Source organism: Pogona vitticeps, chromosome 4 (genome assembly GCF_051106095.1).
Source record: "Pogona vitticeps strain Pit_001003342236 chromosome 4, PviZW2.1, whole genome shotgun sequence".
NCBI lineage: Eukaryota > Metazoa > Chordata > Lepidosauria > Squamata > Agamidae > Pogona > Pogona vitticeps.
In genome coordinates, this window is record NC_135786.1 from 212,526,421 (window position 1) to 212,577,307 (window position 50,887).

General features: G+C 41.4%; 1 protein-coding gene across 3 annotated transcripts; it reads left to right on the forward strand.

Moving 5' to 3' along the window:
- The first annotated feature begins 1,026 nt into the window (after nt 1–1,026).
- ESRP1 (epithelial splicing regulatory protein 1) lies at nt 1,027–37,086 on the forward strand. 3 transcript variants are annotated; one of them, XM_020785405.3, is made up of 15 exons: nt 1,027–1,602; nt 2,361–2,489; nt 5,312–5,425; nt 8,260–8,374; nt 13,674–13,772; nt 14,865–14,919; nt 18,331–18,441; nt 21,714–21,846; nt 21,939–21,981; nt 24,847–25,148; nt 26,988–27,206; nt 29,223–29,409; nt 32,190–32,358; nt 33,984–34,088; nt 35,940–37,086. In XM_020785405.3, the coding sequence occupies exons 1-14, from the start codon at nt 1,471–1,473 to the stop codon at nt 34,072–34,074; spliced, it is 1,899 nt and encodes a 632-aa protein (XP_020641064.2). In that variant the 5' UTR covers nt 1,027–1,470; the 3' UTR covers nt 34,075–34,088; nt 35,940–37,086. The 3 variants fall into 3 exon arrangements, with proteins under 3 accessions (XP_020641064.2, XP_020641065.2, XP_020641063.2); XM_020785406.3 differs by having other exon boundaries at nt 1,029–1,602; nt 29,223–29,421; nt 33,984–34,027; XM_020785404.3 differs by having other exon boundaries at nt 1,031–1,602; nt 29,223–29,421.
- Nucleotides 37,087–50,887: the final 13,801 nt, after the last annotated feature.

Genomic DNA, 50,887 nt, shown 5'->3' on the forward strand with positions numbered 1-50,887 from the left:
AACCCCCCGAAATTATTTCTGCGGACACCCCAGATCCTAGGCAGCATCTTACTTCAGCTGGCGAATCCTGAAGTTCTAATAAAAACTTAAAAGTCGATCCAGGAAAGCAGTTGATGATTCCAGATAGTATAAAAATCAGTGAATCAATGGGATTTATGTGAATCCGGATCCCTCATTCAGAAGTTTGTTTTAAGGGCTCTACTCTAGTAAAGATTAGTTCTTTACTTGAATTCACACCTAAATGTCCTTCCGAACCTGTCTGTGTAACAAAAAGAAATTACCTCTTCCAATCTTACCTGCGCTCCAAACTCATCACAGCCACTCCCCCTCTTCTTTCGTGCTTAATTTTCCCATCACCAGCATAAATACTATTGCAACATGGTCTATTATTATTATTATTATTATTATTATTATTATTATTATTATTATTATTATTATTATTATTATTGTAAGAGAAAGTAGGAAATAAGGGGCAAACTTATTGGTCGGTCGATCTGCCCCCAACAAACGCCAAGATCTACAGGCGAGTGCCATCATCAGAGAAGAACGTGCAGGTGACGCTACCTTTGTAAGACAAGAAAACTTAAACGCACCGCCGTGGACTTGTCTTGGATCTCAGTGGAGAGGGTGCTCCACCTGTGGATTGCGTTTCCCGGCATCAGAGAGTTGTTGTTAACCGCCGGATCCGGCGCGCCGACGAGGTGCTTTGAAAGCCTTTGTTAAACCAATGCATTTTTAAAATCGTTATCCGTGTGATTCACAAAAGCAGCAGCAACAGCAACGTTTTGCAAAGTCTAGGCGAGCCCTAAAGCAGCGCGTTTGCTCCGGAAAGGAGAAGCAGGGGGTGGCCAGGGGACATTCCAGAGAGATTGAGTCCTCCGGCCGGTCGGCTCCCTCCCTTCCCCCCAGCGGGGTCTCCACTGGGTGGCTACGGCCCCCTCGCCTGTCCTTCCGCCCCCCACAGCCTCGTGCGCAGCCTCCTCCTCCCCTTCCCCCTCCCTTCTTGTTGCCACGTCCCTGCGGGAAGGAGCCAATGGGCGGGCTCCCCCAGGTGTGTCTCTTACCTGCACCACGTGGTGGAGGGAGGAGTGGGCAGGTAGAACCACATCCCCAAACAGCCCAGCGCGCAGCCATTGCGTGCTTCCTAGGGGTGGAACCCGACGTAAGCTTCGGAATTGGCTCCCGTGTAATTAACCGTCCTCCCCAGGGGAGGGAAAAAAGGGGGGCCATTGCGGGGCCTGCGTCTCTTCCCCCTGAAACGAGGGCCAGGGCGAGTTGGGGTGGCTGTCGGTGTGGGGCTTGGGAAGAGGGGTCTGGGTTTTGTGGGGACTTCTCCTCCTCGCGCCCTCCACCTGAAGAGGGCTTAGGTGTGGCTGGCGGGGTGGCGCTCGGCTCTCCCTCTCGGCCCAGGGTGGTGAAGGTGGTGTCTCGCCCAGCCCGGTTCCCTCCGCGGGCTTCGGTCGCGTCAGCATGACGACGTCTCCCGACTACCTGGTCGTCCTCTTCGGGACCACCGCCGGGGCGAACGGGGCTCGGCTGGGCTCCGACGAGCGAGAGCTGATCCAGCTCCTGTGGACGGTGGTGGATCTGACCAATAAGAAGGTACCTCGCTTTCCTTTTTCTTAAGCTTTGGGGGAGGGGGGTTATTGTGAGAACCCGTGGGGTTGAACTTCCCCGTCCTCCCTAGCAGCTCCCTAAACGGGTTAGAGTCGGAGGCTGCGATCCACAGGGCAAGCTCACTCCCAGGTCTTGACTTCACTTCAAAGGGACTGACTTTTGGGGGGGGGGGAGCAGAGCCTGTCTGGAATGGGATGGTGTCGAAAAGTTACCATTACCGCGGGTAGGGTGAGGAAGTGTGGTGAAACTAGGATAAGTATCTAGAGTGAAACTCTTTCAAGGTAATATTGCGAGTGTTCAAGGCAAACAGCCAGGAGTGACATAACTGGAGTCACCAACGAGTCTTGAAAGCATGGAGTCCCGACTCCGAATTCTGGCTGGGCCGTGTAAACGCTTCGTGCCGCTCCAGTTACTGTTTCTGCAAGTTTCTTTGTGGGGGGGGGGAATGTTTTGACGGGTGGAACTCGCCCGAAGTCCTGAGGATGGGTGGGGCAGGCTCATCAAACCAGTTCTAGACGTCTACTCCGAAGTGAGCCCCTCCGTGCTGAACGGGGCGGGGGGGGCTCTTTACTCCTGCCTAAGCGCTCAGAGGGTCGCAGCCTGAAGCGACCCCTGGCTATTGGAGGCCCGTCGCGCCCCCCTACCCCCCAACACACGCACACCTGCCTTCAGCCGAGAGCCGGCGGAAGGACTCACTTCACTTCTCGCTCTTCTTACTCGCTTCCCCTTTAATTCCCCCGGAGGTGGGAAGTCTTCACGAAGTCCTCATCGGGCCCGAGCACTTAGAGCTGACCAAGGAATGTAAGGAAGAAACCTTTCTCTCGGAGGAGAGCTTGAGGCTCGCCCCGCCGCTGGAGCAAGCTCTGAGACAGGTAAACCACCAGCAGCGGGGAGTGGGGGTGGGTGGGGGTGTCCGGCTCCGCCTTTGGGAAGTGGATCCAATCTGGGGGGGGGGAAGGGGGCGGGGAGTTGGAGCAAGAGGGAACCCAGTCCCTGAGAAAGCTGCTGGCTAAATGATCTCTTCCAGAACCCACCTCCAGCCAACACAGCCAGTAGCTTCAGCTCTTGTGGGAATCCGACCTGTGGAAGGAGTCCTTGGGTTGGGTTTGTTGTGGGAGGGTGACAGGGAGAGCTGACTCACACCGAAGAAGAAGCAGCCGCCAATGGAGCCGAATTACTTTTCCTGGCGTCACCATCCTTGTGGGCTTGAGGAAGAAAGAGCATGTGAGCATTTTCATGTGTGTCTCTTTTTCTAGCCTCCTCCCAGCGCCGGGAGGGTTAACTGAGTTACGATCTAGTCATGGAAGACAGCAGGATAGTTCTTACTATGTAGTGCTATAAGTGCTACAGCACAATATCTATCTGTCTGTCTATCTGTCTATCCTGTGTCTGAGACTAGTGTAGTGCAGTGGCTGACGTGTTAGCCTAGATCTCAAGAGAGCTGAGTCTGACTCTCTATTGGGACTTGAAACTCACTGGGTGAACTTGGGCTAGTAGCACACTGTCAGCCAGACCTACCTCCTAGGGTGGTTTTGAGAATAAAATGAAGACCAGGAGTCTGTCTTGATCCTGTCTTAGGAAAGGTGCTACATAAATGTAGCCAATATATATAAACAAATAAACTTGCTAATAAAGAGAATAATTCTGTTGGAGCTTAAAGATTATTTTGATTCCAGCAAGAGGTGCTGTGGTTTACAGCCCACTTCTTCAAAGATGTACAGATTCAGACATGCATACACACTGGATATGGGAGGGGTGTTTCTCTGAGCAAATAAATTATAATAGCCCATGAAAGGTCAAGATGCAATACCTCTGTTACCCCTAAAGATGCCTCATGAGCCTACTGCTTTGTTGCAATAGACTGATGCAGCTGGGAATGCCAAATAAAGACGCATTCTGTGAACTGTTCCACTGAAATTGGAGGTGCTTCCTCTCTGGGGGACAAACAGCCTGCAGAGGTTGTTGGACTATGATGTTCCTCATCATTGATTTTGTGGGTAGGGGCTAATAATAGCAGGCTTGGTCCAAAGACATCAGGATCACAGGTTGCCTTCCTTAGAAAAGAAAGCCCTGGTAGTGAGGTGGATAAAGCTTTATCTGCTATTTTTCCCCCAAACTTCCAGATTCTCCTTTTTATCTTCTGTCTTGTTTCTCCTATTCCCCCCCCCCATTTCTTCCCATTTTAAAAAAGCTGGCTACTGAAAAGGCTTGCAAAGTAGTATAATTAGGCTTCTATAAAGAGTTCAGGTTTTCTCTTGAAAACTGCTGGTCCTTTCTACCCTGGGAACCATCAAGGAGCAAGAAAACGGGACACACTGTTAACACACGAAGGGCTGTTTTCTTCAGCTGCTTGTGTAAGGAACTGATGGTTGACTTGGTTGTAAATTTATGTAATGGGGAGAATGTGTTGGGCGTGACTCTCCCTATCACGATGTCTGAAATTTAGCAAAAATGACAATAACAAACGTGAATTGCTGGGTGGTGGGTTCATGATAACCCAACAGGCTTTTCCATATAAGTGTTTTTAGAAGGAATTTGGTTCAATAAACAATCATGGAGATCTAGTTGGCTGGGGTAGACTTTTGCAATGTTAGCAAATAAGTGTCTGTGGATCTTTTTGTAGTAAAATATTATAGCAAAAATAAAACTGCTCAGCTTGAATATTCTGAAAACTATGAAGGCCCATTGGGCCTTCACTTATTTATTTAAAATATTTGTATCCCGCCTTTCTCCTTAAAAAGGACCCATGGTGGCTTACATATTTAAAAGGACAATATTTAAAAAGTTAAAACAGTAACTATGCAAGTATTAAAACAGAATTAAATAAGCATTATATTAAAAACAATAAATAAAGTCAATACTAAAACACATTTAAAATACCATATACACCACATTTAAAATACCATTTACACACCTTGAAATGATTCCTGCTGCTCTTCTGAAAATGGGCTTTACATTTTAATGGAGCCTTCGGTAGTCACAGAGCACATGACACACAATTAAACTAACTGCAACAACCCTGTAAGGTGATCTACTGTGATATTGTTCCCCATGGATTCCTAGTTCATTGCTAGAGTGAGAAGAGGAAGAATAGTTAAGAGTCTCAGAATGTAAGTGGGGAGACCTGAGTTCAAATCCCCAAACAGCCATGTGTAACTAGTAGCCAGTCAGTCTTTCTCAGCCCATCACAGGTTTGTTCTAAGGATAATATGGGGAGAAAATTTTGAAGTTTTTTGGGGGCTGTGAAAACCTTTGAGAATACATGGGGAGAAACTGTTTGCCAGCCTGAGCTTCTTGGAAGAGAGGAAAGACAGCAATGCCATAAGTGCCTACAAGTAAAAAACAGTATCTAACTAAAGCAAGTACCCTTGCAACAGGCCAGGAGCTGGCTGAAGTACAACTAGTCAAAATGGGATATTGTTGCACCAAAATTCCTAGAAAAATCAGGACAAGGCTGTATGGTCCTCAAAACAATGCAAAAGCAGGAACAAGAATGATAATTTGTGAGGTACTGATTTATAAGCAACCTTTGCAACGTTATACATTTTATTTTTTTAAATCTTGCCTTCCAGTTACAGACAGTATTTCCAATTTAGACAGTTTATACATCCCATTGAAATTGTACTGAAATGACCGAATATTGCAAAATATACTGTCATATTATAAAAAGACCTTTTGTGTGTGTACCTTTTAGTTCAACCAGTCTGTCAGCAATGAGTTAAATATTGGCGTGGGTACCTCGTTCTGTCTCTGCACTGATGGGCAGCTTCATCTCCGGCAAGTTCTGCATCCGGAAGCTTCCAAAAAGGTAAGAGAACTACAATTCCTTTTGTTCTGCCCTTACCTCCAGCTGAATGTGCTATTCAAAATAGTAATGAGCTGAACCGTTGATGTTTCTTTTTGCCTACAACTCCCACAGTTCCTCCAGCCCACTGGCTTGGCTGACCAGAGAATTCTGGGAATTGTAGGCCATGCTGACTTGAGACTGTTGTAGAACATGTCTACTCCATGGCACTATGTCTTTTTCCGCTTAAAATCTCAGATGTTTGTGGTCACAATTCCTCTTGTCAGTTGTCACTAGCAGCAAACCAATGCTAATTAAAGCCTTCCTTTTATGATTTTCGGGGTGCATATGGCATCGTGGCATTGTGTACAAGTTGTACGCATCCTGGAGTATCTTTTAGTCAGTGGCTGTTTGCTGTTGTTGATGACATCATACCTATTGAGCATGTGCAACAAGGTTTCAGCCAGGGTGTTGTGCATATAAATGTTATAAGTAAATGGTAATTAAGACTGCTTCCTAAGTGTTGCTTGTGATACTACCATTTCTGTATCGGGAATGCTCACAACAATCTGTCCAAGGAATATGTAATGCTGTACATACCTTGCATTGTCACATGAGAAACAGATTTTTCTTTAGCTATAGCTGATGCTTGTCATTGGTATTTTATCATTCATCTTTTTGGAGAGATTACATCTGCACTCCCCACCTTCTAATTGTGATGTTGTAGGTCTTGAAATTCTGGTAGTGAACTGTGTTTGTTCTCCACTTGTGCTTAGCACAGCAAACATGGTATTTAATGTCGCAGTTGACATGAAAGTAATAGAAATATAGGTGCACTTTGGATCTGATTGGTACAGGAGTACTGCTTGTTTTACAAAACAGCCTGAAAACAGCGTGTTTGCAAATTCAGTCTTCCTCAACTTCATTACAAAGAGAATATTTCTTTCTTAGTGCACTGGTCCTCAACAGATATTGCTGGACTTCTGCTTCCTGAAGCCCCAGCCAACATGGTTAGTGGTCTGGGGTTTTGGCAGCTGAAGTCAAACAATATCTGGACCTCCTTCCCAAGTGAGAGCTGCTGCTCTGTTGGCTGCATGTGCCATTTCTTTACTAAGAATTAAAATGTGATTTGATTGTCCTAATTCTTTTAAAAGGTTCCCAATGTGGTGTACTAGTGATAGACTAGGAGCTTGGGTTCAAATGCCCACTTGGCTATGGAAACTCATGGGGAGTGGGGGCGGGAAATCATAAAAACTCTCCTTAAATATCCCACTTAGCTTGAAAGAGTTGCTAATAACTTGCTATTGATTGTTTCTTACTTGACAATACATAATATAATGAATTATTTTAAAAGACACACAGTGGTGCCTTGCTTAGCAATTGCCTTGTTTAACGATGTATTTGCTTAGCGATGAGGTTTTTGGAGCGATCTTGCGTTCCGTTTAGCGATGTTTCCAATGGGGAAATTTCGCATAGCGATGTTCGGGACCTTGCCTCGCTTAGCAATGACAGTTTAGGTCCCCCTGTTTCGCTTAGCGATGTCCGTTTTCACTATTTTAAGTTCAATGCATTCCAATGGAGGGGAAAATTCACCAAAAATTAACGAAGAGTCAGAACAAAGCCAAATTAAGTTTGCAAAGTTTTTACAGGGTGCACTAATGATTCCAAGCATTTAAAACAGTTTTTGAATATTTTAAGACACTTTAAAAATAGCGAAAACGGACCTGTCAAAATCATTGAAATGCATTGAAACCTATTCAGTGCATTCCAATGGGGGAACCGCGTTTCGCTTAGCGATGTTTCCTATGGCGATTTTCGCTTAAGGATGGTAATCCGTTCCCATTGGAACGGATTATCCGGTTTTTAATGCGTTCCTATGGGAAATGGTGTTTCGCTTAGCGATGTTTTCCCATAGTGATGTTTTTTTGGGAACCAATTAACATTGTTAAGCGAGGCACCACTGTATTTCCATGTGTGTCACTGAAAAAAAGAACTCATGCAACAGAGGAGTCTGCTCTCCAACGATAAAGTACTACTATGCGGTTTTCTTATTCTTCCAAAAGCCTAAATTGATATTCATTAGGAACATGGCTTTCTAAACTAAAATACAGCAAACCATGAGGCACTCCTGGATTTAAAACAACATGAAACGAAAGGGCAGAAAGGATTTTAATGGCATTCAGTTGCAGTGAGTTGTATTTAATTTGCTCGTTGTTCCTTTTTCTCATGAGTAATTCAGGCTGTTCCAATGTTGCATAATCTCACAATGTTTATATGCAGTGCATCTACCTCTCTGTTCAGTGTATATTGCAAACTGTCCACTTTATTGCCATGAGGAGAATTGGCACAGTTTACCTGGTGCTGACTAAACCTTTATTTAAATGAGATAAGTGGTTCAGGTGGGACAATTGCATCTAAATTCTATATCGAAACTCTTTTTATAATGGTGCATATTTGAAAAGGAGTATATTTTGCATGTTGGCCTTTTTGCTGAGAGTAATCTATGCTGTTGTCTGGGAAGAGAGTGCTGTATGAATCGCCCAGATCCTGTGTTATTCCTTTTTAAATGGGTTTTTTTTTTTTTTTTTTTTTTGGTAAAATCCGCTTTGGTTCTTTTAGTCTGAATGCCTGAAAAGTAGATTGTTCATGAAAACAGATCCCAGAAGGGTATGGGTTGCTGCTGTAACTCAGCTGTCATTTGTGGTTTTGTAGGCTAAAACACTGTTCTTGTACCTTGTTTGTAAAACTATTTGAATGATTGGCAAATCACTTATAAACGAGCTCACTGAGCATACTTTTATTATGAAATGAAGACCGCTGTTACCTCAGCTTACTAGAATTAACCTGTTGCCTTGCAGAATATCTTGTTGCCAGAATGTTTCTACTCGTTTTTTGATCTGAGGAAGGAATTTAAGAAGTGTTGTCCCGATTCACCTGAAATAGACAAATTGGATGCTGAAGCCATGGCAGAGTGTATCCTTTAAAAAATTGTATAAACATATAGTTTTCAGAATAGTATGATGATTCTTGCTATTCATTATTTATTATATTTTTTGCACTGTTTCTGTTATTGATTATGTCATAAGGCTTTTGTGTTATTTTAATGAATATATGTTTGTTGGAAGCCGCCCAGAGTGGTAGAATATACCAGATGAGTGGGACATAAATAAGTAAGTAAGTAAGTAAGTAAGTAAGTAAGTAAGTAAGTAAGTAAGTAAGTAAGTAAGTAAGTAAGTAAATAAGTAAGTAAATAAGTAAATAAATAAATAAATAAATAAATAAATAAATAAATATCTTTAGAAATTAGAACTATATAGATATAGGATCATTCCATTTTAAAGATTCAGTATCTGTTTCCTGCTTTTTTACATGGACTATAAAATCCAAAGTAGATGGGTAAAATCATGTTTTTATCATCCTTCAGTGAATTCCAAGGCAGCCCACATGGCTTTTCCCCACCCAATTTTTATTCTCACAGTTACCCTGTGTATGATTTCACTATATAGCTATATTATAGAAAGGATTTGGGGGTGGAGGTTCATATTTTCCAAGTTCTGAATAAGCTGGTCAAATAGATACAAAACTTTCATAGGCTCTCCTACTGACACCGTCTTTCCTGGTCAGTTGAAAGGGTGGCATCAGATCACATAGCCTTGTTCTTGCTGATCTGCGCATTCTTTAGACTTGAGACCTTGTGCTTTCTTTCCCAACAGTATATAATACCAAGTAGTTTTTGTTAACCTTGGGAGGATAACTCTGAAACCCTGGCAGAGCAAGCTTGTCCTGTATGTAGCTCTACTCTGCTGATAGGCACTAATACCAAAGAAATACAACGGCAGCTTAATCACTTTCTAAAGCAGCTCGGAGATAATAATAGTTGCTATTATTAATATTAACCTTAAAATTAGAAAGATTGCCCCCAATTCGCCCACACAACTCCATTTTTCCCCAAATGACAATCATTAGACCAAAAATGTAAGTGGGCAAGTCTTCACAACCACGAAAAGTGGTGTCTTCCTTCCGAAGCTCTATTGTCTCAGTTTGGTACCCTCCCCTCCAGATGTGTCAGCCTTCAGCTTTCATTTTTTACCTCATCAGCATGGCTGTTACCGGGGGGGGGGCAATGACTGTCATAGTCTCGTAACTCTAGAGGACATTGGGTTGACAAAAGTCAATCAACAGCAGTGTTGAAAGTAAAAGAATATCTGCAGAAATCAATACTAACAGCACGACTGGATAACCATAATATACTGCATTGGTGGTGTCACCATGAAGTCCAGAACTGGAAGGCAGGACTGTCCCTGACCCAGCTGCCACCCTGTTGGGTGTGTGCATGACACTCCCTTCCTTTGGCTTCTGTATATTTTGTCACAATTTCAGCACACAGTTTGGGGGCATGATATGCCCGTCGTGTTTAAAATCATAAAGCTGCAAATGTGTGCCTGGTCACCTTTACTTGAGTGTCTACACCATTTGTTGAAACGACAAGGATGATAGAAATTTTCCTGTGGATTAAAAAAACAAAAACAAATCTGTAAACAAAATACTAAGACCAGTATTTCCATCATTTTCAGTGAAACTAATTCGCCCCCCCCCCCCAATATTTGTTGCAGTTGTTGAGTGGACAGCCTGAGTACACACACACTCACAGTTGCCTGCCATTGAATCCAAGTGTGATAGTAAACAGCACCAAGAAAAGAGGTTCAGTGGCTGAAATTTTACAGTGAGAACAACATCCTCTGTGCTCAGTTCATAACCATGGTCTCAGGGAAAGGCTACGGAGATTCCCTTGGCAAAGTCTCATCAACAGGAATCCCCATTTCATTCTCTGGATGTGGGTGGCACTGTGGGCTAAACCGCAGAAGCCTGTGCTGCAGGGTCAGAAGACCAAGCAGTCATAAGATCAAATCCACGTGACGGAGTGAGCTCCTGTCGCTTGTCCCAGCTCCCGCCAACCTAGCAGTTCGAAAGCATGCAAATGCGAGTAGATTAATAGGGACCACCTCGGTGGGAAGGTAACAGCGTTCCGTGTCTAAGTCGCACTGGCCTTGTGACCACAGAAGATTGTCTTCGGACAAAACGCTGGCTCTATGGCTTGGAAACGGGGATGAGCACCACCCCCTAGAGTCGAACACGACTGGATAAAAATTGTCAAGGGGAACCTTTACCTTTACCTTACATATCCTCCCAACGATAATGACTGATAACTTAGACTGCTGCTTCCTGTCCCAGGGAATCTCATAAACAGCCTCCCTCTTCTGACTCTATAGGATTATTACCACACCTATGGTAATAGAAATGCACGGGGTGCATACAGGAACAGGTTTGATGTCATGGGAGCTCCTCTATGTCTGTCTGTTTGATTAGTAGCCTCTTTTCCAATAAAGAGAACCAAGGTGGCCTGCAAAATGGTTAAAAAAAGATACAGCTAAAAACCATGATAAAATTACACTACAAACATCCAGCAGAGCAACTATTGGTATTAGAACAATGTAAGGATACATCAGAAGAAAGCAAAAAGTACAACATTCACACTGTTAAAAGCTCCTTCCTTAGTAGCTCTTCTTTGTGCAAAAGCCATGGGCAATTTGCATCCTTTCTGCACTGGGATGATACGGCGTCCAGAGATTTTGATAACTGTAATTTAAAAATGAGTTTTCCAAGTTCTGTTGCTTTTCATCTTTCCGTTCAGCATGTCTCAGGATGCAAAGACACCTGAAATGAGAATGAAGGAGAGTGAGAAGGTTCTTGCCTGTTCACAGATTCTAATAACAGATGCAGCCAAAGTGTTGCAACTTCTGTTGAATAGCATAAAGTCCTAGAAGAAGGTAGAGAAGTGTGCTGCTAACCAATTGCTTTAGCAATGGAAGCATACTAGTATGCAATGAACTGTATTTTTTACAACCCCAGAACCTGTGGCCATGCAGCCAGCATGCATTTCATGCTGCAAAATTCTGATTGATGAGAGACAAATTTAAGATGCTCGCAAGGCTACTGAGTTGAGAGTGCTTGCTCCGAGGGTAGGCTGCAGTTTTATGTTTATTTGGAAGTAAAGTCTGATTGACCAAACATCTTGTACGGATGATCTGGGGACATGCAAAGTAAACTAGATCTTGTGTCATAAATGCTGGGGGAAAGTGGTAGCATTCCATATTTTCAGATAATTGTCATTTCACATGGATAAAATTTGGGCTAAAAGCTACAGTTACTACATCCTGTTACATCCTAACTATATGATTCCATGATAGACCTAAATAATGTTGAATGATGTGTCATTAATTTCAAGTCTTGAAAGAAATGCTTCTATTATAACATAACATGATATTAGACTTCTGTGCTGCAGCATCACAACGCTGGCTCATATTCACTTGATCTATTGTAACATATTTGGGAATATTGCTACCTAGTCTGCAATTCAACCCATCATATTAAAAGTGCACCTGTTAAAGCACTTTATAGTTATCAATATTATGTCAAACTATTCCTTATCTTCAGTTTGAGATTATTCTGACTTTAGCATAGTATTTGTTACCAAAAATACCCTGGGATGCTGGGGTTTGTATGTTTCCACTTATCTGTAAACACAGTTCTACTTCAAGATCTCTCTGTACTCCCTGTCTTGCCTGCTTCATTGCAGCTCTTCACTTGTAAAGCTTGTTCAGCCAGTTCATGGTAACAAATGCCTCATGGGTGGAGGATTGACTCAAGCTTGCATGGCTGTTCATAAATCATGCACCTTTGAAAGATACATTCTCCTGTCTTTGAACCATCAGGCATGCAAAAACGTTTATATAGTCAATAGTGAACACATCTGAAGCTGCAATAACTGTGTGAGTCATTTGGGTCAATATATGGATTCTGGTATATAGGTAGACATGTTTTAAGACCCTATTCACACTTTTAGCAAGACTCCATGATGCAGGACTTTGGAACAAATAGGATGCTGGCCAAGGCAGAAGGTTTTTTACATGTTTGGTGCCAATGTAAAATTATGCAGATTTATTGGAAGGTTGTTCTAAAAGTGAATGATTGAAGGGAATGCAGAGTTAAGCAATGCTCTTTCACAATGTAGACTTTTTGTTCATCAGGCAAAGACTAGCTGAAGGTTCTCTTGAAGATGCTGCTTTTCAGTATACAGAGAGTTTGTGTACTAGAAGGGCTCAAATTTTCACTTATATTCTCAAGTGGAGGACTATCATAAAACTTTCTCTCCCATATTAGCTATGAGACAGTTAAATATATTGTAAAGAAGCAAGTATGTTTTGTCTGATCTGTTAATAGTACTTAAAGGAATTGACATGTTATTCATATATTTGTCAAAAGTCTCCACTGGGCTGGCCTAGGTCATTTTGTTGACTGAGGTAGAGCAGCAGATGGCACCTCCACTCACCCAAGTCAGGGCACATGGTGCCCAAAACTAGCCAAGCTATTTTGGCACATGAGACAGTCAATCCCAGTAAAAATTACTAATTATTTTCTTCTTTTGTGATATCCCAAACTTGCTTCCTCTGAGGCAGTTGATTAATCTATCTAATGATAGAGCCAGCACTGCTCTTATAAGGCATGTCTGGTTTTAGTATCCCTTTCACCAACAGGGTTGAGAGGTAAACTTTCACCACTTCCCATTGTGTCCTTCTTTATTCCTGACTCTGGAGTTTTGGGTGATCCTCTGTGATAGTGCATGGCAGGTGTTGCAGAATCCAGCAAAAATTACTTTTCCCTCATTACTCATGAAGACTCAGTCCAGTCCATGAATAAAAATAACTCTGATGTTCACAGAAGCCAGGATAGTGGGATGAAAAATCTCTCCAGATCTTACTGGACTGCAATACCCTTCAGCCATAGCCAGCCTGACTAATAATAAGCTGTGATGGTGAGCTGAAGTCCAGAAGTATATGGAAAGCCATATGTGCCCTACCACTGCTAGAGAGGACGCAATAGAGTGACTAAGTAAAGGAAAGTGGTGGTCATCTAGAACAGCCATTCTCAAGCTCTTTTTTTGGCCACGGCCATAAACATAAAATGAAAGAACTACAGGCTGAATCTGGATTGTTTACATTGCATAACAAACCTTGTAAGATGGTTTCCAATCCGTGGCCCCCTTCAAATGTGCTGGGGGAGCCCCAGGAGGCCATATGGCTCCCATGGAGAATGGCTGTTCTAGAATGCCAGCACTGAGTCTGTGAATCAGTATAGGTTGAATCCCTGTGGATGTTTTTGTAAATCTACTTAAATGTTGCTCCAACATTCTTGACTTAACACCAATGCTCAGATCTCAGTCTTGACAAGAACAACTCAACACAGCATTTTGGAGTGTCTCAGGTGGAAAACATGGGAAACATCATTTTAAAACTAATTTCGGAACCATACAGTAAGCAAATACTATACAGTACATTTGTAAGCGTGAGTTTTTCCACACGTGGTTCAATTCTTCCTGTTTTCTCTTGCTTCTTAATCTTTATCTGTTTTGTGTTTTAGAATGAAGTGGTTTTGGGGGGGTTGGGGAACTTATTTTTTTCTTTGTCAAATCATAGGGTAGACCCTGATGCACCCTAATCTTATCCCCTTCATGGCCTGTTAAAGGTTACGAAACCAAGTCTGTAGGAGCATTAATATTTTTAGCTCAACAGCCCCAAATTGGAACAAACATTTTGAAAGTACATGGATTAAAAGCTAAGGCGGGCAGGTGACTGAAGATATTTTGCTGCCTAAAAATTCCATGTCTGACCATATCTTGCTTCAGAACTGGTGGAATCAGAGACTCCTCCATCACTACTGAATAGACTTGCCAGTCCACATCAGCAACATCCCATTCTCTAAGATTCTGAGGCTAAAACCTGAGATCAAGGGTGGTTCCTTGTGATATGGAAGAGTAGGGAAGATGTTACACATGTGACACCTTGGTGCTAAGCAAGTGAGCCCTGGCACCAGCTGTAATTGGTGGAGAGAGATGTCCAAACTGTAAAGCCACCTTCAAGCATACAAATCAAACTTTCTCCTGTTCTGACATGATCTACCCTGAGATTTCTCTTCATGCCTGAAGACGTGGAGAAGTATAGCAAGTCCTTGATTTGTCATCCTGCACCCTGATACTTAACAACCTCACTCTAAAAAGGCAGCATAGTCAGGGGACTGCCATTGCTGCCTGAGGCTATCCCTCAACTGTGTGAGATGTAAGTCTATGTTGCCAGAGGACTGGTCTGCCTCGACCAGTTTTACCTACACTGACTGGCAGGGATTCTGCTGAGATACAGACAGGCATATTTCTCATGCCATAAAGTGTGTCGCTTATATACCACCCATAGTGCTTAAAGCACTCTCTTGGCAATTAACAGTATAATTATGCAGGGTACAAATTGCTCCCATTTTTAATGTGTAGGGTGGAAAGAGAAGAGAGATAGTTCTCCTTGCTTCCTAGACATGTTGTTAAAAGGAAAATTAAAACTGATGCTCTGTTTTGTAGATCACCGGTTTTCAGATCCAGAAAGGGTAAACTACAAATTTGAAAGTGGAACTTGGTAAGTACAAAATTAAACATGAACTAACAGTTCATTGTAAGATTATATTTGACTGATTAAAACCAGCAGTTATACTGATGAACCATGGTGTTCAGACTCAGGCCTGATCCTGGGATTTTCTTAGGACAATTACGGGAAATCCCATGGTCCTTTAGATGTTTTGCACGACACCTGTCCGAACTGTTGACCATTTCACATGCTGGGTTCGGACTGGGGTTGAATGGTGAGCAGCCTCCCATTCGCTGAAATTTCAAGGCTGAAACCTGAGACTGGGAATGAGCCCTTTGTGATATTACAAGAGGTGGCCATTTTTAAAAATTGCAAAAGTGTGTGTGTGTGTGTGTGTGTGTGTGTGTGTGTGTGTGTGTGTGTGTGTGTGTGTGTGTGTGTGTGTGTGTGTGTGTGTGTGTGTGTGTGTGTGTGTGTGTGTGTGTGTGTGTGTGTGTGTGTGTGTGTGTGTGTGTGTGTGTGTGTGTGTGTGTGTGTGGAGAGAGAGATATATTTCCTGAATTGCCTCCTAAACAAGTATGAAGTGCGGAAATAAAAATCAGGATAGAAATATGATGCGTAATTAAATAAAACAGACAGATACGCCTTCATACTGAGCCAGCGAGCACTGATGTCAGTTGGGAAGAGATGGGCACTCGGACATTAAAGCCACTTCCTCCAGGAGAACCAAGCTGTCTTCTTCAATTCTGCACAGAGATTTTTCTCCCCCCTTGAAGACCCAGAAGAGCATAGCACTTCCCTGGGACTTTAGCCAGTACCTTGAGAATTAACAGCCTTAGCTGGAGCTGATGAGAGTTGCAGACAAACACAACGGAAAATGAACATAAAACAAAACCACAATAAAAGACCAACCCAACCCACACCCCTTCAATCCACCTAAACAAATGTACATACAAAAGCCGAAAATGGTGATGGCAATACCATCAATTAAAATAACAACGATAATGTTAAACAATAAATCATATCAAATATGGAGAAGATTCTCAAAGGCCTGTCTGAAAAGCGATGTGTTCTACTGAGTCCCCTCCAGCAGTTCTAGTGAGTAACACTGTTCAAGGGCTGTGCAAGTACTAGCATAAATTTTAACCGAAAATTAAATTTGGGCATTGCACATATTTACCAGGGCATTGCAGATCTTCAGACTGTTAGGGTTTTTTTTAAGGCCAATATGTTAGTCATTCAAGTTTAGAAATTACATGTGAATAATGAATAACATAATACGTAATTAACGAGTTACTAACAATTTTATGTTTTTGCCATCCCCTTTTCCAATTGCCCCAGTAACATTTCTGCAATAATAAGTCAGTATCTCTTCTTAAAGAAAAAGTCCTAGCATTTGCTTCATTTTCATTAAAACATTTGAAAGGAAGAATACTAGGCCTTGCTCTACCTCCCAAAAAGATGAATGAGTGAAAATGCCATTTTTAACCTGTGACGTATTCTTGGGGGCCTCTCTGTCAAGCGCAGTATTTGTCTTTACATTTCACAAAGAGCTCCCTCCCTTTTTGCCTCTAAGAGCAGATTCTTAAAGCACGAGTCTATGTATAGTTCACTTGCTTTGAATCATGTCCCACCGGCTGATAGGGAGGGAAGCTGGTTCTTACTAATTGTGCTGAGTATCTTTTTATGATGGTTCAGAGAATGTTTCAGTTGTGAGCAGTGTGTAAACAAAGCTTTTATGGAGTTGCTAGGAAGGATAGTTTATCCTGGTTCAGATAAAATTGTAGGGCAGGAGTAGATGACTGTGGGCCTCCAGTGGCTTTGTTTGAATGCAGAATTCACGTAACCCCTCAACGCTGGCTGTGTTATGTAGAACTAATAGGACTTGTAGGCTAAAAAAAATCTGGAGAGGCAAAGGTGCCCACTCTTGTGGTAGAGGATGGTGTTAACTTCTGAAATCTCTCTCCCTTCCCCTTTCCTCCATCTTGAATTTTGCAAATTGACATTTTGTGTTTTTTAGGTTTTGTTAGTACCACTAGTTCTTTATCAAAAGGAAATACCACATTGTTGGTTGTTCTGACTGAGCCTTGTAATAGGCTTTATAAGCTGCATTGCAGCTGGGTAGTTATGATACATGTTCATCATTCCCAGGTGAGCAGTTGAATTTTCTGGTGGAACGCCTCAAGAAGCCCTGCTAGCATTTATAGATTTTTCCAAAGAAGAGAAATGAGTCAATACACAACTATCAATCAATACAGTGCCTGGCTAATCTATGCATGACTAGGCAACAGCACAGTCATATCTCAGATTGCCTGATGTTTCAGATATATGTTGTCCTGCCAGAAAGCTGCCCTGTGGTTTCATGGTGGCCAAGGAGAAGAACAGGAGAAGCCACTGTTCTGAGCCAGCACTGTTTTTATTTACTACATTTATACTCCACAACTCATCTAAGGACCTCAGGGAGACGTATATCATTCTCTTCCTGTTTTATCTCCCTGAAGATCCTAGCCTATAGTAGTTTAATATTATATTTTATATATTTTAAACTCTATTTTCTCAGTTATAAAACTTGGATTTTCTGACTCAGTGTTGGCTTGGGCTGGGTAACAGGGACTGCTTAAGTGGCTTAGTGAAGATACGAAGTTGAATCTTTTTGGTCGTAGTCTAGCATTCTAACCATTGCATTACCTCTCTTGGCAAATCTCCAGAAGTGATGGACTACAACTCCCATTATCTCAGGCCTGGTTAATAATAACTGAGATTTGTAATCTAAGGCATCTGTAAGCTGTCAGGCTGCAGAAAGTCATGCTATGCATGGCTATTGCTTATCTCTACAAATGTCTAATTACCTGTTATAGTGCTGTCAGTGTAAGTGACATCTTAACAGGATTGCACAGGGAGAAATATAGGCCCTTGCCCCTAAGAAACATATGATCTAAAATATATAATAAGGTGGGGGAGGGGGGGAGCGATGAATTACCGGTATCCCAAACCTCTGCTGTCTTAAGGATACTGCATTTTACTTTCTCTGTTTATATAATATTCTGTAGAGGTGAACATGATAATACACTCATGTTTAAAGAACAATGTATTAAGTATGAAGGGCAAAGATATTAAGTATGAAGGGCAAAGAAGAGAACTGGCTGAGGTAAATGAGGGGAGAAATCTATCAGTGAGCATGCTGGAAACACCAGCTTAAACTGTAAGAGAAAAAAAATAGATGTAAAGGGGAATATTAAATACATAAGAAACTAAACTGGAATTAGAAGTAGAGTTTAAAACATACTGAAGGACTAATCTATATTTCAAGAAATTGAAAGATTTCTCAGGTCTGTCTCTTCCTATTTTGTAAAGCATTTCGAAGGACAGCATGGATCTGAGCTTATACAAAAATTCTTTTACTCTTGTCATGGCGTGAGCTGATGAGAATGCTAAATATATATCCTTGCTTTTGATCTACAGCAGCAAGATGGAACTTGTAGATGATAACACCATAATTCGGGCAAGAGGTTTACCATGGCAGTCGTCGGATCAGGACATTGCTAGGTTCTTCAAAGGCCTGAACATTGCCAAGTGAGTTCTCTCTTTCCAAATGACACGTTTTTTTTCCCCCCTTCCAGTTATGTTCTCAGAATATTTTCAGGGATCAAAATATTATGAAAGCCAAAATCTTATGAAACCTCTGGGAGGAGCAATGCCTTCTGACATCATGGTGAACTTTGAGACACAGTAAAATTCTGTGTTGGAAGAGATGCTCCTCTGCCTTGCCAGCGCTCCCCTAAGGAAAATGAAGGAAATGTTGTCCCCTTCATGCTAAGTCTTACATACCCAGGAAACAGGGTAAAATCTCATGGCTTTCCAAGGTCAAGGGAACACATGGTCCATCAGGTTCCATTAGCCCTAGCCACTACAGCCCGTGGAGAGGAATGATGTATTTCCCATTCTTGAATTAGATCCTTGAGGTCTGGAGATCTTTGGAAAGCTGCTGCTTTTAAAGTCTATGGAGCATCAAGGGAATCCACATACATTTCCAGCCTCAAAAGGTTGTGGGACCTCCTTTCTGTCATGTTCTCACCAAAGCAAAAGATGCACTTACCAGTAGTGAGCTGAAGGATGCAGCTGTGGTTCTTTCACAGATCTCTACCCCCCCCCCAAATTTATCAACCAAATAAGTTTTTTTTTTTTAATTCTCTGTTGCACAACATACAACAATAAGGCAGCAACAACGCTACTGTAAAAGCTTTGGTAATTTTCACTTAGTAAAATGAGTGCCAACTCAGTCTGGCTTTACTGAAAACGATAATAAAAAGCAATCACAATTACAAAGGGAATAAAAATGTGTTTCTTTAAGTGGAAACCATAAGAATCTGTAATAAATGGAGTGGAATGGCAAAATTTAGTCTGAAACCATATTGTTAAAGATCATATATGTTAATGGAAAACAAATCCTTTCTAAATAATAACTTTGTGGCAGTTACTTCTAATATGATTCTATAAATGAGCTGCCTAAGAATCACAGGAAAGCCACAATGTAGCATGTAATCCCATTACCACTTTCCTGTAGTTTTGTGGGAGGAGACAAAACATAGATTTTTGTATTTACTAGGGATGAGATGTTCATGTTAACACACATAGACCAGAAAGAGGCTGCTACTTTCATTTTTGTTAATTCGTGAAAAAGAATCTCTGAAACACAAATGCTTCATGTTAACAAAACAGGGACACAAAATTTTAGTTTCTCTCCTTTATTTACCCTTTCTTTCATCTCATAGTGCAACAGTGGCTGCACAACAGTCCATCAGAACATTCAGACAGAGTGGGAATATTGAAATTATAAAGCTATAAATTGATTGAAACCCAGTGAACATGTTTGTTCTTTGTTTCACTTGTTACTTGTGGTGTGTAAATTCCTGGTACTCTCCATTTTGTACTGCCTTCCCATGCTTTGCTCTGTCTTGAATCCTTTCCTTTTTCCTCTGGCTCTTTGGATTTCCCTAATTTCTTTTTCCCCTCCAGCTCATTGATCCTTTCCTTTCTCAATTATTTTTGCTGTCTGCCTGCTGCTGTACTGGACTCAAAGAACAGGAGAGAAGACATCAAGTGGTGGGGGAAAGAAATCTACTCATATTCTTATTGCTTTGGTTGGGGGAGGGTTCCGCCCCTCCTCCCCCCTTTACTTGCTTGCTTGCTTTTCTTGGTTTTTGGTAGATGAAGCTCTGTGTGTGTCTTATTTTGTGGCTGAATATGTTTTTGATTGATCGCTTTTTTAAAAACTGTTACTTTGTTAATTTACTGTGTGTTTCAATTCTGTTAAAGATGTACATTTTGATATTTTGTAGGGGAATGTTTTGTTTGCTGGTGTTTATTGTTGGTTGTACTCTTGCCGTTTTTGTGAGTAGATTGATTCTGTGTTGCCTTGCCTTTGCCTTTTTTGGAGAATTTTTATGGGTTCTTTAGGGCTTTTGGACAAGTTCTAGACAAAACACAAATGGGGGAAAAACAAAACAAAATGACCAAAAAGAGGTAGTCCTTTTCATATCAAATGAAAGGACTGGAGCACAAAAGACGTTAAAGCAAGGTAACCATTTGCAAAATGAAACAAAACAAATGAAATGGAACTCTGCACTTCACATATGAATCCTTTCCACAAAAAGCATATGAAAAATATAGGAATGAATTTTATATTGCTAAAAAAGCTGCTCCCCTCTCCCAAATGTGATCTGTTCATTACTTCTAATTGCTGAAAGAGCCTTTCGTGGTTTCAAGCATTCTAGCAGAAACAACTGTGAACAGTATGAGTATCTCAGGAGTAGAGATGGGGGGGGTATTTGTATACGAATATGAATATCCCCCCGCACAGATGGAAATAACGAGGATCTTGATGATCCATTGGGTCCTTTCCAGCTGTACAGTTCTCAGATTATCAGGCAAAATCCAAAGAAACAAAAGACAAAAACAGGTGGCACCTTGAAAGACTATTATATTTTAATGTGAGCTTTCGTGGACAAATCCACTTCATCAGACATATGGGGAAAAAATGAAATGCTGGATGAAATATCAATAAACAAGTTCTAAGGTGGTGGTGATTGTGATTAATTAAGGTGGAAATGTATTTATTTATTTATTTATTTATTTATTTATTTATTTATTTATTGGACTTATATACCGCCCCATAGCGCTACAAGCACTCTCCGGGCGGTTTACAATTTTAATTATAAAGGCTACACATTGCCCCCCCAGCAAGCTGGGTACTCATTTTACCGACCTCGGAAGGATGGAAGGCTGAGTCAACCTTGAGCCGGCTACCTGGGATTTGAACCCCAGGTCGTGAGCACAGTTTTAGCTGCAGTACAGCGTTTTAACCACTGCGCCACGAGGCTCTTGCTAAGGCTCATGTAGAGCTAAGGCTGCCTCTTGGAAGCAAACCTTGTAGTTAAAACCAAGATTGTTATAATATTTCTGATCTCAATAAATTTCTGTAATCAATACTAGCTCTCTTACTTTCCTAGAAAAGAAAGCTTGGATGTGATTTCTTTCCAATAGTCCCCCTGTAACTGTTCTGCCATTTTAGGGGCTAAATTTGCAAGTTAACAGTTGTAGCTTGCTCTGCTAACAGAGTCTTTAAAAAATATTTTTAGTGCGAGTAGTATGAACATTCTCAGAACTGAAATGCTTTGCCACGGACGTTTGCATGGGCGTAACAACTTTTAAAAAGAGGGTGTGTGGTGTGTATTGCTAAATGCACCAAAGTTGCTTTTATTCATGGGAGTGTGGATCTCATGAGAAGAAAAGTCTGCCTGTATGGCTGATGCATCACTGCCTCTGTTTGCTGTCTCGCGTTTCAGAGGCGGCGCTGCACTTTGTCTCAATGCCCAAGGCCGAAGGAATGGAGAAGCTCTGGTTCGGTTTGTAAGCGAAGAGCACAGAGATCTAGCCTTGCAAAGACACAAGCATCACATGGGCAACCGGTATATCGAGGTACGTTGCTCAAGCTGCAAAATCAGTTGCTTGGATGAAACACTGGAAAGTCTGTGCAAGTGTCATGATACCTTTTCCTTCCTCTTCCCTAGGTGTACAAAGCAACAGGCGAGGACTTTCTGAAAATTGCTGGAGGTAATCTTTCCCTCATCATAATCTACGTAGTTTCAAGTCACAAACGATTATAATTTAATAGTAGGACTTTCCTGTTTTAAAGTACAGACTGGGGATCAAATAGTACCAGCGTATCTATGTACTAGAGAGGTACAGCAATTTGAACACTCTTTTAACTGTTGTAGCACCATCACATGGAATCCTGGGAGTTGTAGTTTGGTGCAGTATTTAGAATTCTGTGCTAGAAAGTTCTGGTGTACTCACTGGAACTTAAAAAGCACACTAGAGTCCTCCAAAAGAAAACCTAATTCTATGCCATCCCCCGCCTTAAAGAATGGAGGAGCAATTTAAGGTTTTACCTACACAACCTGGTTATAGCGGTTTGTACCACCTGACTTTTAATAGTTTCATCCTATTGATTTCTGGGTTTGTGATTTGGTGAAGTACTTAGAATTCTGTGCTAGAGAACTCTAGCGCACACCCCTAAACCAGCCATTCTCAACCTTTTTTCAGCTGTGGTCGTAAACACAATATGAAAGAAATATAGGCCAACTCAGGATTTTATAAGTTGCATAATGAACCTTATAAAGCCGTGTGTGAAGAATTATTTCCAGTCTGTGGCCCCCTTCAACAGCTCCAGGGAGCCATATGGAGCTGTTGAGAATGACTGTCCCAAACCAGAAAAATTCTAAAAACTTCACCAGACTTTAGAATCTATCCATAACTATGTGGCATAGATGACGGTAGTGATAATTACATGCCATCAAATTGATTCCATCTTGTGGCAAGCCTTCTAGATCTTAGTTCTGTCTAATCAGTAGGGTTCGAGTATTTGGATTCAGAACTCTGTTCAGCCATTAAACTTCCCAGGCAACCTCGAGGCAGATGTTGTGCACACGTGTACACAATATATATCTCCGTCTCCCTCTTCTTTCCACATACTTTAGAACATTCTAGAACATGCTTTTGATCATTCTATGGAACAGTTTAAATAAAGCTTCTACAGCAAGATAATTAAGATTAAGGATGAAATATTCACATTGTTGCTGAGAAGAGAAAGTTCTAGCATGTGCCCAATGTTGCAATATCATACGCATATTATATGTTTGAGTGTTACATACACATAAGTAGCTACCTGACATTGAGTCATGTTCTTCATTGTGCGCTCTGAGAGTTCTTTGTCAGGAGTTCACAGCATATTTTTATGTTCTTATAACTGGAAAGGACAAGAGTTTATCCCAGGACCCTCGGTTTATGAAGTGTCTGTTGCACTTCTAGTGCGGGTGGGGCCTCACTCAAGGCATTTGGCTGCTTGACACCGAGGAATAAATGACCCCACCCAACCTGATCACCATAACCAGCCAAGTTATTTTGGCATATGAGGCACAAAATCTCAGGAAAACATCTTCTCATTCTTGACAGTAAAAAGCAATAATAATGAAGTTTTTAATTACTCTTATATAATTCCCACAATTATCACTGAAGTAGTTTCGTCACTCAGTTTAATATTAGGTCTGACTCTGGGTAGGTGGCTTTGAGAATAGGGAAGAGAGATTTAAAGGTGCATCTCCTACTTTTGTGCTGGAGAAAAACTGGGTTGCTTTCTCAAAACCTCTGTTCAGAAGATTTTGGAGCCTGGAATTTTTTTTTTTAAATTACAACACCCAGATTCTCCCAGATAGCATGACTGCTTTTATACTCTGGAAGGAATAAACTTACCAAGCACTGCAGTATTGACTCTTTGTCTTAAATTGCATAGGTAGAATAATTCTTAGGGTAAATTCCTCAGGCATTGTTGCTGTAATTGGGCTATAAAATGGGGTTGGGATCTGTCCTCTTGTGCTCTGTAATGGGCTGTGTATATTGATGGCACTGCGTAAATTAATCTTTGATTTGGAGCCCAAGCGTCTTGAGGCATTACCTTCATGTAGGTTATGAATAATGAATCAAGCCTACAGATTGCCTCAGGTAAGGGTGGACCACAAAAACAAGTAAAGGAATTGCTTTGCCAAACTTGTCAAGGTGTGTCCTGTGCAGCATTATTTCTGGCTTTTACACAGAGGTAAATGCACTTCAAAGTCTTAAATGTTCAAAGGCCGTACAGGGAAAGTTTGCCATTTCAGAATGCTTTGAGACATGATTTTTATCATGAGAGGGGAAATCTGTCAGTTTCACTTTCTCTACTTTTGAATGTTAAGTACTTTCCCTCCTAAATCTGAAGAAATGTGTAATTTTTAAAAACATTCCTTAGAAAGAAATGAAATTCTGATGCCCAGCCAAATTCAGCAGGTACAATGATTCTCAAAATGGAGAAGACCATATTACACCTATCTGCTAAAAATGAGGAGGCTTCCAGAGAAAAGAGCTGGCAGCCCTAAATAACCTAAAATCCTATGGAATATATATCAGTACAAACCCAGACTTTTATGAGTTGAGATGGGTGGGTGGGTGGGTGGATGGATGGAATTATTTTTCCACCACCACATTTGATTTTCTCTACAAAAAAATCTTGATTTTTAAAATCTTACATGCTCTCCATTCCAGATCTAAAGGCATTTACAAATGTTGGTAAATTACTGTCAGAAATGAGTTGAAATGAAATCTTCGACCATACTTATTTATCATGCTGTTACCTTGCCTCACTGATTGGGGGGGGGGGTCTGTCAGATAATGCCTTCCATTTATAACTCTCAAATTTTTAAGTCACTTTCCAAACTTTTTTCCTTTTTAAAATTTTTTTAGAAAGTTAAGTATAAAATATAATCGGTGCACAATGTCTTTTGATTTAATAGTACTAGGAGTTGTCTGTCTGAAATTAGCCTTCTTCCTTGATATTTTAAGAACACAAACTGCGATCTAAGCTTCAGATTCTTCTGATTCTTCTAGGCACATCCAATGAAGTTGCTCAATTCTTGTCGAAAGAAAACCAAGTGATTGTTCGGATGCGCGGTCTCCCATTTAATGTGACAACAGAAGAAGTGTTAGCATTTTTTGGTCAGCATTGTCCTGTGACAGGTGGAAAAGAAGGGATCCTGTTTGTAACATATCCTGACAACAGGCCAACAGGGGATGCGTTTGTATTGTTTGCCTGTGAGGAATATGCACAGAACGCATTAAAAAAACACAAGGACCTATTGGGTAAAAGGTATATAGAACTCTTCAGGAGTACAGCAGCTGAGGTTCAGCAGGTGAGTCCCAGTGCTTACTAATGTCATAGTGAGAGTTCCTAATTTAATCCTGTTAAAAGGAAGGACTACTTCACACAACATATAATTAAATTGTAAAATTTGCTGCAGTATTGGTTATCCATGTTGGATGTCACTAACAGAAGACTAAGGCCCTGTGGACACAAGTCATTGTGTCTATATATTACCTCGAGTATCAGAGGCAATGGCTGGAATCCTGTTGCTTAGTATAGGAAGTCACCAATGAGTCAATGGGCCTACTCAGGTGTGGTTTACTGTGCAAAGCAACAGGATTTCACTATCAGAGTTCTGAAATACTGCATTTTTGAACTGGACCACCAGAAAGATGAACAAGTGGATCCTAGAGCAAATCAAGCCTGAATTATCTCTTGATGAAAAAAAATGACAAAACTGAGGCTATCCTATTTGGGGTATATCATGAGAAGGCAGGATTCTCCAGAAAAGACAATAATGCTGAGAAAAGTTGAGAGCAGCAGGAAAAGAAGACGACCAAATACCAAATATATCAACTCCTTAAAGGAAACTGCAAGTTTAAGTTTATAAGAGCTGAGCAAGGCTGTTGAGTGCAGGACATTTTGTCCAAAAAGTAACTTTTCCAATTTCCCTTTAAAATACCAGTTGCCATGGAACTTGAGCAGGGAGCAACTGCATTCATGTCTTTTCTGTGAGCGTCCTTTAAATATCTGGTAAGCCACTGTGAGAACAGGATTATAAGTAGATCAGAGATGTGTTTCTTCCTGGCAGTCAGGACAGACAAGACTGAGCTATGGAGACCAAGCATCTGACTTAGTATAACACTGCTCTCTGTGTTCCTTAGTTAACATTAACTAAGAGGCCAACAGGAATATGCACAGAATGCATTAAAAAAAGCATGAGGACTTAGAAATAACACTGAAAGAGAGTTCCTAGGGTAAGGCTGGGGCCCCTATTGCTGGATACATGTTGTTGAATTCCTGTATCTGTTAGCACCAACCAGTGGTGAAATAAAATGAGAGCAGTGGCTTGTCAGACTGTTGGTGAACTACTGTGTTCTAGTGCAAGAATGAGGAGTATGTGGCTGCAAACCCAGTTTTGAAGGCAGTGGTTCTCAACCTTTTTTTCATTTGTGTTCCCCCTTGGCAGCCAATTCCCATAAATTGTACCCTTCTTAACAGGGGCTGAGGGGGGACTCTCCACCCTCTCATCATCAGGCTGCTTCCTCATCATCTCTGGTAGCATGCAGGGGCTAAAAGGGGTTAAAATCCATAAGGAATTTTGTTCCATACAGCTGTCATTGCTAGGAAAGGAGCAGGTGATACAGCCCCTAGGTGAGTGGCAGAAGAAGAATGGATGTCACCTTGGAGCAAAAGCCAATTGGCTGGACCCTCAACACAGTGGAGAGAGAAGGAAGAAGCTGAGGGGTTTCTCACTGCTCAGGATATAAAATAAGTGACTTTCACTGTTGACTTTATGTGTCTTTTCCCACCATTATTCAATTCTTTTCAAGTGCCCCTAAATGTTCTGGTTTGTACCCCTGAGCTAAATGTACCATAGGTTGGGAGTCACTGCCGTGGAACCTCCCACATATCTTGAAAATATATTTAGGTTTTTTAGGGGGAAATTCTGCCTCCAGTGGACATGATTCCACTATTAAATAAAGTGTGCCCTCCTTCTCTCACACACACTTTATGCTAACAACAACAACAAAAATCCAGATTTTTAGCTTTTGCTTGATTTGGTTTCCCATAATTAATTGAAAACTTTGGTGCCTTTAAGTATGAACTTATGTGCAGGCTATACTCCAGTTTCTATGAAAACCATGCCATACTTGCTATTTTTCAGGTACTGAACCGGTACTCATCCACGCCTCTCATTCCTCTCCCAACTCCACCTATCCTTCCTGTACTACCTCAGCAATTTGTGCCTCCAACTAATGCCAGGGACTGCATACGACTCCGTGGTCTTCCTTATGCTGCCACTATAGAAGACATTTTGGGATTCCTGGGGGAATTTTCATCTGATATCAGAACTCATGGTGTTCACATGGTATTAAATCACCAAGTAAGTTAAGGGGAGAAAGTATCTGTGTGCAGAAGCTCTTTCCTATATGTTTTACAGCTATAATGTACTTGAACCTAAATCCAATTGTTAATCCCCACTAGAGTAGACTCACTGAATGAATGTGGCTTATATACCGTAACTGTTTATTTACAAATCTGCATTGACTCAGCAGGTCTCCTCTGGGTAGACTAACAATAGGAGTTATGCCTTGGCCATTATACAGTGTTTTATAGTATCTTTCAAGTATTTCACACAGGGCTGGCTTTGAGGAATGGAATAATTGGGCATTTCCAATGAGACCTTACCTGTCAATCCTCCCTCTTTATGAATATGAGCAATAACAAGAGCCAAGAGGGAGAGATTCTTTCCCTCGCTCCCCCTGGCTGTCTCATTCTGGGCAATTGGGTGGGTTGGTAGGCCCCAGAAGGAAATGACTATCTTGTTTGGCAGTTACATTTTTGACCACAGTTCCCAAAATCCCCCAAACACCATGGCTATGCCAGCCAGAAAGACCTGGGAGCTAGCAGCCATGCTGGTTGGGGAATTCTGGAAGTTGTGGTCAGAAAACTAACGTTCTCAAATTCAGATATCTGGCTAGCAGGGACAAGAGCAGAAACAGGGTGCTTGGCGTGTAGCCTGGTGAGGTATTGCTGTGGTCCCATTACATTTTTGTGCCATCAACATCATGTTCTTTTAACATAAGCTTAAAATTAACATTTTCAGTGGCATAGTTGAGATGTGATGGAATTTCGTGGTTTACCATGACATGAGCAAGTCTTGGGCTTGTGTTTGTCCCTCCCCTTCCCAATAGCACAACTGCAAGGAGATTAACATATTTTGCTATTGTTTTGTTGTTGTTTTTACTATCCTCAGTTGAGCATTGTTTATAAACTCTAAGTAGTCTCAGCTAAGGTTTTGGGAAGGTGTGGGTAGTCTTCTAGATTCCTAGGCTGCAGTTCCTAGAAGCTGTAGCCAGCACAGGCAATGCTGAGAGTAATGCCAAGGGACCAAAACCTTGCACTTTGCTTAACCCAAACCTGGCAACCAAATTCATAAACTATGGTTTAAAGTTGGCTTGTCTCGTTATAGCATGGATGAGGCTAACCACAGTTGTTTTGGACATAATACTAAACTGCTGTGTGCCAAAAATGGAAGCAAAAACTCTGTCTCCAGGCAGATGCTCTGGAGAAGTCAAGAGCAGTTGATTTGAAGATATGTTGATGTAACACTAAACGGGGGAGCAATCATGGCCCTCCACCTGATTTTCACTAACTCCCATCACGCCTGGGCAGCATAATGATTAAGATACAGTGGTGCCCCGCATAGCGATGATAATCCATTCCGGATAAATCGTTGCTATCTGGAAACGTCGCTATACGGGGCAAAAAAACCCCATAGGAATGCATTAAACGGAGTTTAATGCGTTCCTATGGGGCATAAACTCACCGCTAAGTGGGAATCCTCCATAGGGCCGCCATTTTCGCCACCTCGGTAAACAAGGAATCGGTGCGAAAACGCTGCAGGCGGCCATTTTCTTGATCTGGCGACCATTTTGGAACCGCCAATCAGCTGTTCTAAAACGCTTACCGATCATCGCAATGCGATGTTTACCCTATTTAAAATTGCAATGCGATCACAAAAGCGATCGCAAAAATGCGTCACTATGCGGATTCATCGTTAAACGGTGCACTCTTTAAGTGAGGCACCACTGTATTGGAAATAGCCATGCAGAAATATTGGAGAGCCACAGTTGCCACCTCAAATTAAAGCACTATGTAGCAATGCAGCTGAACAAAATCGGTGAGTGGGACCTTCCTCAGCCAGAGCAGTCAGCGAAGCATGTCCTTTTATAATACATTGCCCACAATTCTGCTATATAGTAAAAGTGCAGGGTCATGGTGGTTTTAACCGAGACCAATGTTTCATTTAATATTTGTTTCTGCAAATTTATTCATGAAAGTTGGACTGACCTTTATGTTACAATGCTAAAGCTCTTTGTTCTTCTTTTTCTTTTAGGGTCGTCCCTCTGGAGATGCTTTTATCCAGATGAAATCTTCTGACCGAGCATTTTTGGCTGCTCAGAAGTGCCATAAGAAAACTATGAAGGACAGATACATTGAAGTCTTTCAGTGTTCGGCTGAGGAGATGAACTTTGTATTAATGGGGGGCACTTTAAATCGAAATGGCTTATCCCCACCACCATGTAAGTTACCATGTAAGTTTTGCTTGGGTCTTGGCGGCGCTACTCTCTACTGTACGCTGGTAGGTGTCGGAGCTTCTTTTCTTGACTCTTGTGTCCATCTCTTGGAAAAGGTCAACATATGGGATCTGGAATGCAAAGCTTTGCCACCTGAAATTAGCAGCAGATTCAGATTTTTGGGTTCTCCTTTGTGGTTGTGGACTACTGTGATTTAAAGAGGAATTGGCTTACTTCTTCTTGCCTTTCTGCTGACACACACCTTTTTTTTCCTCCTGGGAATGTAATTTGTGCTGGGCGAGTATTATTGATTTTAAAAATCATTCGGCAATCTAGCTCCTAAAGAGTATTGCAATCAGTTCTCAGTTGCATGTTTATCTTTTTAAATGATCCATAGCAGGCGCTAAGATCAAATATGGATGACTAGGTTCAAAAATAATGAGTATTTAGACAGCCTGTAGTTCATGGTGAATCCCTGGAAGATAACTAGAAGTTTTGAGTGCAGGTAGGTGGCAGCTATATGAACCAGATGGGGTAGGAAAGTTCTAAATTTCAAATATTTTTTTTGTACTTACGGGCTTGGTGAGGTACACCAACGTGGCCTGGTGGACTAAGGCTCTGGCATTATATGTGGGCCATGGACATACTTTGCCTATCCCTGGTCTGAAAAGAGAAAATTTTAATACAGTAGTCCTATTGAGAAATTTAAAAAAAGATTCATCTGAATCCAGGAAAGGGAGAGTGCTGTCTTTCTGCTCCTTGTGCTACCAATGTAAAAGAGAGTAACTATCTTAAGTAAAAAGCCTCTATCTGCTCTGCGCGAAGGCTTGCCATTCAGTTGGGGTTAGAGCAGGGATGCTGACAAGTTTTTGGATCCAAGTCCCAAATACGAGTCTGAATCTTTGGTCCCAAGCCCTGAGCCTGAGTCCCTATTAAAAACAAACTCTTTTCCCCCAGAAAGAAAGGGAGAGGTGGAAGAGTTCTGAGTTATGACTCAAATCATCTGGGAGAAAACCAGAATCTAGTCTGAGTTGCACATTTAAGTCTAACTTGACAGCAAGACCCACGACTTGAGTCCCCATCTCTGGGCTAGAGTACCTGATCACATGGGGACAGAAAGACCAGGTTGTTGCTTCTAGTTCTCCATAAGAGTGAAAATAACGCTCTCCTCTTCTGCACACATTTTGACCAAACGTCTTTTGAACCCCTGAACTGGGATAACATTCATATATCAATTCCTGTCTGCTTTAGGGCAGGGGTGGAGAATCCTTGGTGCTACAGATGCTCTGTACTACAACTCTCACAACTGTTTACCATTGGTCATGCTGGCTGGGACATGTGGAAGTGAAGGGCCAAAGATTATCCATTCATACCTTAGACCCACAGATAAGGATGGTGTCTGTACAGGTCATAAATGAGATGACAGTCCAGCTGCTAGTAGTTGGTAGTACTTAATATAGCACTGAATCTACATTGAGTGTAATTATATATTTCTCTTTCTGATTACCATTCCTGAATATTTGTCTAAATCTCCCATGAGCATTGATTTCATGATCTCAGATAGACGTTTGTGTACAGTACTTTCCTCGGCAAAAAATGCCAAGTTCCAAGGAAAGCACTTTACGTGGGATCTGTTGGGTAGTTTTGCATTTAATTCCCAGCCAGCATGTCCAGCGGCCATGAACTGTGGGAGTTGTGGTCCAAGACATCTGGAGGATGCCAGGTTTGAGGCAATGGTTGTGAAACCTGGAAAGACCAGTGGATGTGCTCCATGGTTGCCTTCTATCAGCGGATTAGCAAGGGAAAACCTGTTCCCTTAAGAAATGTTGATGTGACAGTAAAGAGCAAACACGTGTCTTGTATGACAGCTTAGAATAAAATACAAAATGGAATCACGTTTTAATTTTGAAACAGAACACTTGTGAAGAGTACAATGTAATTCAACAACATGGAATTTAAATCACAAGGAAATAGGTGCTGCTGGTAGGATATCCTTTGTCATCTAAAGCACTGGTTCTTAACGTTGGGTTACTCAGGAATTTTGGACTGCAACTCCCAGAAGACTTCACCACCAACTGTACTGACTGGGGTTTCTGGGAGTTGCAGTTCAAAAGCATCTGAGTAACAAAGGTTAAGAACCACTGATCTAAAGCACCTTTTCCTAGAGTGTTGAAGTTGGAACGTAACGGCTGCATGCTTCTGTCATGATCAGGAATGGGTTGGTCTAAGTGAATGTTAGACACACAAATGACATTTCTGGATGAAAAAGTATAGCTCAGGGTCAGGCAAGTTTGATGGGCCTCTTGCTGTTATGTGCCATCCGGTAGGAACCAACTTATAGCAACCCTATTAGGGTTTTCAAGGTGAGGGAGACATTTAAGGAGTGTTTTTACCTATTCCATCTACTCAGTTGGCTTCCATGGCTGAGTGGGGACTCAAACGCAAGTCTCCTGGGTCCTAGTCCATCACTCTATCCACCACACCACAGTAGGTGTCCCCTTAATGGGCTGAGGGACCAAATTTTCACCCTCAGTCTGCTCCATGGGCCATACCAGGCCTGGGAATTCTGAAAAATTAAAAAACTAAAGCCTGAAGTGACTAAATGTCCACTTCAGTTTTGATTTGGGAGATCAGGTTGGACTTGGGGAACTCTCATGGTCTTGGGGCCCATGGGGCGCCGTTTGTCCAGCTGGATATCGATTGATTTCAGGTTATATTTTGGGCATTGATAGCTTTGCAGGGAAATGTTGATCCTCCATGTGTTTTGTCATGGTCTGTTGTCATAGGCATTTCTCCACCTTCGTACTCGTTTCCGGCACCTGCAGCAGTCATTCCAACCGAAGCAGCACTCTACCAACCTTCGGTGCTCCTAAGCCCCAGGACCCTTCAGCCTTCCACAGCATACTATCCAGCTGGTACTCAGCTCTTCATGAATTACGCAGCATATTATCCTAGGTAAACAAACACAAAACAAAACAAAACAGAAGGGGAAAGTTAGATCTCCTCTTGTAGCAAGTGGTCACTGTGAATTAACTGTTCCTCATTGTGTTCATATTAACATTTAGTTACTCTTGCAAGATGCCATTTTCCTATGAAAGACTAAGGTACCTTGCAATTAAAAGATGATTTGCAGAAATTCTAAAATCCATATTGGTGTAAGAAATGCAGACTTTCAAAATCTCTTAAGGCAAGCTGCTTGAAAAAGCAGTTTTTCCCCCTTTAGGGTCAACACAATCATCCTTGCAAATTTTATGCCGGTGTCTTCTTAATAATAAGGGTTTTTTGAAAGTAAAAAAATAATGGAAAGGCAATCAACCACGCAGAAAGTAAAACAATGAGTTAGTTCTTCAACATGGTGTTGAGTAACAATCACATGTAAATTCACAACAAATGAAAGGAACAAGTAACTTTCTAAGCTTTCCAATGACTGGGAAGTTAATTTGGTTGTGCCTCAAGCATTTCATGTACGGAATCCAGTGCATCATGTTTTGCCAGTTGAAAAGTATGGGTCTCTAAAAATATTAACTTAGACATTACACTGCTCTCCTTTTCATGCAAGATGGTTCTTGTGCATGTTATCTCTTGTCCTGTGTCTCACACCAGAACCCTGGCAAAACTTGCTGTATACCCTGCAATACAAAAACACAAACTACCTTACAATTATTTATATAATGCCATTATTTCCCATCCATGGAGTAAAGAATGTTTACTTGAATATGGTGCAGGGTTTTTTGTTTGTTATTTCTAGAAGGGTAAGCACTCCATAAGCCCACTGCTGGTGACACAATTAGGTCTCAAAATATTGCCCTTTAATAAACCTTCATTTAGTCGTTAAGTCGTGTCCGACTCTTTGTGACCACATGGACCAGAACACGCCAGGCCCTCCTGTCTTCCACTGCCTCCCAGAGTTGGGTCAAATTCATGTTGGTTGCTTCGATGACACTGTCCAACCATAGAAACACAGAAAGTTACTTTATACTATCTGAAACCATTGGTCCATCTAGCACAGTGTTGTTGACATGGTCTGGTAGAAGCTCCTCAGACTTGGAGGCAGGAGCTTTCTGGCCTCCCTGAACATGCTAGCAATCAAACTTGGGACTTTTGGTGTGCAAAACATGTGCTCTAATCAGGAGCTACAGCAATTCTCTAAGATAGGTTTTGCAGATTTCATGGTTAAAAATTTCAAGCTAAGCCTCAGAATGCAGAAAAAGAAGCACCCACAGCAGTTGCCATATTGCATGATTTGGGAAAGTTACCTTTTGGACCACAGGACTATCCCAGCGACTATGCTGGCTGAGGGATTCAACAAGCTGTAGTCCAAAAATGTATCTTTCACTGGTTCCAGTATTCTGTGACGAAGACAATTTTGAGATCTAACTTGTGAATGCTGTAGAAATTGAAGCCCACCTGTTTCACCCTTGGACTGTTCAGTAGCACTGTTTGGATGGTATTGGGGGGGGGGGCATTGGAAGCTTCTGATAACCTTTGTTGGCTAGCCCTGGGGCAATGACGTCACAAACCAGACTATGAGTGAACAACTATTATCTTTTGTGACTATGGATTTCATTGCAATTTTTTAGTATGCAACAGAGAATGGATCTGTACACACAGATGAGTCGGCCAGGTCAGTGCTCAAAGAACGGGTTTGTCTTTAAAGGTCCAAGCAGTTAGATTTTCGGAGCAAGGTAAGGATCAACAATATATTTTCCCTAGTACATCAGGTACATGTTGAGACTCATTCATAGCTGTTCTGGGAGTGAATTTTTGATCTTCCCCCAGGGTCTTTCCCTGACTCCTTTTCCTCCCCCACAAGCCCCACACCCAACTATTGCTCCAGATTCCACCTCAACCCTTTTACAGCTAGAACTGTGAGCTGAGGTAAACACATGCTGCTGTTTCCAGGGTTGTTGGCAAGTCTTCGGATCTGAATCCCAAGTCAGATTCTTTGGTACCAAGGCCCGAATCCCAAGTCCCTATTAAAAACAAGTTTATCCACCCACCCTCAGAAAAAAAGGGGGTTGGTTGGTTCTACATTGCAAGTCGAGTCCAAGTCATTGGGGGGGAGAGCCCAAGTCAAGTCTGAATCGAGTCACTGGTGCAACTGAAGTCTGACCCACAACCCCATCCGTGGCTGTTTATGAACAATGGGATGAGTGCAGGTTCAGCTTATTTTGGAGGAGGGCGCACCCTATCTGTATTACCCATATTTGTGAATGCTGGGAGAAGTTACTTTTTGGGGACCAAATTCCCTCAACTCTCTTCCCACTTGGCATAATTACTAGCTACGCTGTTTGAGGGACTGTCGGAGGTGAAGCCCAAAGACTAAGTTTCCCAGCCTATGACTCAGAGGCTTGTTATCTCTGCTTTCTGTAAATATAGTATATAGCTATTGTGACTGGTAGCTGGGGACCACATTTAAAGGGAGAAGCTCAGATCATTTCCCTTCCTTTGCCACCTGTTGATTGCACACAGCAATGTGCTTCTCATATGATGTAACACTGATGGCCTCTACGTAGGCACTGGCTTGCCGGTTTCCTTGTACAGAGGTGTGCACCACTGGGCACTGCCCACGAGCATCTAATGAACTACTTAGGGCTATCCCCTTACTTTCTGCTGCTCCCTGTTGGCTTACTTCTTGTGGTACATTTTTCTTGGTGCATATGGAAGGGTTGGCTCATGATCCTAAGTCCTACTAGGGGTCTAAAAAACAGTATCGTGTCTGTGTCAGTTCCACATATATACAACCATTAGTATTTTCCCTCCAGTTTTTACATTGTATTGTGGTTTGTTTAAAGCTATGTGGAAATTTGCCTTTATTTTCACATAACAGCTTTCCCTAATAAATCTGCATGTTTTAGGGAAAGATGCAGGTTTATGTGCATCTGTACATCTTTCCCCAGTATATTTTTGTATGCAGATTTTAAACTGTTTGTATTAAAACATTCAGAGAAATGTGCAATCTAAAGAATATCTATTCTGATGTCCATATTAGTCCATGAAATGTGAATTGGGGGGTGTTTCTTTGAAATGAATTTTCCCCCATCAATAATTCATAGAATCAAGAGTTTGCAAGGGACTTGAAGGTCATCTACTCCAGTGGTTGCCAACTCTGGGTCCCCAGATGTTTTTGGACTACAACTCCTAGAAATTCTAGCCAGCACAGCTAGTGGTGAAGACTTCTGGGAGTTTTAATCCAAGAACATCTAGAGACTTGAGGTTGGGATCCACTGATCTACTACAAACACTGGCTAAGTAACCTGTCTAGCAGCCTTAGTTGAATCCATTGTTTAATCCCAACTAGAGTAGAACTACCAGATAAATGAAACTTAACATACATATTGACTCACCAGTGCCCCATTGATTAAATTGGTCCATTCCAACTGGGACTAACAATTGAACTTAGTCCTTCTATTCAGATAAGAATAAATCAAACATGGTATAGAAATGGCAGACTAGAAACAAGTCAAATCCTTGAACAATATGAGTATTAAACTTTATCCACATAATATTTGGATTCTTTCTGTATTTTTCAATAGGTTCCACCTGACTTTCTGCACAACGTCAACAGCCCAAATGGAGATCTGTCTTTGACCACACTCTAAATTCTACAGTGGCTGGAACCTAGCACAAGAAATTTCCCTCTGCCTAGGATACCTGCCTATGTCCGTTTTGGGGTATGGTTTTTTAAAATAGCGGAACACGTGTATCCATGGGAACACTTCTCCCTCCCTCTTTCCCTGCAACGCAAACTTGACATTCAATCTTTGGGGGCACACACTACTTGAGAGCACAGTTGCCAGATTCACGAGGAAGAAATATATATGGATTTTCTCACCCCATATTCAAAATGTTAAAATTATTCTTCTATCACACAGGGATTCACACATTATTAACATTTGTTGAAATAACATGCTGTGATTAAACCAGCCCATCTTTTTTTATTTGCACACATGTGATTTTTTTATATTAAAAAAAAAGACCCTGCGATTATATGCTTTGGCTTTTTATTAAAAATGGTTTTGTTTTGTATATATTTATTTGTTTAAAGATGTATCTTTGGATTCTAGCCAGATTTATCTGATGGTGTACAAAATGGTTAAGAATAGAAAAGGCAATACACTGGAGGAAAAATACTGTAACATTTTGTAAAATATATATATTATATATATAAATATATATACATACAATATGAAAAAGGAATGCTCTGAACTTGGATATTGCACATATGGCTACTGTATATTTAAGTTACTGTCTCAAGATGTTCTGATGATGCACAAAACCTCCAGCATTTATGCTCCTCCTCCACAAAACTGATGACAGAGAACTTAATTATTAACATCATATCAAACATTATGTTTGTAGGAAATCATGGAAAATGCAACACTTGCTTCCAATAGTCTTTACTGTGGAGGAAATAATTAAGTTTGGTATCACTGGAGGTTTCTGAGGGTCCAGGAGTTCTCATATGGATATTGAATACCTGACTCTACTGTTGAGATCAAGAATAAATTGTTACTGAAAGCATGAACATTTGAACTAAATAAAGGGCTATATCACTGTTATAGAAACTGGTTTGAGCGGCTCTATATGGGTACCATACAAGTGTGATAGGTGTGGATGCTCTGATCCTTGATGTGTGTTGTATTTGTGTTGTTCACACGTATTAAAACTGTTTTAAATTCATGTATTTACTTCTTGATTTGAATACTATGCTCAAGCAGTAATGGAAATAGAAACCTGGGTTTTAGGACCATTTCTTATGGCACTTTATTTGCACAATTTGAAATTATGGACATACATGAAATATAAGTAAAATTAAAATAAAATATTAAGAGAAATTTATTTTTACCAGAAGGGGGCAAAAAAATTAATACTGAATGTTAAACATAACATATTCTGTAAGCTAGAGCACAACAATACAGAATTAGTATCCTTGGCTAATATCATAATGTGTTTTTGTTGCAGAGGTCTGAAATGTTTGTGATTTAACTTCTCTCAGGTATGCAGCAGAAGTGCAGGGACACAAGAGTATAGTAGCTTTGTTGTTTAGTCGTTAAGTCGTGTCCAACTCTTTGTGACCCCATGGACCAGAGCACACCAGGCCCTCCTGTCTTCCACTGCCTCCCGGAGTTTGGTCAAATTCATGTTGGTAGCTTCGATGACACTGTCCAACCATCTCATTCTCTGTCATCCTCTTTTCCTATTGCCTTCACATTTTTCCAACATCAGGGTCTTTCCCATGGAGTATAATAGCTACTAATTCCCAAATAGTCCACTCTTCTCTCATTAACTGGCACATAGTCTTAATTACTCACTCTAAGATGTTAATAGTATAAAGAATAATAATGTTCCCTTTGGTTGTTGTGGGTTTTTCAGGTTCTTTGGCCATGTTCTGAAGGTTGTTCTTCCTAACGTTTCGCCAGTCTCTGTGGCCGGCATCTTCAGAGGACAGCAGTCTGATTAAATTGGTCCATTTCAACTGGGACGAACAATTGAACTTAGTCCTTCCTTCTATTCAGATGAGAATAAATCAAACATGGTATAGAAATGGCAGACTAGAAACAAGTCAAATCCTTGAACAATATGTGTATTAAACTTTATCCACATAATATTTGGATATTTGGCTGGAACCTAGCACAAGAAATTTCCCTCTGCCTAGGATACCTGCCTATGTCCGTTTTGGGGTATGGTTTTTTAAAATAGCGGAACACCAGAACACAGGTTGCTGTCCTCTGAAGATGCCGGCCACAGAAACTGGCAAAACGTTAGGAAGAACAACCTTCAGAACACAGCCAAAGAGCCCGGAAAACCCACAACAACCATTAGATCCCAGCCGTGTTAGCCTTCGCGAATATAATGTTCCCTTTACTTACAATTGTAATTATATCAACAACAAACTACTGTAATTAACGTAACTGACTTCAACATAACATTTTCCACCAACCTCCAGGTGGAGCTCTCTTTGAATGTAGAACACATGGAGAGAACTATTGGTTAGTTCTGACAGTTACTCCCAGCCTAGAAAGGTCCCCCCACCATCAAACAAGTTAGAAGGCAGTCACAGTTTTTATGTGCATGGGACAGACAATGCAGAAGCCATCATAGGCAATTGGCACACATATTAGACAACTGACTGCCCTGCACCTGGCGTCTTTTCAATTATTTGCAATTAGGATGAAGAGCTCCTGATATATAGGGCGGGGGGGGGGCATTGATCCTCAGTGGCAGCCACACCACACAACAGATTAAGGTAGCTGCTTCAAGCAGCACATGCTAAGCATCTCCTTGGTTAGAAGTTAGAATTGTGTGCCCTATGCCCCTTACCCAACCTACTATACTTGGGTGGGAAGGCGTCATTTCACTACCCATACAAGTGACGCAGGATCATATTTAACTGGCAGTTTGGGGATTAATTCAAAAGCAAAAGTTTTCATCTTGGTAACAGTGGCTAAAATCCTATTCTTCATAGGTAATAACATATACAAATAGTGTCATCAACTGGGGCAATTGTTTTGGAAATGAAACATTTTCTATTTCTGTCCCAAGGCACTCATAGTACTTGTGTAATCCCTTTCATTGCCTAGAACAGTGGTACCAGAGTACATGTACCTCCAGGGATATGAACTAAGACATTTGGAATATGCCAGAGGGGGAAGCATGGTAGGAAAAGGCCCCAGGAAGTAGAGGGAGGTGGAACACAGGTATACGTACATTATGGATTGGAGGTCAGACAAAACATGTGAGAGCTTCCTGACAAGCATCCACAGCCCTCAATGGGCGGGTCCATTCCATCTCCTCTCAATCTTTCTTACTTCATCTATTGACTCCTGTTTGATAGGTAAGAGGTGGGTTTGGTCAACACTGTGGTGTGGGTTCTCTCTCATTCTGTGGTTGTGTGTCAAGACTGCAGCTGCCCTGCTGGCCTTTAGTTTTGGGAGAAGCTGGTGAGTCTTATGTTGGGATTCTTGAACAGGCAGCAGAAAGTGCAGAACCAGCAGGGGTTGGAGGCACTTCAGGATGGGAGGTGGGGGAACATGGTGCTGACAGACTGAGGTAGCTACTGTGGCATCAGGAGCTTTGTTGGCCCCAGCCCCTCCTTCTCTTCTTCAAAACCAAGGCCTGGGGTGGGGGTAGGGAAGCATTTCATGCCACACAATTTGTCCCCTCTTCGGCTCCTGCAGTCCAGCTGAGCAGACGGGGCCATATGAGGTCAAGACCCTCCTTACTAAGGGGATGGGAGACACTTGTCACCATTTTTTTTGGGTTTTCCTATTGCTGAGAGTGAGGCTCCCTTTGTGGGATGGGGAATGTGGTGGGATCAGTATGGAAAAGAAGAGGAGCTGGTGGGGCAAGGTTGTGGCTTCTGTGGGTTGTGCCATCCCAGTTACTTTGAGAAAGAAAAGAAGGTGAGCGGGTAGAATTGGGAATAGAGCCAGGTTGGGGAGTGCCCAGGGCTTAATGGAAGCCTATAGGTGGGGAGTGGGGTGGGCCAACATAAGAAATGGATACATGGCTGCTGCTTTGGTATTTTGGTACAATTTATGGAAATGTACTACCAAGGGATACACAAATGGAAAAAGGTTGGGTCTAGAACCATGGGGGCACCAGGACATGAGGAGGAAGTCTTTAATTACCAGAAATCACAGCTGATGGTAAAGTCATCCCAGTGGTGGCAATTTCTGGTAATGAAAGACTTCTCTTCTTGTCCCATTGCTCCCACAACTTCCTGGCAATTAATAGGATTACACCAGAGCTGTGGAGTGACCTGGGACAGAAGTAGGAAGTGTTTACCGGTAATTTCTGAATTTTTTTTCCTGATATCAGGACATCATCAGCCTTACACAGCATAGAATCATAGAAAAGTGAAGTTGGAAGGGACCTACAAGGCCATCAAGTCCAACCCCCTGCTCAGTGCAGGAATACAATCAAAGCATATCTGCCAGGTTTATCCAGGTTTTTCTTGAATGCCTCCAGTGTTGGAGCACTCAACAACTCTTGAGGTAACTGGTTCCACTGTTAATTTATGCAGGAAAGAATCTCAGCCATTATGATTTCATGGACAATTTGTGTCTTTTTTTAATACAGTTTTTGTAAGACCATGTATACTTCCTCTTTGACACTGAAGGACACAACACACCCACACCCACACCCACACCCACACCCACACCCACACCCACACCCACACACACACCACCCCATGTTAAGAAAAAAATGGAAAGCAAGAATGCAGATTTCCCTCCATCACCACCATCACTCACTCCCTGTCCACAAGAGAGCAATGGCAAATTATCATATTGTGGCTGCATTACTGAGGAAAAAAATCTGGTTCTTTTTAAACATCTAGGCAAAGACCCCTTGTACAAGCTGTCTGAGATAGGAAACAGCTGCACTCCAAACATGAAGGCCTCACATATTTCCACCTGGCTTTGTTCAACTCCAGAACCTAGTAATGGAGCAGTGGGGAAGCACTTCAAAAGCTCCTTTTCCATTAGACTTTCCTCCAGTTTCTGAAGAGGTCATGTAATGAAAAGGCATTTTGGTGTAGCTTTCATGAGGCAGACTTTTTCTTTGCACTATTTCATGTCATTAGCAAATAGAATGTTCGACTGAGCTAGCTTTAGCAACTTAGAAGTTGCCGCTGATGCTTAAATTATGGGGAACAGTGGTATATTCACTGGAAAAAAGCAGGGTAAAACGAATTCTGTATATGGTTGCGATTATGACGAACACAAGGCACCTGACTGTTTTGAGGATAAAAGAAGTGAGAAGTTAAGGCTGTAATGACGTGGTCAAATGTTGCAAGATTTGCTCTGCTTATAAAACTGGTAAATTTGAAGTATTTTTTTACTGACCCCATGATGCAAAGATTGATTCAAATTAATCCAGTCCTTTTTGCTCCCAAAGCGGTTTTATTTAAAAAATCTGCCACTGAGAGAATTCTACTTTTTCAAGCCAGAATGATTGAAATGGGCTTTTTCTCATCCATGTTTTTGTTGTTGTTGTTTAGTCATTAAGTCGTGTCTGACTCTTTTTGACCCCATGGACCAGAGCATCCCAGGCCCTCCTGTCTTCCACTACCTCCTGGAGTTTAGTCATAGATCTTTCATTGCAAGTTCCTATGCGGCATTTTTCTTTGCAGCATCGGACTTTCCTTTCACTTCCATGCACGTCCACAGTTGAGCGTCCTTTTGGCTTTGGCCCAACCAATTCATTTGCTCTGTAGCTACTTGTCCTTGTCCTCCGCTCTTCCTCAGTAATATGTTGGATGCCTTCCAACCTGAGGGGCTCATCTTCCAGCATTATATCTTTTAGCCTTTTGTTTCTGTCCATGGAGTTTTCTTGGCAAAGATACTGCTCCAGGTGGATCACGTTTAGAACTCTCCACTATGACCTGTCTGTCTTGGGTGTCCCTGCACGGCAGAACCCATAGCTTCTCTGAATTAATCAAGCCCCTTCGCCATGACAAGGCAGCAATCCATGAAGGGGTCTCATCTCATCTGGATAGTTGCAATATATTCTTGTAAATGTGTGGGAGTCTATAGGTGTTTTAGTCACATAAGACAGTTGGGGTGTGATGTTTGAGACAAGGGGTCACACCCCCATATTCTTTCCTTGCCTCTGATGATCCTCTGATTTTTTTTATTTGTTATACTTTCTTACATATTTGAGATTAGTGCTAGATTTCCCCATCACTTTATTGCTGGTTCATCATTATTATTATTTTCCCTAGTTATGCCCCATCAACCCCCTGTCAGATTAGAAGAGGCAGGATCAGAGGGAGGAAGAAATGGCAGAGGTGAGACTGAAGGAAGGAAGGAACAAACAAACAAACAAATAAACAAACTTTGGACTAGAATGCAAATCACATTGCATCCAGTATGACCAGTGACTTCCCAAATCAATCTGCAGCCCCTGTGTGAGCACCGAGTAAAATTTCCAGGCTACAAATCAAACTGCAGCAAAGCCAAATCATTCCAATTTGGCTTTCCAGTGTAGTCGGACCCTAGAAAGGTTTAACAGATCCAGCCAAAGACATTTTGCTGCCTGAGCCAAAAGACATTACTCCCTCCCCCCAGACACCATTCCAGATATCAAAATGAATGGAATGGGCAACTGGATCTTATTTTAATAGTGAAGAAAGGACACTGTCTTCCACCAAGGAGCAGCAGGCTAATCTAAGCGTAGTTTTAGAGCAGAGTTCAGAAGTGCTACATTTGAGATTAAAGAATCCCCCAGACAGCAAAAGTTATCTAAAAAGTAATGTCTCCAAGCGCTCCTGAGGGTACATAGTGGCATATCTTGGAAAAGTTACTTTTTGGACTATAGCTCGCAGAATCCACAGCCACCTTTGCCAGTGGGATTCTGGGGATTGTCATCTGGAAATAATTTTTCCAGACACTGCTGGAGGGAAATAGTGGGGAAGTGCTACCCTGCCCACAGTATTTTTGCCATGGCTGCATCCTCTATTTGCCTAATGCTGGAGCTGACTCTGGGAGGAACATTTTAGAGGTTCGTTGTCTATCAAATGCACATTGACACCATCCACACTGTCCAGGATGCTTTAATTTATTTTTCTAAAGGAACAGATTCATACGCAAATACATCAGACTCCAGGAAACAGTTATGATAATGGCTATAATATTACTCCTGCGAGTAAGATCAGCTGAATCCAGTTGAATGTATTTCTGAGATGTGTCTCAGGCAAAAACAAAAATAAAGAAGACAAAACCATTGTGGCACCTTAAAGACTAAATGCTATATTTTAATGTGGGTAGATGTGGACATTCAAAATAGAATTTTTCCAGATTAGCGGAACAAACCTTGCTGTTCTGAGGTAATCCAGAAGAGGGAGCTGGAAATCAAAAAAGGTAATCTGATCTCTTTCACAAACACACACAAACAGAGAGAGAGAGAGAGAGAGAGAGAGAGAGAGAGAGAGAGAGAGAGAGAGAGAGAAATTGTTGTGTACATCCTGGACCAAATTTCCAGCCATGGTGGATTATGCAGCATGTGATTCTTTCTCTTCAGTTCAGTTACTCTCACAGAGTTAACCACACACCATAGCTTTCAGTTAGGGGAATCTGTAGATAGTACATAATCAGTGTGTGCGCACAGCCCTTGCACATGCATAGCTGTTTATGTGTGGTAAGATCACTGACAGAGGAATCCCAGTGTGAGGTAGTACACATGCAACAGAGAGGGAAGGAACAGTCCTGGCCCTATCATTTAGCAGAATGAGGGCACCACATCAGGCAGCAGATTGGGGGGCTGTCATGAAAGGGCAAAAATTGGTCATTTCGTTTCTTATTGTTGTGTTGTTATTATCAGGGATAGGGAGGTGCTTGTGGGTTTTTCTGCCTCAGGTGCCAAAATAATTTGGCTGATTAATATGTGCTTTGATTTATGTGAGTGGGGGTTGCCATTTGCTACATTGCCTTCAGCAGAACAATCTCTCTTGGGTTGCTCTGTTTAAAAGCTGCCAAGGACCACAGCAGGGTCTGTGTGGATTGTATTTTCTTCCAGTGTTTCCTCACCTACTACTGGTCATAAACAGCAGTTGCCTTTCTTTTCTGAAGCACACTACAGCTGTGGGATGGCCAAGCTTTGTGTTCCATTGATTTAGGTGGACAACACAAGTGAGCTGGGTTTAAAATGTGGTATTGCTTCCTATTTTACTGTAAGACTCCTTCGACAGTTGTTTAGCATTATTTTGGCACTCTTTTTGTGGTACATTTGAACTCCGTCTTCTAAATAAGCAAACAAAAATATTAGCCTGAAATTAACAAAGATCCCTGTAGCACCTTAAAAACCAGTATTCTTTTTAATGGCAAAAGCCTATGTGAGCTGTAACTCGCTTCATCACATACATGAAATGTTACCTCAGTTGGCGGATTACAGTATGTTACACACGCTTGGGGGGTGTCTATGGATGAGTGATGGGAATTGTAATCAGTGGGAAATGAAATGTGTGAAATATAAATAGTGATAATTGCTTTAAAAATAGCCTTCGCAAACAGTAGTTGGGCAGTAACATCCTTCCGCCAAGGAATTTATTAACACATGCAGTGTGATAAAAATGCTCTTTTCTCTTTTTAAATAATTTGAGATAGAACTGAATGGTTCAACACAGGAAATCCGTATCTTAAGAGATAGTGGGAAATTGGCATCTATGAAGGAGGCTGCTAGAGGAAGAACAGGAGGACTTCTCTTTCTCCATGCCAGCATGGAAGTCAAGCAGAGGAGGGGTGGAGAGATCATCCCATCACTCTCCGAACTGTGCACTCACCTAAACAGAATTCTTTGCTGCCTGTGGCTACCAGCTAAAATTTTAATTGTAAGATTAGTTCAAATGAGTTTGAGGAAAGGGTAAGAGAACTGTACTTCCCTCCAGTCAATTAAGTCTCTCTCTCTCTCTCTCTCTCTCTCTCTCTCTCTCTCTCTCTCTCTTTTGGCTCTTCCATCTTGGTAATCCTCTCTTTAAATTAATTGTTTTAAATTGAAATTTGTAATTTTACGATTTTATATATTTTTATACTGTTTTATAATGTTTTATTTTGTAAGCCGCCCCGAGTAGACATGGTCTAGAGGGGCGGGGTAAAAATCAAATAAATAAATAAATAAATAAATAAATAAATAAATAAATAAATAAATAAATAAATAAATAAATAAATAAATAAATAAACAAATAAATAAATAAACAAATAAACAAATAGATACATACATACATACATACATACATACATACATACATACATACATACATACATAAATAAATAAATAAATAAATACTGAATGTTCAGGCCCAAGACACACAACATGGACAAATTCTCCTGCTCAAGTTCCACAGAAATAAAAAGGAACTGGTCTGCTCCACAGAGGATGCTTGTTTTAGCCTGTTTCTTATTTAGGACCTTTTTGCACTACTTTTTAGTACACAAAATGGCTTTCAAAGTGCCTCACACCAATCAATTAAAACTTACAATGAAGAGGATCAGCCATAAAACCATCAACAGACAGAAAAACGTAAACAGTAATAAAAGAGCACAAGCAGCTTTAAATTATTGCCTATTAAAACTGCTTGGAGAATAAAATTGTCTTCATCTGGAGACACACTGTACATATGTGTGTGTGCGCACGCGCACAAAGAGCAGTGTCAGGTTCTGTCAAGGTTCAGCAAAGGCAAAAGGCAAGTAAGCTTAGGGTTGGTTTCTGAAGCAAACATGTAAGAGCTGAGGCACAGAACATGATTAGAGAGAGAGTTTTCCTCACAGCAAAGGAGGAAAGATTCAGCACCACTTCTGGCAACCCCTTGTTGTTTCACAATTCACCCATGATCACAATTTAACCCTGCCATTGAACCAGCACCCCCTGCAACCACCCCAGCTGTCCCACCCTCAACCTTAGCAGGAGGAAGCAACCGGCCCCTTTCCCTTATTTTAAGATGAGTTGTGTTTCAAAGCCAATACTGTACCTTATCCCAGCCTCTACCTTAATTATCCAAGTGTATCTCGAGATCCAGGGTGGATCTAGACTCGTTCTGGAGAAATAAGACATCAGCTATGAGGTTGGCACTTGGCTTATACTGCATCCTGGCTGACGGGAAAACATTTCTTTAATTTTTGAAAAAGGAAGAGACACTTCACAGGTGGCAAGGGATGGGTCCAATTGTTTCTGTTGTTGTTTTGACTTATATAGCATTCCATATTGCTAGAGCACGCTATGGATAGTTTATAACATAATCACGCAAGGAACACTTTGCCCTCCAATGAGCTGGGCACTCACTAGGTACCTAGGAAAGATGGAAGGCTGAGTCAACCTTGAGCCAGATAACTGAATCCATCGGGATGAAACTGAGATCATGAGCACTGGCTTCAGTGTACTAGTACTGCAGTTTAACCACTGTGCCAAGGGGCTTTCTTGTGGGCAAAACACCAGAGGCCTCTGGCATTGGGCAGGGCAACTTGAAGGGTCTAGAGGTCTTTTTTGGCTTCTTTCCCATAATGGGGGGAGGACTTGTGGATTCTGGAGGTTCGCAATAGCTCAGTGGCTTAGGCATCTGCATGCAGAGCCAAAGGTCAGGAGTTTGATTCCTCACTGTGCCTCCCTGACAGGGGCTGGATTTGATGATTTCTGGGGGCCCTACTAGCTCTGCAGTTCTAAGATAAGCCTCCCATTATACCAAAGTCCTCCGAACCCAATTTTTTTGCCCCAAATAATAGATTGTGCCAACAGAAATTTCGGTGGGGGGGAGGGACACAATTTACTGTTCAAACATAATCCATTCTCCTCTCCTTTGTTTCATATCCTAGAAGGCTTTTTTTTGGTAACAGAATGTGACAGGCAACTGGTCACTTCCTATTTTAAAAAATATAAAACAGGCTGAGGGATTATGTTGAAATGGCAAATCATGCTCTTCCAAAAGCAGTTTGCTATCTGGCCAGTTTGGGATTTTTTGGGTATCCATAATTGGAGGCCTTGGAGTGCCCCACAGAGCCAGAGTCTGAATTTTTGTCTGCCACTATCTTAGAAGGAGGCACAGTATTTGGACTTTTTGCCTCACACACAAAATATCTTCTCCATGCTTCTCAATAATCCTTATTTCGAAGAATTTAGCTTCAAAACACAGTAATCTACCAACAGAACAAAGAACAATTGGCTCTGTGGGGTAGATTGATTTAAATTATGAGATGCAGTAGTCTCTGCTCAACCATGTCTGAGTGTAGCATCGTTTGAGAACAAAATAGGGAATTCTCTCATAGTGTACACCACAAGTTGTGTCTGTTGCTGCCACATCTCGTTTAAAATGCCAGGCTGGTTTCACACATCAAATTGTTGGAACTTAGCATGAAAGCAAGCGAGGAGCTTGAGAGCTGGTGCCGTTCAATAAATATTAATGAACTGAAACGGGGAATACAGAAAATGAAGTACCCTTAAAATGCTCTAGAGTTGAAAATTGTCACCACTATTATGGTTTTCTCCTTCAAATAATAAATGATTCAACAACTGTACCGTTGTCATGGGGACAGCTTCTCATTGAGCCTAAAATTATCAAGCTGCTGACATGCCCCTATTTTTAGTACCACCAGATGTGCCTCTTTAAAACCCATGGTGGAGCCTATATATACAGTTCATGCTGCATAAGGGAAACAAGTGAACTAGCATCTTCTATTGTTATTATTATTCCTATTACCGTAATAATGATAACAATTAATACACGACTTGTGTGCCTGACATTAAAAAGGGAAACAAGTATCTCTCAACAAAATCTCCATGTCTTGAAAGAATGCAAAATCTTCAGCGTAGGACAATGATCACAGAAAGAACAAGGATGTCTGGGGCTGGTCCTATGATTTTGCAGATTGAGGCTGGTAAACATTGTTGAAAGGTATTGAAGGAAGGAGTCATAAGCCACACATCTGGCCCTGGATCCCTGAGGCTAACATGTCGCCTTCCGCCTTCCAATCTAAATGGAATGAGAAGAGAGACAGACACTCTCTAGTTCATGGCCTCAGACAGCAGAATATCATGAGCCAGCCCTGAGGATGTCGTTAAGGAAACTGATGCAGAATCTGTCCCATTCAGGCACAAAGCAAAGAGCAAAATCAACATGATATGGGAGATTCCTGTTTACCCCTCTTTTTAAAAAAAGTAATGATGGGAAGGCTAGCTGGACAGTTCAGTGAGATGGATTACTTTCTTAGGAGCGCAGTCCCCCACTGTGCCTTGTAGGAGAAGAGCTAGACTATGTGGCCGTGGCCACGCTTCACAGTCCCAGAGTGCTCCTAAAAGAAGGTAATGGCAAACCACTTCTGCACATTCTACACTTGGAAAACCCTGGAATCACCGTAAATCAGAGTCAACCTCATGGCGTGTAGTTATTATTATTAATTCTACAAGGCTCCCAATTTTTATGTGAGCAAGGCATGGTGAGGAGATCATGCCTAAGCTCACACATTTCTTTCTTTTTTTAAAATCTAATTTTATGAGCCTTCCTCCTACTGCTATTATTTTTGCTACGACTACAGGAAAAATACCAATGAACTGTTATCTCCCCGTAAAATTAGATTTATTAGCCACATAATTCAGAGAGAAGTGCTAACTGTGGTGTGTGTATGAACTTCAAGAATATCAACCGAATGAGGTGGAAGACTGTGATTAGAACAATATAATTTGCTGCAGTGAGAAGAGCATCATATTGTCAGTATATTACATCAGCAGCTCAGGGTTTTCTGCTGCAACCAGCTCAGTCTAGTCAGAAGTCTGACACCCGTCTGATCTCTCTAATTAGCCCTCCCTTTGCCATGCAGTTTTCACAAGACAGAGGAGCAATTTAGCATTTAAGATTAGGAAAGATGTTAACTGCTGTTAAGATACTAATTCATGCTATTGTTCTACACATCAACAGGACCTCTTATTTTGCAGACTTAGGAATGAGAGATAACTCTTAGTCAGCAAAGAATCCCATGTATTTAGAACTGAGAAAATACAATTTTGAATGTAGCATGGAAGTTTTTACAAACAATGGGCTTTTTAACATGATGGGTCTTTTTCAAAACAAGCATATGGGGATGGGAGGGTCACAGCATTAAAAAAAACTTTATTTTTTGCATTTTTATTAATTGCCTTCAATTAACTCAAGGCATACATGCCTCTTCTCTACATTTTATCCTAACAGTAACCATGTGAGAGGTACATTAAGCAGAGGAAAGATGGTTAGCCCAAGGTCACACAGTGAGTTTCATCGCCAAGTGGCAGCCTGGATCCAGAGTTCCTGAATTCTAGTCTGGTATGAACTCACTACAGTTTCCCAAACAATTCATATGTAATAATGAGTGAAGACCACGCCATTTACAGAAGGAAGAATAATAGTACACGATAACACTGTGAATCTTAGTCTTAGGTTGCCAGATTCTGGATTACAGCTCCCGGAATTGTTGACCATGGCCCATGCTGGCTGGGGCTTCTGTGAACAAAATAATATTTAGAATCATTGGCCAAAATTCTGTTGCTTAGAGTATTAAACTGGAATGGGCCCACTGAATTAATGGGGATTGGGTCAGTAAGCTCCTCTATATATTAGATTAATTTAAATGGGCCTACTCTAACTGTTACGAACTTTAGCATAGTTAGAGTAGGCCTATTTGAATCACTGGAATTTAAAGAAAAGTTGACTGACCCAATTCCCACTGATTCAATGGCCCTATTCCAGTGTGATTTACTACCCTAAACAACAGGATTTTGGTCATTGTTGTACCTTATTCTGAATAACATTTAGAATCCAATGAGTCCAGACGCTTAATTTCCCTTCAGCTCTTCTGATCACCAAAATATCACTATAAAATCCAGTGTTGAATAAGGATGTTCTCATTCCTTTCATTAGTGCAGGTGCCAGCCACGAAACTACCAAGCAAAGTCTTTATTCTTCTGTTGAGCCTTCAATAGCAGTAACACAGACAACCTTTCATGTAGCTTCCCAGTAAGCATGCTTCCATTCTATATGGGAGCCTAGGGTTTTCTGTGAGGAATTGACTGGATCATTAACAATTTTGCAACTGTACTGATGGCACGTGGTCATCTTAAATTTACAGCAGTGTATTGCCAAGGAAAATCAAATCTTGGAATGTCTGGAGTTTCACAAAACACTATGGACACAATCCAGGTATCTGCGGGAGATATTTAAGCATCTTCCATGGAATTAATTGAATTAATATTTTGCAGTTCTGAATTTCTGGTAAAAATCTTTTTTGCTACACACAGCAGAAATCCAGAGAGGCAGGTAGTTACACGTTTTCCAGAGTATACCCCATTCTCCTTCAAGTCCCAATAATTCAATAACTCACTCCGAGACATTTATAGGAGAAAGAATAAAAAGTGTTTGTTTACTTACAATTGCTTTAAATCACAGATGTGCATGCTTTCTTTACTGCACCCACATTGATAACCATTTGAAGAGATCAGCAGCAAGCAAACAACTCCCTCCAACAGACTAAAAAGAGAAAAGAAACATTCAGCAGAGAGACAAAGTTCTATTTGATTTCAAAGACTGGAAAGAACAATTTGTTAGTGCCAGATAGACAATCACTCCAGCCCAAACTAATGTATGATTCTGCTGATGGCATAAACTATTCCAAATGTGCATGCATTTGATAAGTAAGGCACTGTTATTTAAGAATGCTAGTGCCACAGGAAACTTGATAGTTTATGATGTACTGTAATATCAAATTAACTGTGTTTTCTGCACAACCAAGGTAACACAACTACCCTGGTGGATTTGAAGAACACCACAATCTGACCACAAAGCCCTAGAGTCTAAAGCAATAGGGGTTGTCCTCAATGCAGAAAGAAGTACTGTACCCTGTTTCCCTGAAAATAAGACCTAACCTGAAAATAAGCCCTAGTATGATTTTTCAAGATGCTTATAATATAAGTTCGACCCAAAAAATAAGCCTCAGTTAAGTGAAACCTCTCCATCGTGCAGCAACCA

Bases quoted from the DNA above. Each gene is read 5' to 3' on its own strand.
- ESRP1 (XM_020785404.3), top strand. From the start codon at position 1,471: ATGACGACGTCTCCCGACTACCTGGTCGTCCTCTTCGGGACCACCGCC. The intron at 8,375-13,673 runs GTATCCTTTAAA...ACCAATGCTCAG, and splicing joins TGCTGAAGCCATGGCAGAGT to ATCTCAGTCTTGACAAGAAC. The intron at 25,149-26,987 runs GTGAGTCCCAGT...GCTATTTTTCAG, and splicing joins CAGCAGCTGAGGTTCAGCAG to GTACTGAACCGGTACTCATC.